This window comes from Ascaphus truei, chromosome 8 (assembly GCF_040206685.1).
Source record: "Ascaphus truei isolate aAscTru1 chromosome 8, aAscTru1.hap1, whole genome shotgun sequence".
In the NCBI taxonomy this organism is placed as follows: Eukaryota; Metazoa; Chordata; class Amphibia; order Anura; family Ascaphidae; genus Ascaphus; species Ascaphus truei.
This window is the reverse complement of record NC_134490.1, coordinates 105,786,831-105,858,919: the sequence shown is the minus strand read 5'-3', so window position 1 is coordinate 105,858,919 and position 72,089 is coordinate 105,786,831.

The window sequence follows — 72,089 nt, the reverse complement described above, 5'->3', positions numbered from 1 at the left end:
AAATGGAGAATGGTGGAAAGATCATGGGGGACACTGGGGAAAATGGGAAATGATGGGAAGATCATGGGTGATGCTGGAGAAAATAGAGAACGATGGGAAGATCCTGGGGGATGCTGGCGAAAATGGGGAATGATGGGAACATCATGGGGGATGCTGGGGAAAATGGGGAACAATGGGAAGATCATGGGGGATGCTGGGGGAAATGGAGAACGATGGGAAGATCATTCGGAATGCTGGGGAAAATAGGGAATGATGGGAAGATCATGGGGGATGCTGGGGAAAATGGGGAATGGTGGGAAGATCATGGGGGACGCTGGGGAAAATGGAGAACGATGCAAACATCATTGGGGACGCTGGGTAAAATGTAGAATGATGGGAAGATCATGGGGGATGCTGGGGAAAATGGGGAATGATGGGAAGATCATGGGGGACGCTGGGGAAAATTGGGAACGATGGGAAGATCATGGGGGATTCTCAGGAAAATGGGTAATGATGAGAAGATCATGGGGGACTCTGGGGAAAATGGGGAATGATTGTAATATCATGGGGATGCTGGGGAGAATGGGGAACAATGGGAAGATCATAGGGGATGCTGGGAAAAAGTTGAATGATGGGAAGATCATGGGGGACGTTGGGGAAAATGGGGAACGATGATAAGATCATGGGGGATGCTGGGGAAAGTAGGAAACAATGGGAAGATCATGGGGGCCGCTGGGGAAAATGGGGAATGATGGGAAGATCATGGGGGATGCTGGAAAAAATGGAGAACGATGGGAAGATCATGGGGGATGCTGGGGAAATGGGGTACGATGGGCAGATCATGGGGAACGCTAGGGAAAATGGGGAACGATGGGAAGAACATGGGGGAAGCTAGGGAAAATGGGGAATGATGGGAACATCATGGGGGACGCTGGGGAAAATGGGGAACGATGGGAAGATCATGGGGGAAGCTAGGGAAAATTGGGAACGATGGGAAGATCATGGGGTCACTAGGGAAAATGGAGAACAATGGGAAGATCATGGGGGACGCTGGGGAAAATGGAGAATGGTGGGAAGATCTTCGGGGACGCTGGGGAAAATGGGGAATGATGGGAAGATCATGGGTTATGCTGGGGAAAATGGAGAATAATGAGAAGATCATGTGGGATCTGAGGAAAATGGGGAATGATGGGAAGATCATGGGGATCTGGGGAAAATGGGGAACGATGGGAAGATCATGGGGGACGCAGGGGAAAATGGAGAACGATGGGAAGATCATGAAGGATGCTGTGGAAAATTTGGAACAATGGGAAGATAATGGTGGACACTGGGGTAAATGGAGAACGATGGGAAGATCATGGGGGACGCTGGGGAAAATGGAGAATGGTGGGAAGATCTTCAGGGACGCTGGGGAAAATGGGGAATGATGGGAAGATCATGGGTGACGCTGGGGAAAATGGAGAATAATGAGAAGATCATGGGGGATCTGAGGAAAATGGGGAATGATGGGAAGATCATGGGGATCTGGGGAAAATGGGGAACGATGGGAAGATCATGGGGGATGCAGGGGAAAATGGAGAATGATTAGAAGATCATGGGGGACGCTGGGGAAAATGGAGAACGATGGGAAGATCATGGGGATCTGGGGAAAATGGGGAATGATGGGAACATCATGGGGGACACTGGGGAAAATGGAGAACGATGGGAAGATCATGAAGGATGCTGGTGAAAATGGTTAACAATGGGAAGATAATGGGGGACACTGGGGAAAATGGAGAACAATGGGAAGATCATGGGGGACAATGGGGGAAATAGGGAATGATTGTAATATCATGGGGATGCTGGGGAGAATGGGAAACAATGAGAAGATCATAGGGAATGCTGGGAAAAGTTGAACGATGGGAAGATCATGGGGGACGTTGGGGAAAATGGGGAACGATGATAAGATTATGGGGGATGCTGGGGAAAGTAGGAAACAATGGGAAGATCATGGGGGACGCTGGGGGAAATGGGGAATGATGGGAAGATCATGGGGGATGCTGGAAAAAATGGAGAACGATGGGAAGATCATGGGGGATGCTGGGGAAATGGGGAACGATGGGCAGATCATGGGGAACGCTAGGGAAAATGGGGAACGATGGGAAGATCATGGGTGAAGCTAGGGAAAATGGGGAACGATGGGATGATCATGGGGTCGCTGGGGAAAATGGAGAACAATGGGAAGATCATTGGAAACGCTGGGCAAAATGGAGAATGATGGGAAGATCATGGGGGACGCTGGGGAAAATGTGGAATGATGGGAAGATCATGGGGGAAGCTTGGTGAAAATTGGAAACGATGGGAAGATCAGGGGGGACGTTGGGGAAATGGGAAACAATCTAAAGATCATTGGGGATGCTGGGGGAAATGGGGAACGTTGGGAACATCATGAGGGACGCTTGGGAAAATGGGAACGATGGGAAGATCATGGGGGATGCTGGGGAAAGTAGGAAACAATGGGAAGATCATGGGGGCCGCTGGGGAAAATGGGGAATGATGGGAAGATCATGGGGGATGCTGGAAAAAATGGAGAACGATGGGAAGATCATGGGGGATGCTGGGGAAATGGGGTACGATGGGCAGATCATGGGGAACGCTAGGGAAAATGGGGAACGATGGGAAGATCATGGGGGAAGCTAGGGAAAATGGGGAATGATGGGAACATCATGGGGGACGCTGGGGAAAATGGGGAACGATGGGAAGATCATGGGGGAAGCTAGGGAAAATGGGGAACGATGGGAAGATCATGGGGTCACTGGGGAAAATGGAGAACAATGGGAAGATCATGGGGGACGCTGGGGAAAATGGAGAATGGTGGGAAGATCTTCGTGGACGCTGGGGAAAATGGGGAATGATGGGAAGATCATGGGTGATGCTGGAGAAAATGGAAAATAATGAGAAGATCATGGGGGATCTGAGGAAAATGGGGAATGATGGGAAGATCATGGGGATCTGGGGAAAATGGGGAACGATGGGAAGATCATGGGGGACGCAGGGGAAAATGGAGAACGATGGGAATATCATGGGGATCTGGGGGAAATGGGGAATGGTGGGAACATCATGGGGGACGCTGGGGAAAATGGAGAACGATGCGAACATCATTGGAAACGCTGGGCAAAATGGAGAATGGGCAAAATGGGCAAAATGGGCAGATCATGGGGAACGCTGGGGAAAATGGGGAACGATGGGAAGATCATGAGGGATGCTTGGGAAAATGGGAAAGATGGGAAGATCATAGGGGACACTGGAGAAAATGGGGAACGATGGGAAGATCATGGGGGATGCGGGGGAACATGGGGAACGATGTAAAGATCATGGGGGACGCTTTGGAAAAATGGGAATGATTGAAAGATCATGGGGGATTTGGGGAAAATGGAGAATGGTGGGAAATCATGGGGGATGCTGGGGAACATGGGGAACGATGGGAAGATCATGGGGGACGCTGGAGAAAATGGACAACGATGCGAAGATCATGGGTGACGCTGGGGAAAATGGAGAATGGTGGAAAGATCATGGGGGACACTGGGGAAAATGGGAAATGATGGGAAGATCATGGGTGATGCTGGAGAAAATAGAGAACGATGGGAAGATCCTGGGGGATGCTGGCGAAAATGGGGAATGATGGGAACATCATGGGGGATGCTGGGGAAAATGGGGAACAATGGGAAGATCATGGGGGATGCTGGGGGAAATGGAGAACGATGGGAAGATCATTCGGAATGCTGGGGAAAATAGGGAATGATGGGAAGATCATGGGGGATGCTGGGGAAAATGGGGAATGGTGGGAAGATCATGGGGGACGCTGGGGAAAATGGAGAACGATGCAAACATCATTGGGGACGCTGGGTAAAATGTAGAATGATGGGAAGATCATGGGGGATGCTGGGGAAAATGGGGAATGATGGGAAGATCATGGGGGACGCTGGGGAAAATTGGGAACGATGGGAAGATCATGGGGGATTCTCAGGAAAATGGGGAATGATGAGAAGATCATGGGGGACTCTGGGGAAAATGGGGAATGATTGTAATATCATGGGGATGCTGGGGAGAATGGGGAACAATGGGAAGATCATAGGGGATGCTGGGAAAAAGTTGAATGATGGGAAGATCATGGGGGACGTTGGGGAAAATGGGGAACGATGATAAGATCATGGGGGATGCTGGGGAAAGTAGGAAACAATGGGAAGATCATGGGGGCCGCTGGGGAAAATGGGGAATGATGGGAAGATCATGGGGGATGCTGGAAAAAATGGAGAACGATGGGAAGATCATGGGGGATGCTGGGGAAATGGGGTACGATGGGCAGATCATGGGGAACGCTAGGGAAAATGGGGAACGATGGGAAGAACATGGGGGAAGCTAGGGAAAATGGGGAATGATGGGAACATCATGGGGGACGCTGGGGAAAATGGGGAACGATGGGAAGATCATGGGGGAAGCTAGGGAAAATTGGGAACGATGGGAAGATCATGGGGTCACTAGGGAAAATGGAGAACAATGGGAAGATCATGGGGGACGCTGGGGAAAATGGAGAATGGTGGGAAGATCTTCGGGGACGCTGGGGAAAATGGGGAATGATGGGAAGATCATGGGTTATGCTGGGGAAAATGGAGAATAATGAGAAGATCATGTGGGATCTGAGGAAAATGGGGAATGATGGGAAGATCATGGGGATCTGGGGAAAATGGGGAACGATGGGAAGATCATGGGGGACGCAGGGGAAAATGGAGAACGATGGGAAGATCATGAAGGATGCTGTGGAAAATTTGGAACAATGGGAAGATAATGGTGGACACTGGGGTAAATGGAGAACGATGGGAAGATCATGGGGGACGCTGGGGAAAATGGAGAATGGTGGGAAGATCTTCAGGGACGCTGGGGAAAATGGGGAATGATGGGAAGATCATGGGTGACGCTGGGGAAAATGGAGAATAATGAGAAGATCATGGGGGATCTGAGGAAAATGGGGAATGATGGGAAGATCATGGGGATCTGGGGAAAATGGGGAACGATGGGAAGATCATGGGGGATGCAGGGGAAAATGGAGAATGATTAGAAGATCATGGGGGACGCTGGGGAAAATGGAGAACGATGGGAAGATCATGGGGATCTGGGGAAAATGGGGAATGATGGGAACATCATGGGGGACACTGGGGAAAATGGAGAACGATGGGAAGATCATGAAGGATGCTGGTGAAAATGGTTAACAATGGGAAGATAATGGGGGACACTGGGGAAAATGGAGAACAATGGGAAGATCATGGGGGACAATGGGGGAAATAGGGAATGATTGTAATATCATGGGGATGCTGGGGAGAATGGGAAACAATGAGAAGATCATAGGGGATGCTGGGAAAAGTTGAACGATGGGAAGATCATGGGGGACGTTGGGGAAAATGGGGAACGATGATAAGATTATGGGGGATGCTGGGGAAAGTAGGAAACAATGGGAAGATCATGGGGGACGCTGGGGGAAATGGGGAATGATGGGAAGATCATGGGGGATGCTGGAAAAAATGGAGAACGATGGGAAGATCATGGGGGATGCTGGGGAAATGGGGAACGATGGGCAGATCATGGGGAACGCTAGGGAAAATGGGGAACGATGGGAAGATCATGGGTGAAGCTAGGGAAAATGGGGAACGATGGGATGATCATGGGGTCGCTGGGGAAAATGGAGAACAATGGGAAGATCATTGGAAACGCTGGGCAAAATGGAGAATGATGGGAAGATCATGGGGGACGCTGGGGAAAATGTGGAATGATGGGAAGATCATGGGGGACGCTGGGGAAAATTGGAAATGATGGGAAGATCATGGGGGAAGCTTGGTGAAAATTGGAAACGATGGGAAGATCAGGGGGGACGTTGGGGAAATGGGAAACAATCTAAAGATCATTGGGGATGCTGGGGGAAATGGGGAACGTTGGGAACATCATGAGGGACGCTTGGGAAAATGGGAACGATGGGAAGATCATGGGGGACGCTGCGGAACATGGGGAATGATCATCGGGGAAGCTTTGGGAAAAGGGGAATGATTGAAAGATCATGGGGGATGCTGGGGAAAATGGGGAACGATGGGAAGACCATGGGGGATCTGGGGAAAATGGGGAATGGTGGGAACATCATGGGGGATGCTGGGGAAAATGGAGAACGATGGGAACATAGTGGGGGATACTGGGGAAAATGGAGAACGATGGGAAGATCATGGGGGATGCTGGGGAAAATGTGGAACAATGGGAAGATCATGGGGGATGCTGGGGAAAATGGGGAATGATTGGAATATCATGGGGGATGCTGGGGAAAATTGGGAACAATGGGAAGATCATGGGGGATGCTGGAGAGAATGGGGAACAATGGGAAGATCATAGGAGACGCTGGGAAAATGGAGAACGATGGGAAGATCATGGGGGATGTTGGGGAAAATAAGGAACGATGATAAGATCATGTGGGATGCTGGGGGAAATAGGAAACAATGGGAAGATCATGGGTGATTCTCAGGAAAATGGGGAATGATGGCAAGATCATGGGGGACTCTGGGGAAAATGGGGATCAATGGGAAGGTCATGAGGGATGATGGGAAAAATGGGGAACAATGATGAGAAGATCATGGGTGACGCTGGTGAAAATGGGGAACGATGAGAAGATCATGGGGATGCTGGGGGAAATGGTGAAAACTGGGAATATCATGGGGGATGATGGGAAATATGGGGAATGATGGGAAGATCATGGGGGACGCTGGGAAAAATGGGGAACGATGGGAAGATCATGGGGGACACTGGGGAAAATGGGGAACGATGGGAGCATCATGGGGGACGCTGGTGAAAATTGGGAACGATGGGAAGATCATGGGGGACGTTGGGGAAAATGAAGAATGATGGGAAGATAATGGGGGACACTGGGGTAAATGTGGAATGATGGGAAGATCATGGGGGATGCTAGGGAAAATGGAGAATTATGGGAAGATCATGGGGGACGCTGGGGAAAATGGGGAGCGATGAGAAGATCATGGGTGACAATGGGGAAAATGGAGAACGATGGGAAGATCATGGGGGACGCTGGGGGAAATGGGGAACAATGGGAAGATCATGGGGGACGCTGGGGAAAATGGAGAACGATGGGAAGATCATGTGGAACACTTGGGAAAATTTGGAACGATGGGCAGATCATGGGGAATGCTGGGGAAAATGGGGAAAATGGGAAGATCATGGGGGATGCTGGGGAGAATGGGGAACAATTGGAAGACCATAGGGGACGCTGGGAAAATGGAGAACGATGGGAAGATCAGGGGGGACGTTGGGGAAATGGGAAACAATCTAAAGATCATGGGGATGCTGGGGGAAATGGGGAACGATGGGAACATCATGAGGGATACTTGGGAAAATGGGAACGATGGGAAGATCATAGGGGACGCTGTGGAAAATGGGGAACGATGGAAAGATCATGGTGGATGCTGGGGTACATGGGGAACGATGTGAACATCATCGGGGACGCTTTGGCAAAAGGGGAATGATTGAAAGATCATGGGGGATGCTGGGGAAAATGGGGAACGATGGGAAGACCATGGGGGATCTGGGGAAAATGGGGAATGATGGGAACATCACGGGGGATGCTGGGGAAAATGGGGAATGATGGGAAGATCATGGGGGACGCTGGGGAAAATTGGAAACGATGGGAAGATCATGGGGGAAGCTAGGGAAAATGGGGAACGATGGGAAGATCATGGGGGATGCTGGGGAAAATGGGGAATGATGGGAAGATCATGAGTGACGCTGGGGAAAATGGAGAATAATGAGAAGATCATGGGGGATCTGAGGAAAATGGGGAACGATGGGAAGATCATGGGGATCTGGGGAAAATGGGGAACGATGGGAAGATCATGGGTGATGCAGAGGAAAATTTGGAACGATGGGCAGATCATGGGGAATGCTGGGGAAAATGGGGAAAATGGGAAGATCATGGGGGATGGTGGGGAGAATGGGGAACAATTGGAAGATCATAGGGGACGCTAGGAAAATGGAGAACGATGGGAAGATCAGGGGGGACGTTGGGGAAATGGGAAACAATCTAAAGATCATGGGGGATGCTGGGGGAAATGGGGAACGTTGGGAACATCATGAGGACGCTTTGGAAAATGGGAACGATGGGAAGATCATGGGGGACGCTGGGGAACATGGGGAATGATCATCGGGGACGCTTTTGAAAAAGGGGAATGATTGAAAGATCATGGGGGATGCTGGGGAAAATGGGGAACGATGGGAAGACCATGGGGGATCTGGGGAAAATGTGGAATGATGGGAACATCATGGGGGATGCTGGGGGATATTGGGAACGATGGTAAGATCATGCGGAATGCTGGGGAAAATGGGGAATGATGGGAAGATCATGGGGGACGCTGGGGAAAATGGGGAATGGTGGGAACATCATGGGGGATGCTGGGGAAAATGGAGAACGATGGGAACATAGTGGGGGATACTGGGGAAAATGGAGAACGATGGGAAGATCATGGGGGATGCTGGGGAAAATGTGGAACAATGGGAAGAACATGGGGGATGCTTGGGAAAATGGGGAATGATTGGAATATCATGGGGGATGCTGGGGAAAATTGGGAACAATGGGAAGATCATGGGGGATGCTGGAGAGAATGGGGAACAATGGGAAGATCATAGGAGACGCTGGGAAAATGGAGAACGATGGGAAGATCATGGGGGATGTTGGAGAAAATTGGGAACGATGATAAGATCATGGGGGATGCTGGGGAAAATAGGAAACAATGGGAAGATCATGGGGGATTCTCAGGAAAATGGGGAATGATGGCAAGATCATGGGGGACTCTGGGGAAAATGGGGATCGATGGGATGGTCATGAGGGATGATGGGAAAAATGGGGAACAATGATGAGAAGATCATGGGTGACGCTGGTGAAAATGGCGAACAATGAGAAGAACATGGGGATGCTGGGGGAAATGGTGAAAACTGGGAATATCATGGGGGATGATGGGAATGATGGGGAATGATGGGAAGAACATGGGGTACGCTGGGAAAAATGGGGAACGATGGGAAGATCATGGGGGACACTGGGGAAAATGGGGAACGATGGGAGCATCATGGGGGACGCTGGTGAAAATTGGGAACGATGGGAAGATCATGGGGGACGTTGGGGAAAATGAAGAATGATGGGAAGATAATGGGGGACACTGGGGTAAATGTGGAATGATGGGAAGATCATGGGGGATGCTAGGTAAAATGGAGAATTATGGGAAGATCATGGGGGATGCTGGGGAAAATGGGGAGCGATGAGAAGATCATGGGTGACACTGGGGAAAATGGAGAACGATGGGAAGATCATGGGGGACGCTGGGGGAAATGGGGAACAATGGGAAGATCATGGGGAATGCTGGGGAAAATGGGGAAAATGGGAAGATCATGGGGGATGGTGGGGAGAATGGGGAACAATTGGAAGATCATAGGGGACGCTAGGAAAATGGAGAACGATGGGAAGATCAGGGGGGACGTTGGGGAAATGGGAAACAATCTAAAGATCATGGGGGATGCTGGGGGAAATGGGGAACGTTGGGAACATCATGAGGACGCTTTGGAAAATGGGAACGATGGGAAGATCATGGGGGACGCTGGGGAACATGGGGAATGATCATCGGGGACGCTTTTGAAAAAGGGGAATGATTGAAAGATCATGGGGGATGCTGGGGAAAATGGGGATTGATGGGAACAACATGGGGGATGCTGTGGGATATGGGGAACGATGGGAAGATCTTGCGGAATGCTGGGGAAAATGGGGAATGATGGGAAGATCATGGGGGACGCTGGGGAAAATGGGGAATGGTGGGAACATCATGGGGGATGCTGGGGAAAATGGAGAACGATGGGAACATAGTGGGGGATACTGGGGAAAATGGAGAACGATGGGAAGATCATGGGGGATGCTGGGGAAAATGTGGAACAATGGGAAGATCATGGGGGATGCTGGGGAAAATGGGGAATGATTGGAATATCATGGGGGATGCTGGGGAAAATTGGGAACAATGGGAAGATCATGGGGGATGCTGGAGAGAATGGGGAACAATGGGAAGATCATAGGAGACGCTGGGAAAATGGAGAACGATGGGAAGATCATGGGGGATGTTGGGGAAAATAAGGAACGATGATAAGATCATGGGGGATGCTGGGGAAAATAGGAAACAATGGGAAGATCATGGGTGATTCTCAGGAAAATGGGGAATGATGGCAAGATCATGGGGGACTCTGGGGAAAATGGGGATCAATGGGAAGGTCATGAGGGATGATGGGAAAAATGGAGAACAATGATGAGAAGATCATGGGTGACGCTGATGAAAATGGGGAACGATGAGAAGATCATGGGGATGCTGGGGGAAATGGTGAAACTGGGAATATCATGGGGGATGATGGGAAATATGGGGAATGATGGGAAGATCATGGGGGACGCTGGGAAAAATGGGGAACGATGGGAAGATCATGGTGGACACTGGGGAAAATGGGGAACGATGGGAGCATCATGGGGGACGCTGGTGAAAATTGGGAACGATGGGAAGATCATGGGGGACATTGGGGAAAATGAAGAATGATGGGAAGATAATGGGGGACACTGGGGTAAATGTGGAATGATGGGAAGATCATGGGGGATGCTAGGGAAAATGGAGAATTATGGGAAGATCATGGGGGACGCTGGGGAAAATGGGGAGCGATGAGAAGATCATGGGTGACAATGGGGAAAATGGAGAACGATGGGAAGATCATGGGGGACGCTGGGGGAAATGGGGAACAATGGGAAGATCATGGGGGACGCTGGGGAAAATGGAGAACGATGGGAAGATCATGTGGAACACTTGGGAAAATTTGGAACGATGGGCAGATCATGGGGAATGCTGGGGAAAATGGGGAAAATGGGAAGATCATGGGGGATACTGGGGAGAATGGGGAACAATTGGAAGACCATAGGGGACGCTGGGAAAATGGAGAACGATGGGAAGATCAGGGGGGACGTTGGGGAAATGGGAAACAATCTAAAGATCATGGGGATGCTGGGGGAAATGGGGAACGATGGGAACATCATGAGGGATACTTGGGAAAATGGGAACGATGGGAAGATTATAGGGGACGCTGTGGAAAATGGGGTACGATGGAAAGATCATGGGGGATGCTGGGGTACATGGGGAACGATGTGAACATCATCGGGGACGCTTTGGCAAAAGGGGAATGATTGAAAGATCATGGGGAATGCTGGGGAAAATGGGGAACGATGGGAAGACCATGGGGGATCTGGGGAAAATGGGGAATGATGGGAACATCACGGGGGATGCTGGGGAAAATGGGGAATGATGGGAAGATCATGGGGGACGCTGGGGAAAATTGGAAACGATGGGAAGATCATGGGGGAAGCTAGGGAAAATGGGGAACGATGGGAAGATCATGGGGTCGCTGGGGAAAATGGAGAACAATGGGAAGATCATGGGGGATGCTGGGGAAAATGGGGAATGATGGGAAGATCATGGGTGACGCTGGGGAAAATGGAGAATAATGAGAAGATCATGGGGGATCTGAGGAAAATGGGGAACGATGGGAAGATCATGGGGATCTGGGGAAAATGGGGAACGATGGGAAGATCATGGGTGATGCAGAGGAAAATTTGGAACGATGGGCAGATCATGGGGAATGCTGGGGAAAATGGGGAAAATGGGAAGATCATGGGGGATGTTGGGGAGAATGGGGAACAATTGGAAGATCATAGGGGACGCTAGGAAAATGGAGAACGATGGGAAGATCAGGGGGGACGTTGGGGAAATGGGAAACAATCTAAAGATCATGGGGGATGCTGGGGGAAATGGGGAACGTTGGGAACATCATGAGGACGCTTTGGAAAATGGGAACGATGGGAAGATCATGGGGGACGCTGGGGAACATGGGGAATGATCATCAGGGACGCTTTTGAAAAAGGGGAATGATTGAAAGATTATGGGGGATGCTGGGGAAAATGGGGAACGATGGGAAGACCATGGGGGATCTGGGGAAAATGTGGAATGATGGGAAATGATGGGAAGAACATGGGGTACGCTGGGAAAAATGGGGAACGATGGGAAGATCATGGGGGACACTGGGGAAAATGGGGAACGATGGGAGCATCATGGGGGACGCTGGTGAAAATTGGGAACGATGGGAAGATCATGGGGGACGTTGGGGAAAATGAAGAATGATGGGAAGATAATGGGGGACACTGGGGTAAATGTGGAATGATGGGAAGATCATGGGGGATGCTAGGTAAAATGGAGAATTATGGGAAGATCATGGGGGATGCTGGGGAAAATGGGGAGCGATGAGAAGATCATGGGTGACACTGGGGAAAATGGAGAACGATGGGAAGATCATGGGGGACGCTGGGGGAAATGGGGAATAATGGGAAGATCATGGGGGACGCTGGGGAAAATGGAGAACGATGGGAAGATCATGTGGAACACTTGGAAAATTTGGAACGATGGGAAGATCATGGGGAATGCTGGGGAAAATGGTGAAAATGGGAAGATCATGGGGGATGCTGGGGAGAATGGGGAACAATTGGAAGACCATAGGGGACGTTGGGAAAATGGAGAACGATGGGAAGATCAGGGGGGACGTTGGGGAAATGGGAAACAATCTAAAGATCATGGGGATGCTGGGGGAAATGGGGAACATTGGGAACATCATGAGGGACGCTTGGGAAAATGGGAACGATGGGAAGATCATAGGGGACGCTGTGGAAAATGGGGAACGATGGATAGATCATGGGGGTTGCTGGGGTACATGGGGAACGATGTGAAGATCATCGGGGACGCTTTGGAAAAAGGTGAATGATTGAAAGATCATGGGGGATGCTGGGGAAAATGGGGAACGATGGGAAGACCATGGGGGATCTGGGGAAAATGGGGAATGATGGGAACATCACGGGGGATGCAGGGGAAAATGGGGAACGATGGGAAGATCATGCGGAATGCTGGGGAAAATGGGGAATGATGGGAAGATCATGGGGGACGCTGGGGAAAATTGGAAACGATGGGAAGATCATGGGGGAAGCTAGGGAAAATGGGGAACGATGGGAAGATCATGGGGTCGCTGGGGAAAATGGAGAACAATGGGAAGATCATGGGAGATGCTGAGGAAAATGGGGAATGATGGGAAGATCATAGGTGACGCTGGGGAAAATGGAGAATAATGAGAAGATCATGGGGGATCTGAGGAAAATGGGGAACGATGGGAAGATCATGGGGATCTGGGGAAAATGGGGAACGATGGGCAGATCATGGGTGATTCAGGGGAAAATTTGGATCGATGGGCAGATCATGGGGAATGCTGGGGAAATGGGGAAATGGGAAGATCATGGGGGATGGTGGGGAGAATGGGGAACAATTGGAAGATCATAGGGGACGCTGGGAAAATGGAGAACGATGGGAAGATCAGGGGGGACGTTGGGGAAATGGGAAACAATCTAAAGATCATGGGGGATGCTGGGGGAAATGGGGAACGTTGGGAACATCATGAGGGACGCTTGGGAAAATGGGAACGATGGGAAGATCATGGGGGACGCTGGGGAACATGGGGAATGATCATCGGGGACGCTTTTGAAAAAGGGGAATGATTGAAAGATCATGGGGGATGCTGGGGAAAATGGGGAACGATGGGAAGACCATGGGGGATCTGGGGAAAATGGGGAATGATGGGAACATCATGGGGGATGCTGGGGGATATTGGGAACGATGGGAAGATCATGCTGAATGCTTGGGAAAATGGGGAAACATGGGAAGATCATGGGGGACGCTGGGGAAAATGGGGAATGGTGGGAACATCATGGGGGATGCTGGGGAAAATGGAGAACGATGGGAACATAGTGGGGGATACTGGGGAAAATGGAGAACGATGGGAAGATCATGGGGGATGCTGGGGAAAATGTGAAACAATGGGAAGAACATGGGGGATGCTGGGGAAAATGGGGAATGATGGGAAGATCATGGGGGACGCTGGGGAAAATTGGAAACGATGGGAAGATCATGGGGGAAGCTAGGGAAAATGGGGAACGATGGGAAGATCATGGGGTCGCTGGGGAAAATGGAGAACAATGGGAAGATCATGGGAGATGCTGAGGAAAATGGGGAATGATGGGAAGATCATAGGTGACGCTGGGGAAAATGGAGAATAATGAGAAGATCATGGGGGATCTGAGGAAAATGGGGAACGATGGGAAGATCATGGGGATCTGGGGAAAATGGGGAACGATGGGCAGATCATGGGTGATTCAGGGGAAAATTTGGATCGATGGGCAGATCATGGGGAATGCTGGGGAAATGGGGAAATGGGAAGATCATGGGGGATGGTGGGGAGAATGGGGAACAATTGGAAGATCATAGGGGACGCTGGGAAAATGGAGAACGATGGGAAGATCAGGGGGGACGTTGGGGAAATGGGAAACAATCTAAAGATCATGGGGGATGCTGGGGGAAATGGGGAACGTTGGGAACATCATGAGGGACGCTTGGGAAAATGGGAACGATGGGAAGATCATGGGGGACGCTGGGGAACATGGGGAATGATCATCGGGGACGCTTTTGAAAAAGGGGAATGATTGAAAGATCATGGGGGATGCTGGGGAAAATGGGGAACGATGGGAAGACCATGGGGGATCTGGGGAAAATGGGGAATGATGGGAACATCATGGGGGATGCTGGGGGATATTGGGAACGATGGGAAGATCATGCTGAATGCTTGGGAAAATGGGGAAACATGGGAAGATCATGGGGGACGCTGGGGAAAATGGGGAATGGTGGGAACATCATGGGGGATGCTGGGGAAAATGGAGAACGATGGGAACATAGTGGGGGATACTGGGGAAAATGGAGAACGATGGGAAGATCATGGGGGATGCTGGGGAAAATGTGAAACAATGGGAAGAACATGGGGGATGCTGGGGGAAATGGGGAATGATTGGAATATCATGGGGGATGCTGGGGAAAATTGGGAACAATGGGAAGATCATGGGGGATGCTGGAGAGAATGGGGAACAATGGGAAGATCATAGGAGACGCTGGGAAAATGGAGAATGATGGGAAGATCATGGGGGATGTTGGGGAAAATAGGGAACGATGATAAGATCATGGGGGATGCTGGGGAAAATAGGAAACAATGGAAAGATCATGGGGGATTCTCAGGAAAATGGGGAATGATGGCAAGATCATGGGGGACTCTGGGGAAAATGGGGATCGATGGGAAGATCATGGGGATGCTGGGGGAAATGGTGAAAACTGGGAATATCATGGGGGATGATGGGAAATATGGGGAACGATGGGAAGAACATGGGGTACGCTGGGAAAAATGGGGAATGATGGGAAGATCATGGGGGACACTGGGGAAAATGGGGAACGATGGGAGCATCATGGGGGATGCTGGTGAAAATTGGGAACGATGGGAAGATCATGGGGGACGTTGGGGAAAATGAAGAATGATGGGAAGATAATGTGGGACACTGGGGTAAATGTGGAATGATGGGAAGATCATGGGGGATGCTAGGGAAAATGGAGAATTATAGGAAGATCATGGGGGACGCTGGGGAAAATGGGGAGCGATGAGAAGATCATGGGTGACAATGGGGAAAATGGAGAACGATGGGAAGATCATGGGGGACGCTGGGGGAAATGGGGAACAATGGGAAGATCATGGGGGACGCTGGGGAAAATGGAAAACGATGGGAAGATCATGTGGAACACTTGGGAAAATTTGGAACGATGGGCAGATCATGGGGAATGCTGGGGAAAATGGTGAAAATGGGAAGATCATGGGGGATGCTGGTGAAAATGGGGAACAATTGGAAGACCATAAGGAAAGCTGGGAAAATGGAGAACGATGGGAAGATCAGGGGGGACGTTGGGGAAATGGGAAACAATCTAAAGATCATGGGGATGCTGGGGGAAATGGGGAACGTTGGGAACATCATGAGGGACGCTTGGGAAAATGGGAACGATGGGAAGATCATGGGGGATGCTGGGGTACATGGGGAACGATGTGAAGATCATCGGGGACGCTTTGGAAAAAGAGGAATGATTGAAAGATCATGGGGGATGCTGGGGAAAATGGGGAACGATGGGAAGACCATGGGGGATCTGGGGAAAATAGGGAATGATGGGAACATAACGGGGGATGCTGGGGAAAATGGGGAACGATGGGAAGACCATGGGGGATCTGGGGAAAATAGGTAATGATGGGAACATAACGGGGGATGCTGGGGAAAATGGGGAACGATGGGAAGATCATGCGGAATGCTGGGGAAAATGAGGAATGATGGGAAGATCATGGGGGACGCTGGGGAAAATGGGGAATGGTGGGAACATCATGGGGGACGCTGGGGAAAATGGAGAACGATGCGAACATCATTGGAAACACTGGGCAAAATGGAGAATGGGCAAAATGGGCAGATCATGGGGAACGCTGGGGAAAATGGGGAACGATGGGAAGATCATGATTGATGCTTGGGAAAATGGGAAAGATGGGAAGATCATAGGGGACGCTGGAGAAAATGGGGAACGATGGGAAGATCATGGGGGACGCGGGGGAACATGGGGAACGATGTAAAAATCATGGGGGACGCTTTGGAAAAATGGGAATGATTGAAAGATCATGGGGGATTTGGGGAAAATGGGGAACGATGGAAAGATCATGGGGTCACTGGGGAAAATTGAGAACAATGGGAAGATAATGGGGGACGCTGGGGAAAATGGAGAATGGTGGGAAATCATAGGGGACGCTGGGGAACATGGGGAACGATGGGAAGATCATGGGGGACGCTGGAGAAAATGGACAACGATGCGAAGATCATGGGGGACCCTGGGGAATATGGAGAATGGTGGAAAGATCATGGGGGACACTGGGGAAAATGGGAAATGATGGGAAGATCATGGGTGATGCTGGAGAAAATAGAGAACGATGGGAAGATCATGGGGGATGCTGGGGAAAATGGGGAATGATGGGAACATCATGGGGGATGCTGGGGAAAATGGGGAACAATGGGAAGATCATGGGGGATGCTGGGGGAAATGGGGAACGATGGGAAGATCATACGGAATGCTGGGGAAAATGGGGAATGATGGGAAAATCATGGGGGACGCTGGGGAAAATAGGGAATGGTGGGAAGATCATGGGGGACGCTGGAGAAAATGGAGAACGATGCAAACATCATTGGGGACGCTGGGTAAAATGTAGAATGATGGGAAGATCATGGGGGATGCTGGGGAAAATGGGGAATGATGTTAAGATCATGGGGGACGCTGGGGAAAATTGGGAACGATGGGAAGATCATGGGGGAATCTCAGGAAAATGGGGAATGATGGGAAGATCATGGGGGACTCTGGGGAAAATGGGGAATGATTGTAATATCATGGGGATGCTGGGGAGAATGGGGAACAATGGGAAGATCATAGGGGATGCTGGGAAAAAGTTGAACGATGGGAAGATCATGGGGGACGTTGGGGAAAATGGGGAACGATGATAAGATCATGGGGGATGCTGGGGAAAGTAGGAAACAAAGGGAAGATCATGGGAGCTGGGGGAAATGGGGAATGATGGGAAGATCATGAGGGATGCTGGAAACAATGGAGAACGATGGGAAGATCATGGGGGATGCTGGGGAAATGGGGAACGATGGGCAGATCATGGGGAACGCTAGGGAAAATGGGGAATGATGGGAAGATCATGGGGGAAGCTAGGGAAAATGGGGAATGATGGGAAAATCATGGGGGACACTGGGGAAAATGGGGAACGATGGGAAGATCATGGGGGAAGCTAGGGAAAATGGGGAACGATGGGAAGATCATGGGGTCACTGGGGAAAATGGAGAACAATGGGAAGATCATGGGGGACGCTGGGGAAAATGGAGAATGGTGGGAAGATTTTCGGGGATGCTGGGGAAAATGGGGAATGATGGGAAGATCATGGGTGATGCTGGGGAAAATGGAGAATAATGAGAAGATCATGGGGGATCTGAGGAAAATGGGGAATGATGGGAAGATCATGGGGATCTGGGGGAAATGGGGAACGATGGGAAGATCATGGGGGATGCAGGGGAAAATGGAGAACGATGGGAAGATCATGGGGATCTGGGGGAAATGGGGAATGATGGGAACATCATGGGAGACTCGGGGGAAAATGAGAACAATGTGAACATCATGGGGGACGCTGGGGAAAATGGAGGATGATGGGAAGATCATGAAGGACGCTGTGGAAAATGGGGAACAATGGGAAGATAATGGTGGACACTGGGGTAAATGGAGAACGATGGGAAGATCATGGGGGACGCTGGGGAAAATGGAGAATGGTGGGAAGATCTTCGGGGACGCTGGGGAAAATGGGGAATGATGGGAAGATCATGGGTGACGCTGCGGAAAATGGAGAATAATGAGAAGATCATGGGGATCTGGGGAAAATGGGGAATGATGGGAAGATCATGGGGATCTGGGGAAAATGGGGAACGATGGGAAGATCATGGGGGATGCAGGGGAACATGGAGAACGATTAGAAGATCATGGGGGACGCTGGGGAAAATGGAGAACGATGGGAAGATCATGAAGGACGCTGGTGAAAATGGGGAACAATGGGAAGATAATGGGGGACACTGGGGAAAATGGAGAATGATGGGAAGATCATGGGGGACAATGGGGAAAATAGGGAATGATTGTAATATCATGGGGATGCTGGGGAGAATGGGAAACAATTGGAAGATCATAGGGGATGCTGGGAAAAAGTTGAACGATGGGAAGATCATGGGGGACGTTGGGGAAAATGGGGAACGATGATAAGATCATGGGGGATGCTGGGGAAAGTAGGAAACAATGGGAAGATCATGGGGGACGCTGGGGAAAATGGGGAATGATGGGAAGATCATGGGGGATGCTGGAAAAAATGGAGAACGATGGGAAGATCATGGGGGATGCTGGGGAAATGGGGAACGATGGGCAGATCATGGGGAACACTAGGGAAAATGGGGAACGATGGGAAGATCATGGGGGAAGCTAGGGAAAATGGGGAACGATGGGAAGATCATGGGGTCGCTGGGGAAAATGGAGAACAATGGGAAGATCATTGGAAACGCTGGGCAAAATGGAGAATGATGGGAAGATCATGGGGGACGCTGGGGAAAATGTGGAATGATGGGAAGATCATGGGGGACGCTGGGGAAAATTGGAAACGATGGGAATATCATGGGGGAAGCTAGGGAAAATGGGGAACGATGGGAAGATCATGGGGTCGCTGGGGAAAATGGAGAACAATAGGAAGATCATGGGGGATGCTGGGGAAAATGGGGAATGATGGGAAGATCATGGGTGACGCTGGGGAAAATGGAGAATAATGAGAAGATCATGGGGGATCAGAGGAAAATGGGGAATGATGGGAAGATCATGGGGATCTGGGGAAAATGTGGAACGATGGGAAGATCATGGGTGATGCAGGGGAAAATTTTGAAAGATGGGCAGATCATGGGGAATGCTGGGGAAAATGGGGAAAATGGGAAGATCATGGGGGATGGTGGGGAGAATGGGGAACAATTGGAAGATCATAGGGGACGCTGGGAAAATGGAGAACGATGGGAAGATCAGGGGGGACGTTGGGGAAATGGGAAAAAATCTAAAGATCATGGGGGATGCTGGGGGAAATGGGGAACGTTGGGAACATCATGAGGGACGCTTGGGAAAATGGGAACGATGGGAAGATCATAGGGGACGCTGGGGAACATGGGGAATGATCATCGGGGACGCTTTGGAAAAAGGGGAATGATTGAAAGATCATGGGGGATGCTGGGGAAAATGGGGAACGATGGGAAGACCATGGGGGATCTGGGGAAATGGGGAATGATGGGAACATCATGGGGGATGCTGGGGGATATGGGGAACGATGGGAAGATCATGCGGAATGCTGGGGAAAATGGGGAATGATGGGAAGATCATGGGGGACGCTGGGGAAAATGGGGAATGGTGGGAACATCATGGGGGATGCTGGGGAAAATGGAGAACGATGGGAACATAGTGGGGGATACTGGGGAAAATGGAGATCGATGGGAAGATCATGGGGGATGCTGGGGAAAATGTGGAACAATGGGAAGTTCATGGGGGATGCTGGGGAAAATGGGGAATGATTGGAATATCATGGGGGATGCTGGGGAAAATTGGGAACAATGGGAAGATCAGGGGGGATGCTGGAGAGAAGGGGGAACAATGGGAAGATCATAGGAGATGCTGGGAAAATGTAGAACGATGGGAAGATCATGGGGGATGTTGGGGAAAATAGGGAACGATGATAAGATCATGGGGGATGCTGGGGAAAATAGGAAACAATGGGAAGATCATGGGGGATTCTCAGGAAAATGGGGAATGATGGCAAGATCATGGGGGACTCTGGGGAAAATGGGGATCGATGGGAAGGTCATGAGGGATGATGGGAAAAATGGGGAACAATGATGAGAAGATCATGGGTGACGCTGGTGAAAATGGGGAACGATGAGAAGATCATGGGGACGCTGGGGGAAATGGTGAAAACTGGGAATATCATGGGGGATGATGGGAAATATGGGGAACGATGGGAAGATCATGGGGGACGCTGGGAAAAATGGGGAATGATGGGAAGATCATGGGGGACACTGGGGAAAATGGGGAACGATGGGAGCATCATGGGTGACGCTGGTGAAAATTGGGAACGATGGGAAGATCATGGGGGACGTTGGGGAAAATGAAGAATGATGGGAAGATAATGGGGGACACTGGGGTAAATGTGGAATGATGGGAAGATCATGGGGGATGCTAGGGAAAATGGAGAATTATGGGAAGATCATGGTGGACGCTGAGGAAAATGGGGAGCGATGAGAAGATCATGGGTGACACTGGGGAAAATGGAGAACGATGGGAAGATCATGGGGGACGCTGGGGGAAATGGGGAACAATGGGAAGATCATGGGGGATGCTGGGGAAAATGGAGAACGATGGGAAGATCATGTGGAACACTTGGGAAAATTTGGAACGATGGGCAGATCATGGGGAATGCTGGGGAAAATGGTGAAAATGGGAAGATCATGGGGGATGCTGGGGAGAATGGGGAACAATTGGAAGACCATAGGGGACGCTGGGAAAATGGAGAACGATGGGAAGATCAGGGGGGACGTTGGGGAAATGGGAAACAATCTAAAGATCATGGGGATGCTGGGGGAAATGGGGAACGTTGGGAACATCATGAGGGACGCTTGGGAAAATGGGAATGATGGGAAGATCATAGGGGACGCTGTGGAAAATGGGGAACGATGAAAAGATCATGGGGGATGCTGGGGTACATGGGGAACGATGTGAAGATCATCGGGGACGCTTTGGAAAAAGGGGAATGATTGAAAAATCATGGGGGATGCTGGGGAAAATGGGGAACGATGGGAAGACCATGGGGGATCTGGGGAAAATGGGGAATGATGGGAACATCACGGGGGATGCTGGGGAAAATGGGGAACGATGGGAAGATCATGCGGAATGCTGGGGAAAATGGGGAATGATGGGAAGATCATGGGGGATGCTGGGGAAAATGGGGAATGGTGGGAACATCATGGGGGACGCTGGGGAAAATGGAGAACGATGCGAACATCATTGGAAACTCTGGGCAAAATGGAGAATGGGCAAAATGGGCAAAATGGGCAGATCATGGGGAACGCTGGGGAAAATGGGGAACGATGGGAAGATCATGAGGGATGCTTGGGAAAATGGGAAAGATGGGAAGATCATAGGGGACACTGGAGAAAATGGGGAATGATGGGAAGATCATGGGGGACGCGGGGGAACATGGGGAACGATGTAAAGATCATGGGGGATGCTTTGGAAAAATGGGAATGATTGAAAGATCATGGGGGATTTTGGGAAAATGGGGAACGATGGGAAGATCATGGGGGTCGCTGGGGAAAATGGAGAACAATGGGAAGATCATGGGGGACGCTGGGGAAAATGGAGAATGGTGGGAAATCATGGGGGATGCTGGGGAACATGGGGAACGATGGGAAGATCATGGGGGACGCTGGAGAAAATGGACAACGATGCGAAGATCATGGGGGACGCTGGGGAAAATGGAGAACGGTGGAAAAATCATGGGGGACACTGGGGAAATTGGGAAATAATGGGAAGATCATGGGTGATGCTGTAGAAAATAGAGAATGATGGGAAGATCATGGGGGACACTGGGGAAAATGGGGAACGATGGGAGCATCATGGGGGACGCTGGTGAAAATTGGGAATGATGGGAAGATCATGGGGGATGCTGGGGGAAATGGGGAACAATGGGAAGATCATGGGGAACACTTGGGAAAATGGGGAACGATGGGCAGATCATGGGGATTGCTGGGGAAAATGGGGAAAATGGGAAGATCATGGGGATGCTGGGGAGAATGGGGAACAATGGGAAGATCATAGGGGACGCTGGGAAAAAGGAGAACGATGGGAAGATCAGGGGGGATGTTGGGGAAATGGGAAATGATCTAAAGATCATGGGGGATGCTGGGGAAATGGGGAACGATGGGAACATCATGAGGGACGCTTGGGAAAATGGGAACGATGGGAAGATCATAGGGGACGCTGGGGGAAATGGAGAACAATGGAAAGATCATGGGGGACTCTGGGGAACATGGGGAACGATGTAAAGATCATCGGGACGCTTTGGAAAAAGGGGAATAATTGAAAGATCGTGGGGGATACTGGGGAAAATGGGGAACGATGGGAAGACCATGGGTGATCTGGGGAAAATTGGGAATGATGGGAACATCATGGGAGATGCTGGGGGAAATGGGGAACGATGGGAAGATCATGCGGAATGCTGGGGAAAATGGGGAATGATGGGAAGATCATGGGGGACGCTGAGGAAAATGGGGAATGGTGGGAACATCATGGGGGACGATGGGGAATATGGAGAACGATGCGAACATCATTGGAGACGCTGTGCAAAATGGAGAATGATGGGAAGATCATGGGGGACGCTGGGGAAAATTGGGAACGATGGGAAGATCATGGGGGAAGCTAGGGAAAATGGGGAACTATGGGAAGATCATGGGGTCATTGGGGAAAATGGAGAACAATGGGAAGATCATGGGGGACGCTGGGGAAAATGGAGAATGGTGGGAAGATCTTCGTGGACGCTGGGGAAAATGGGGAATGATGGGAAGATCATGGGTGATGCTGGGGAAAATGGAGAATAATGAGAAGATCATGGGGATCTGAGGAAAATGGGGAACGATGGGAAGATCATGGGGATCTGGGAAAATGGGGAACGATGGGAAGATCATGGGGGATGCAGGGAAAAATGGAGAACGATTAGAAGATCTTGAGGGACGCTGGGGAAAATGGAGAACGATGGGAAGATCATGAAGGACGCTGGGGAAAATGGAGAACAATGGGAAGATAATGGGGGACACTGGGGAAAATGGAGAACGATGGGAAGATCATGGGGGACAATGGGGAAAATAGGGAATGATTGTAATATCATGGGGATGCTGGGGAGAATGGGGAACAATGGGAAGATCATAGGGGATGCTGGGAAAAAGTTGAACGATGGGAAGATCATGGGGGACATTGAGGAAAATGGGGAACGTTGATAAGATCATGGGGGATGCTGGGTAAAGAAGGAAACAATGGGAAGATCATGGGGACGCTGGGGAAAATAGGGAATGATAGGAAGATCATGAGGGACGCTGGAGAAAATGGAGAACGATGGGAAGATCATGGGGGATGCTCGGGAAATGGGGAACGATGGGCAGATCATGGGGAACGCTGGGGAAAATGGGGAACGATGGGAAGATCATGGTGGAAGCTAGGGAAAATGGGTAATGATGGGAACATCATGGGGGACGCTTGGGAAAATGGGGAACGATGGGAAGATCATGGGGGACAAGGGCGAACATGGGGAATGATGTGAAGATCATGGGCGACGCTTTGGATAAATGGGAATGATTGAAAGATCATGGGGGATGCTGGCAAAAATGGGGCATGATGGGAAGATCATGGGGGATCTGGGGAAAATGGGGAACGATGGGAAGATCATGGGGTCGCTGGGGAAAATGGAGAACAATGGGAAGATCATGGGGGACGCTGGGGAAAATGGAGAATAATGAGAAGATCATGGGGGATGCTGGGGAAAATGTGGAACAATGGGAAGATCATGGGGGATGCTGGGGGAAATGGGGAATGATTGGAATATCATGGGGGATGCTGGGGAGAATTGGGAACAAGGGGAAGATCACGGGGGATGCTGGGGAGAATGGGGAACAATGGGAAGATCATAGGGGACACTGGGAAAATGGAGAACGATGGGAAGATCATGGGGGATGTTGGGGAAAATAGGGAACGATGGGAAGATCATGGGGGATGCTGGGGAAAATAGGAAATAATGGGAAGATCAGGGGGGATTACCAGGAAAATGGGGAATGATGGGAAGATCATGGGGGACTCTGGGGAAAATGGGGATCGATGGGAAAGTCATGGGGGATGATGGGAAAAATGGGGAACAATGATGGAAAGATCATGGGTGACGCTGGGGTAAATGGGGAACGATGAGAAGATCATGGGGACGCTGGGGGAAATGGTGAAAACTGGGAATATCATGGGTGATGATGGGAAATATAGGGAACAATGGGAAGATCATGGGGGACACTGGGGAAAATGGGGAATGATGGGAGCATCATGGGGGACGCTGGTGAAAATTGGGAATGATGGGAAGATCATGGGGGACGCTGGGGGAAATGGGGAACAATGGGAAGATCATGGGGAACAGTTGGGAAAATGGGGAACGATGGGCAGATCATGGGGAATGCTGGGGAAATTTGGGAAAATGGGAAGATTATGGGGGATGCTGGGGAGAATGGGGAACAATGGGAAGATCATAGGGGACGCTGGGAAAATGGAGAACGATGGGAAGATCAGGGGGGATGTTGGGGAAATGGGAAATGATCTAAAGATCATGGGGGATGCTGTGGAAATGGGGAACGATGGGAACATCATGAGGGACGCTTGGGAAAATGGGAACGATGGGAAGATCATAGGGGACGCTGGGGAAAATGGGGAACGATGGAAAGATCATGGGGGACGCTGGGGAACATGGGGAACAATGTGAAGATCATCGGGGACGCTTTGGAAAAAGGGGAATAATTGAAAGATCATGGGGGATGCTGGGGAAAATGGGGAATGATGGGAAGACCATGGGTGATCTGGGGAAAATGGGGAATGATGGGATCATCATGGGGGATGCTGGGGGAAATGGGGAACGATGGGAAGATCATGCGGAATGCTGGGGAAAATGGGGAATGATGGGAAGATCATGGGGGACGCTGGGGAAAATGGGGAATGGTGGGAACATCATGGGGGACGATGGGGAATATGGAGAACGATGCGAACATCATTTGAGACGCTGGGCAAAATGGAGAATGATGGGAAGATCATGGGGGACGCTGGGGAAAATGGGGAATGATGGGAAGATCGTGGGGGACGCTGGGGAAAATTGGGAATGATGGGAATCTCATGGGGGAAGCTAGGGAAAATGGCAAACGATGGGAAGATCATGGGGTCACTGGGGAAAATGGAGAACAATGGGAAGATCATGGGGGACGCTGGGGAAAATGGAGAATGGTGGGAAGATCATGGGGGACGCTGGGGAAAATGGGTAATGATGGGAAGATCATGGTTGACGCTGGGGAAAATGGAGAATAATGAGAAGATCATGGGGGATCTGAGGAAAATGGGGAACGAAGGGAAGATCATGGGGATCTGGGGAAAATGGGGAAAGATGGGAAGATCATGGTGGATGCAGGGGAAAATGGAGACCGATTAGAAGGTCATGGGGGACGCTGGGGAAAATGGAGAACGATGGGAAGATCATGAAGGATGCTGGGGAAAATGGGGAACAATGGGAAGATAATGGGGGACACTGGGGAAAATGGAGAACTATGGGAAGATCATGGGGGACAATGGGGAAAATAGGGAATGATTGTAATATCATTGGGATGCTGGGGAGAATGGGGAACAATGGGAAGATCATAGGGGATGCTGGGAAAAAGTTGAACAATGGGAAGAACATGGGGGACATTGGGGAAAATGGGGATCGATGGGAAAGTCATGGGGGATGATGGGAAAAATGGGGAACAATGATGGAAAGATCATGGGTGACGCTGGGGTAAATGGGGAACGATGAGAAGATCATGGGGACGCTGGGGGAAATGGTGAAAACTGGGAATATCATGGGTGATGATGGGAAATATAGGGAACAATGGGAAGATCATGGGGGACACTGGGGAAAATGGGGAATGATGGGAGCATCATGGGGGACGCTGGTGAAAATTGGGAATGATGGGAAGATCATGGGGGACGCTGGGGGAAATGGGGAACAATGGGAAGATCATGGGGAACAGTTGGGAAAATGGGGAACGATGGGCAGATCATGGGGAATGCTGGGGAAATTTGGGAAAATGGGAAGATTATGGGGGATGCTGGGGAGAATGGGGAACAATGGGAAGATCATAGGGGACGCTGGGAAAATGGAGAACGATGGGAAGATCAGGGGGGATGTTGGGGAAATGGGAAATGATCTAAAGATCATGGGGGATGCTGTGGAAATGGGGAACGATGGGAACATCATGAGGGACGCTTGGGAAAATGGGAACGATGGGAAGATCATAGGGGACGCTGGGGAAAATGGGGAACGATGGAAAGATCATGGGGGACGCTGGGGAACATGGGGAACAATGTGAAGATCATCGGGGACGCTTTGGAAAAAGGGGAATAATTGAAAGATCATGGGGGATGCTGGGGAAAATGGGGAATGATGGGAAGACCATGGGTGATCTGGGGAAAATGGGGAATGATGGGATCATCATGGGGGATGCTGGGGGAAATGGGGAACGATGGGAAGATCATGCGGAATGCTGGGGAAAATGGGGAATGATGGGAAGATCATGGGGGACGCTGGGGAAAATGGGGAATGGTGGGAACATCATGGGGGACGATGGGGAATATGGAGAACGATGCGAACATCATTTGAGACGCTGGGCAAAATGGAGAATGATGGGAAGATCATGGGGGACGCTGGGGAAAATGGGGAATGATGGGAAGATCATGGGGGACGCTGGGGAAAATTGGGAATGATGGGAATCTCATGGGGGAAGCTAGGGAAAATGGCAAACGATGGGAAGATCATGGGGTCACTGGGGAAAATGGAGAACAATGGGAAGATCATGGGGGACGCTGGGGAAAATGGAGAATGGTGGGAAGATCATGGGGGACGCTGGGGAAAATGGGTAATGATGGGAAGATCATGGTTGACGCTGGGGAAAATGGAGAATAATGAGAAGATCATGGGGGATCTGAGGAAAATGGGGAACGAAGGGAAGATCATGGGGATCTGGGGAAAATGGGGAAAGATGGGAAGATCATGGTGGATGCAGGGGAAAATGGAGACCGATTAGAAGGTCATGGGGGACGCTGGGGAAAATGGAGAACGATGGGAAGATCATGAAGGACGCTGGGGAAAATGGGGAACAATGGGAAGATAATGGGGGACACTGGGGAAAATGGAGAACTATGGGAAGATCATGGGGGACAATGGGGAAAATAGGGAATGATTGTAATATCATTGGGATGCTGGGGAGAATGGGGAACAATGGGAAGATCATAGGGGATGCTGGGAAAAAGTTGAACAATGGGAAGAACATGGGGGACATTGGGGAAAATGGGGAATGATGAGAAGATCATGGGGGATGCTGGGGAAGAAGGAAACAATGGGAAGATCATGGGGGATGCTGGGGAAAATAGGGAATGATGGGAAGATCATGGGGGACGCTGGAGAAAATGGAGAACGATGGGAAGATCATGGGGGACGCTGGGGAAAATGGAGAATGGTGGGAAGATCATGGGGGATGCTGGGGAAAATGTGGAACAATGGGAAGATCATGGGGGATGCTGGGGGAAATGGGGAATGATTGGAATATCATGGGGGATGCTGGGGAAAATAAGGAACAAGGGGAAGATCATGGGGGATGCTGGGGAGAATGGGGAATGATGGGAAGATCATGGGGGATGCTGGGGAAAATGTGGAACAATGGGAAGATCATGAGGGATGCTGGGGGAAATGGGGAATGATTGGAATATCATGGGGCATGCTGGGGAAAAATGGGAACAAGGGTAAGATCATGGGGGATGCTGGGGAGAATGGGGAACAATGGGAAGATAATAGGGGACACTGGGAAAATGGAGAATGATGGGAAGATCATGGGGGATGATGGGAAAAATGGGGAACAATGATGGAAAGATCATGGGTGACGCTGGGGAAAATGGGGAACGATGAGAAGATCATGGGGGACACTGGGGAAAATGGAGAACGATGGGAGCATCATGGGGGATGGTGGTGAAAATTGGGAACGATGGGAAGATAATGGGGGATGCTGGGGGAAATGGGGAACAATGGGAAGATAATGGGGACACTGGGGCAAATGGAGAACGATGGGAAGATCATGGGGGACAATGGGGAAAATGGGGAATGATTGTAATATCGTGGGGATGATGGGGAGAATGGGGAACAATGGGAAGATAATAGGGAATGCTGGGGAAAATGGGGAACGATGGGCAGATAATGGGGAATGCTGGGGAAAATGGGGAACGATGGGAAAATCATGGGGGACACGGGCGAACATGGGGAATGATGTGAAGATCATGGGGATGCTTTGGAAAAATAGGAATGATTGAAAGATCATGGGGGATGCTGGGGAAAATGGGGAACGATGGGAAGATCATGGGGTCGCTGGGGAAAATGAAGAACAATGGGAAGATCATGGGGGACGCTGGGGAAAATGGAGAATGGTGGGAAGATAATGGGGGATGCTGGGGAAAATGGGGAATGATGGGAAGATCATGGGTGATGCTGGGGAAAATGGAGAATAATGAGAAGATCATGGGGGATCTGAGGAAAATGGGGAACGATGGGAAGATCATGGGGATCTGGTGGAAATGTTGAACGATGGGAAGATCATGGGGGATGCAGGGGAAAATGGAGAACGATTAGAAGATCATGGGGACGCTGGGGAAAATGGAGAACGATGGGAAGATCATGGGGGATGCTGGGGAAAATGAGGAATGATGGGAAGATCATGGGGGATGCTGGGGAAAATGGAGAATGATGGGAACATAATTGGGGATGCTGGGGAAAATGGAGACCGATGGGAAGATCATAGGGGACACTGGGAAAATGGAGAACGATGGGAAGATCATGGGGGATATTGGGGAAAATAGGGAACGATGATAAGATCATGGGGGATGCTGGGGAAAATGGGGAATGATGGGAAGATCATGGGGGATCTGGGGAAAGTGGGGAACGATGGGAAGATCATGGGTCGCTGGGTAAAATGGAGAATGAAGGGAAGATCATGGGGGACGCTGGGAAAAATGGGGAATGATGGGAAGTTCATGGGGGACGCTGGGGAAAATTGGGAACGATGGGAAGATCATGGGGGAAGCTAGGGAAAATGGGGAATAATGGGAACATCTTGGGGGACTCAGGGGAAAATGAGAACAATGTGAACATTATGGGGGACGCTGGGGAAAATGGAGAACGATGGGAAGATCATGGAGGACGCTGGGGAAAATGGACAACAATGGGAAGATAATGGGGGACACTGGGGAAAATGGAGAACGATGGGAAGATCATGGGGGACAATGGGGAAAATGGGGAATGATTGTAATATCGTGGGGATGCTGGGGAGAATGGGGAACAATGGGAAGATCATAGGGGATGCTGGGGAAAATGGGGAACGATGGGCAGATCATGGGGAACGCTGGGGAAAATGGGGAAAGATGGGAAGATCATGAGGGATGCTTGGAAAAATGGGAAAGATGGGAAGATCATAGGGGACGCTGGGGAAAATGGGGAACGATGGGAAGATCATGGGGGACTCGGGCGAACATGGGGAATGATGTGAAGATCATGGGGGACGCTTTGGAAAAATGGGAATGATTGAAAGATCATGGGGATGCTTTGGAAAATTGGGAACGATGGGAAGATCATGGGGGATCTGGGGAAAATGGGGAACGATGGGAAGATCATGGGGTCGCTGGGAAAAATGGAGAAATATGGGAAGATCATGGGGACGCTGGGGAAAATTGAGAATGGTGGGAAGATCATGGGGGACGCTGGGGAAAATGGGGAATTATGGGAAGATCATGAGTGATGCTGGGGAAAATGGAGAATAATGAGAAGATCATGAGGGATCTGAAGAAAATGGGTAACGATGGGAAGATCATGGGGATCTGGGGGAAATGGGGAACGATGGGAAGATCATGGGGGATGCAGGGGAAAATGGAGAACGATTAGAAGATCATGTGGACACTGGGGAAAATGGAAAACTATGGGATGAATAATGGGAGATGCTGGGGGAAATGGAGAACGATGGGAAGATCATGGGGGGTGCTGGGGAAAATGTGGAACAATGGGAAGATCATGGGGGATGCTGGGGAAAATGGGGTATGATTGGAATATCATGGGGGATGCTGGGGAAAATTGGGAACAAAGGGAAGATCATGGGGGATGCTGGGGAGAATGGGGAAAAATGGGAAGATCATAGGGGACACTGGGAAAATGGAGAACGATGGGAAGATCATGGGAGATGTTGGGGAAAATAGGGAACGATGATAAGATCATGGGGGATGCTGGGAAAAATAGGAAACAATGGGAAGATCATGGGGGTTGCTCAGGAATATGGGGAATGATGGGAAGATCATGGGGGATTCTGGGGAAAATGGGGATCGATGGGAAGGTCATGAGGGATGATGGGAAAAATGGGGAACAATGATGGGAAGATCATGGGTGACGCTGGGGAAAATGGGGAATGATGGGAAGATCATAGGGGATGCTGGGGAAAATGGAGAACAATGGGAAGATCATGGGGGATGCTGGGGAAAATGAGGAATGATGGGAAGATCATGGGGACGCTGGGGAAAATGGAGAACGATGGGAACATAATGGGAGATGCTGGGGAAAATGGAGAACGATGGGAAGATCATGGGGGATGCTGGGAAAAATGGGGAACGATGGGAAGATCATGGGGGTTGCTGGGGAAAATGGGGAACGATGGGAAGATCATGGGGGACGTTGGGGAAAATGAAGAATGATGGGAAGATAATGGGGGACACTGGGGTAAATGGGGAATGATGGGAAGATCATGGGGGACAATGGGGAAAATGGAGAACGATGGGAAGATCATGGGGAACACTTGGAAAAATGGGGAACGATGGGCAGATCCTGGGGAATGCTGGGGAAAATGGGAAGATCATGGGGGACGCTGGGAAAATGGAGAACGATGGGAAGATCAGGGGGGACGTTGGGGAAATGGGAAACAATCTAAAGATCATAGGGGATGCTGGGGAAAATGGGGAATGATGTGAAGATCATCGGGGACGCTTTGGAAAAAGGGGAATGATTGAAAAATCATGCGGGATGCTGGGGAAAATGGGGAATGATGGGAAGACCATAATGGATCTGTGGAAAATGGAGAACGATGGGAAAGTCATGGGGGACACTTGGGAAAATGGAGAACTATTGGATGATCATGGCCGGCTCTGAGGAAAATGGGGAATGATGGGAAAATCATGGGGGACGCTGTTGAAAATGGAGAACGATTGGAAGATCATGGGGGACGCTGGGGAAATGGGGAATGATGGGAACATCTTGGGGACACGGGGGAAAATTGGGAATGATGTAAACATCATGGGAGAAGCTGGGGATAATGGAGAATGGTGGGAAGATCATGGGGGATTCTGGGGGAAATGGGGAATGATGGGAAGATCATGGGGGACACTGGGGAAAATGGAGAACTATTGGAAGATCATGGCCGGCGCTGGGTTAAATGGGGAATGATGGGAAGATCATGGGGGACGCTGGGGAAAATGGAGAATGGTGGGAAGATCATGGGGGATGCTGGGGAAAATGGGGAATGATGGGAATATCATGGGGATCTGGGTAAAATGGGGAACGATGGGAAGATCATGGGGTATCTGGGAAAATGGGGAACTATGGGAAGATCATGGGGGATGCTGGGGAAAATGGAGAACGATTAGCAGATCATGGTGGACGCTGGTAAAAATGGAGAACGATGGTAAGATCATGGGGGATGCTGGGGAAATGGGAAATGATGGGAAGATCATGGGGGACGCTGAGGAAAATGGAGAATGTTGGGAAGATAATGGGGGATGCTGGGGGAAATGGAGAATGATGGGAAGATCATGGGGATCTGGGTAAAATGGGGAACGATGGGAAGATCATGGGGTAACTGGGAAAATGGGGAGCGATGGGAAGATCATGGGGGACGCTGGGGAAAATGGGGAACGATGGGAACATCATGGGGGATGCTGGGGAAAATGGGGAACAATGGGAAGATCATGGGGATGCTGGTTAAAATGGGGAACGATGGGAAGATCATGCGGAATGCTGGGGAAAATGGGGAATGATCGGGAGATCATGGGGGACGCTGGGGATGATGGGGAACGATGGGAAGATCATGGGGGATGCTGTGGAAAATGGAAAACGATGGGAAGATCATGGGGGATGCTGGGGAAAATGGAGAATGGTGGGAGATCATGGGGGATGCTGGGGAAAACGGAGAAGGATGGGAAGATCATGGGGGATCTGGGGAAAATGGGGAACGATGGGAAGATCATGGGCGATGCTGGGGAAAATGTAGAATGATTTTAAGATAATGGGGTACGCTGCGGAAAATGGAGAACAATGGGAAGATCATGGGGTTTGCTGGGGAAAATGGGGAATGATGGGAAGATCATGGGGATCTGGGTAAAATGGGGAACGATGGGAAGATCATGGGGTATCTGGGAAAATGGGGAACGGTGGGAAGATCATGGGGGATGCTGGGGAAAATGGAGAACGATTAGCAGATCATGGTGGACGCTGGTAAAAATGGAGAACGATGGGAAGATCATGGGGGATGCTGGGGAAATGGGGAATGATGGGAAGATCATGGGGGACGCTGAGGAAAATGGAGAATGTTGGGAAGATAATGGGGGATGCTGGGGAAAATGGGGAATGATGGGAAGATCATGGGTTACGCTGGGGGAAATGGAGAATGATGGGAAGATCATGGGGATCTGGGTAAAATGGGGTACGATGGGAAGATCATGGTGTATCTGGGAAAATGGGGAACGATGGGAAGGTCATGGGGGACGCTGTGGAAAATGGGGAATGATGGGAACATCATGGGGAATGCTGGGGAAAATGGGGAACAATGGGAAGATCATGGGGGATGCTAGGGAAAATGGGGAACGATGGGAAGATCATGCGGAATGCTGGGGAAAATGGGGAATGATCGGGAGATCATGGGGGACGCTGGGGAAAATGGGGAACGATGGGAAGATCGTGGGGGATGCTGTGGTAAATGGAAAACGATGGGAAGATCTTGGGGGATGCTGGGGAAAATGGAGAATGGTGGGATATCATGAGGGATGCTGGGGAAAACGGAGAAGGATGGGAAGATTATGGGGGATCTGGGGAAAATGGGGAACGATGGGAAGATCATGGGCGATGCTGGGGAAAATGGAGAACGATTAGCAGATCATGGTGGACGCTGGTAAAAATGGAGAACGATGGGAAGATCATGGGGGATGCTGGGGAAATGGGGAATGACGGGAAGACCATGGGGGACGCTGAGGAAAATGGAGAATGTTGGGAAGATAATGGGGGATGCTGGGGAAAATGGGGAATGATGGGAAGATCATGGGTGACGCTGGGGGAAATGGAGAATGATGGGAAGATCATGGGGATCTGGGTAAAATGGGGAACGAAGGGAAGATCATGGGGTATCTGGGAAAATGGGGAACGATGGGAAGATCATGGGGGACGCTGGGGAAAATGGGGAACGATGGGAACATCATGGGGGATGCTGGGGAAAATGGGGAACAATGGGAAGATCATGGTTGATGCTGGGGAAAATGGGGAACGATGGGAAGATCATGCGGAATGCTGGGGAAAATGGGGAATGATCGAGAGATCATGGGGGACGCTGGGGAAAATGGGGAACGATGGGAATATCATGGGGGATGCTGTGGAAAATGGAAAACGATGGGAAGATCATGGGCGATGCTGGGGAAAATGTAGAATGATTTTAAGATAATGGGGTACGCTGCGGAAAATGGAGAACAATGGGAAGATCATGGGGTTTGCTGGGGAAAATGGGGAATGATGGGAAGATCATGGGGATCTGGGTAAAATGGGGAACGATGGGAAGATCATGGGGTATCTGGGACAATGGGGAACGGTGGGAAGATCATGGGGGATGCTGGGGAAAATGGAGAACGATTAGCAGATCATGGTGGACGCTGGTAAAAATGGAGAACGATGGGAAGATCATGGGGGATGCTGGGGAAATGGGGAATGATGGGAAGATCATGGGGGACGCTGAGGAAAATGGAGAATGTTGGGAAGATAATGGGGGATGCTGGGGAAAATGGGGAATGATGGGAAGATCATGGGTTACGCTGGGGGAAATGGAGAATGATGGGAAGATCATGGGGATCTGGGTAAAATGGGGTACGATGGGAAGATCATGGTGTATCTGGGAAAATGGGGAACGATGGGAAGGTCATGGGGGATGCTGGGGAAAATGGGGAATGATGGGAACATCATGGGGAATGCTGGGGAAAATGGGGAACAATGGGAAGATCATGGGGATGCTAGGGAAAATGGGGAACGATGGGAAGATCATGCGGAATGCTGGGGAAAATGGGGAATGATCGGGAGATCATGGGGGACGCTGGGGAAAATGGGGAACGATGGGAAGATCATGGGGGATGCTGTGGTAAATGGAAAACGATGGGAAGATCTTGGGGGATGCTGGGGAAAATGGAGAATGGTGGGATATCATGAGGGATGCTGGGGAAAACGGAGAAGGATGGGAAGATTATGGGGGATCTGGGGAAAATGGGGAACGATGGGAAGATCATGGGCGATGCTGGGGAAAATGGAGAACGATTAGCAGATCATGGTGGACGCTGGTAAAAATGGAGAACGATGGGAAGATCATGGGGGATGCTGGGGAAATGGGGAATGATGGGAAGATCATGGGGGACGCTGAGGAAAATGGAGAATGTTGGGAAGATAATGGGGGATGCTGGGGAAAATGGGGAATGATGGGAAGATCATGGGTTACGCTGGGGGAAATGGAGAATGATGGGAAGATCATGGGGATCTGGGTAAAATGGGGTACGATGGGAAGATCATGGTGTATCTGGGAAAATGGGGAACGATGGCAAGGTCATGGGGGACGCTGGGGAAAATGGGGAATGATGGGAACATCATGGGGAATGCTGGGGAAAATGGGGAACAATGGGAAGATCATGGGGATGCTAGGGAAAATGGGGAACGATGGGAAGATCATGCGGAATGCTGGGTAAAATGGGGAATGATCGGGAGATCATGGGGGACGCTGGGGAAAATGGGGAACGATGGGAAGATCATGGGGGATGCTGTGGTAAATGGAAAACGATGGGAAGATCTTGGGGGATGCTGGGGAAAATGGAGAATGGTGGGATATCATGAGGGATGCTGGGGAAAACGGAGAAGGATGGGAAGATTATGGGGGATCTGGGGAAAATGGGGAACGATGGGAAGATCATGGGCGATGCTGGGGAAAATGGAGAACGATTAGCAGATCATGGTGGACGCTGGTAAAAATGGAGAACGATGGGAAGATCATGGGGGATGCTGGGGAAATGGGGAATGACGGGAAGACCATGGGGGACGCTGAGGAAAATGGAGAATGTTGGGAAGATAATGGGGGATGCTGGGGAAAATGGGGAATGATGGGAAGATCATGGGTGACGCTGGGTGAAATGGAGAATGATGGGAAGATCATGGGGATCTGGGTAAAATGGGGAACGATGGGAAGATCATGGGGTATCTGGGAAAATGGGGAACGATGGGAAGATCATGGGGGACGCTGGGGAAAATGGGGAACGATGGGAACATCATGGGGGATGCTGGGGAAAATGGGGAACAATGGGAAGATCATGGTTGATGCTGGGGAAAATGGGGAACGATGGGAAGATCATTCGGAATGCTGGGGAAAATGGGGAATGATCGAGAGATCATAAGGGGACGCTGGGGAAAATGGGGAACGATGGGAAGATCATGGGGGATGCTGTGGAAAATGGAAAACGATGGGAAGATCATGGGCGATGCTGGGGAAAATGTAGAATGATTTTAAGATAATGGGGTACGCTGCGGAAAATGGAGAACAATGGGAAGATCATGGTGTTTGCTGGGGAAAATGGGGAATGATGGGAAGATCATGGGGATCTGGGTAAAATGGGGAACGATGGGAAGATCATGGGGTATCTGGGAAAATGGGGAACGGTGGGAAGATCATGGGGGATGCTGGGGAAAATGGAGAACTATTAGCAGATCATGGTGGACGCTGGTAAAAATGGAGAACGATGGGAAGATCATGGGGGATGCTGGGGAAATGGGGAATGATGGGAAGATCATGGGGGACAATGAGGAAAATGGAGAATGTTGGGAAGATAATGGGGGATGCTGGGGAAAATGGGGAATGATGGGAAGATCATGGGTTACGCTGGGGGAAATGGAGAATGATGGGAAGATCATGGGGATCTGGGTAAAATGGGGTACGATGGGAAGATCATGGTGTATCTGGGAAAATGGGGAACGATGGGAAGGTCATGGGGGATGCTGGGGAAAATGGGGAATGATGGGAACATCATGGGGAATGCTGGGGAAAATGGGGAACAATGGGAAGATCATGGGGGATGCTAGGGAAAATGGGGAACGATGGGAAGATCATGCGGAATGCTGGGGAAAATGGGGAATGATCGGGAGATCATGGGGGATGCTGTGGTAAATGGAAAACGATGGGAAGATCTTGGGGGATGCTGGGGAAAATGGAGAATGGTGGGATATCATGAGGGATGTTGGGGAAAACAGAGAAGGATGGGAAGATTATGGTGGATCTGGGGAAAATGGGGAACGATGGCAAGATCATGGGCGATGCTGGGGAAAATGGAGAACGATGGGAAGATCATGGGGGATGCTGGGGAAATGGGGAATGACGGGAAGACCATGGGGGACGCTGAGGAAAATGGAGAATGTTGGGAAAATAATGGGGGATGCTGGGGAAAATGGGGAATGATGGGAAGATCATGGGTGACGCTGGGGGAAATGGAGAATGATGGGAAGATCATGGGGATCTGGGTAAAATGGGGAACGATGGGAAGATCATGGGGTATCTGGGAAAATGGGGAACGATGGGAAGATCATGGGGGACGCTGGGGAAAATGGGGAACGATGGGAACATCATGGGGGATGCTGGGGAAAATGGGGAACAATGGGAAGATCATGGTTGATGCTGGGGAAAATGGGGAACGATGGGAAGATCATGCGGAATGCTGGGGAAAATGGGGAATGATCGGGAGATCATGGGGGACGCTGGGGAAAATGGGGAACGATGGGAAGATCATGGGGGATGCTGTGGTAAATGGAAAACGATGGGAAGATCTTGGGGGATGCTGGGGAAAATGGGGAATGATGGGAAGATCATGGGTTACGCTGGGGGAAATGGAGAATGATGGGAAGATCATGGGGATCTGGGTAAAATGGGGTACGATGGGAAGATCATGGTGTATCTGGGAAAATGGGGAACGATGGGAAGGTCATGGGGGACGCTGGGGAAAATGGGGAATGATGGGAACATCATGGGGAATGCTGGGGAAAATGGGGAACAATGGGAAGATCATGGGGATGCTAGGGAAAATGGGGAACGATGGGAAGATCATGCGGAATGCTGGGGAAAATGGGGAATGATCGGGAGATCATGGGGGACGCTGGGGAAAATGGGGAACGATGGGAAGATCATGGGGGATGCTGTGGTAAATGGAAAACGATGGGAAGATCTTGGGGGATGCTGGGGAAAATGGAGAATGGTGGGATATCATGAGGGATGCTGGGGAAAACGGAGAAGGATGGGAAGATTATGGGGGATCTGGGGAAAATGGGGAACGATGGGAAGATCATGGGCGATGCTGGGGAAAATGGAGAACGATTAGCAGATCATGGTGGACGCTGGTAAAAATGGAGAACGATGGGAAGATCATGGGGGATGCTGGGGAAATGGGGAATGACGGGAAGACCATGGGGGACGCTGAGGAAAATGGAGAATGTTGGGAAGATAATGGGGGATGCTGGGGAAAATGGGGAATGATGGGAAGATCATGGGTGACGCTGGGTGAAATGGAGAATGATGGGAAGATCATGGGGATCTGGGTAAAATGGGGAACGATGGGAAGATCATGGGGTATCTGGGAAAATGGGGAACGATGGGAAGATCATGGGGGACGCTGGGGAAAATGGGGAACGATGGGAACATCATGGGGGATGCTGGGGAAAATGGGGAACAATGGGAAGATCATGGTTGATGCTGGGGAAAATGGGGAACGATGGGAAGATCATTCGGAATGCTGGGGAAAATGGGGAATGATCGAGAGATCATGGGGGACGCTGGGGAAAATGGGGAACGATGGGAAGATCATGGGGGATGCTGTGGAAAATGGAAAACGATGGGAAGATCATGGGCGATGCTGGGGAAAATGTAGAATGATTTTAAGATAATGGGGTACGCTGCGGAAAATGGAGAACAATGGGAAGATCATGGTGTTTGCTGGGGAAAATGGGGAATGATGGGAAGATCATGGGGATCTGGGTAAAATGGGGAACGATGGGAAGATCATGGGGTATCTGGGAAAATGGGGAACGGTGGGAAGATCATGGGGGATGCTGGGGAAAATGGAGAACGATTAGCAGATCATGGTGGACGCTGGTAAAAATGGAGAACGATGGGAAGATCATGGGGGATGCTGGGGAAATGGGGAATGATGGGAAGATCATGGGGGACGCTGAGGAAAATGGAGAATGTTGGGAAGATAATGGGGGATGCTGGGGAAAATGGGGAATGATGGGAAGATCATGGGTTACGCTGGGGGAAATGGAGAATGATGGGAAGATCATGGGGATCTGGGTAAAATGGGGTACGATGGGAAGATCATGGTGTATCTGGGAAAATAGGGAACGATGGGAAGGTCATGGGGGATGCTGGGGAAAATGGGGAATGATGGGAACATCATGGGGAATGCTGGGGAAAATGGGGAACAATGGGAAGATCATGGGGGATGCTAGGGAAAATGGGGAACGATGGGAAGATCATGCGGAATGCTGGGGAAAATGGGGAATGGTGGGATATCATGAGGGATGTTGGGGAAAACAGAGAAGGATGGGAAGATTATGGGGGATCTGGGGAAAATGGGGAACGATGGCAAGATCATGGGCGATGCTGGGGAAAATGGAGAACGATGGGAAGATCATGGGGGATGCTGGGGAAATGGGGAATGACGGGAAGACCATGGGGGACGCTGAGGAAAATGGAGAATGTTGGGAAAATAATGGGGGATGCTGGGGAAAATGGGAAGATCATGGGTGACGCTGGGGGAAATGGAGAATGATGGGAAGATCATGGGGATCTGGGTAAAATGGGGAATGATGGGAAGATCATGGGGTATCTGGGAAAATGGGGAACGATGGGAAGATCATGGGGGACGCTGGGGAAAATGGGGAACGATGGGAACATCATGGGGGATGCTGGGGAAAATGGGGAACAATGGGAAGATCATGGTTGATGCTGGGGAAAATGGGGAACAATGGGAAGATCATGCGGAATGCTGGGGAAAATGGGGAATGATCGGGAGATCATGGGGGACGCTGGGGAAAATGGGGAACGATGGGAAGATCATGGGGGATGCTGTGGAAAATGGAAAACGATGGGAAGATCATGGGGGGTGCTGGGGAAAATAGAGTATGGTGGGAGATCATGGGGGATGCTGGGGAAAACGGAGAAGGATGGGAAGATCATGGGGGATCTGGGGAAAATGGGGAACGATGGGAAGATCATGGGCGATGCTGGGGAAAATGTAAAATGATTTTAAGATAATGGGCTACGCTGCGGAAAATGGAGAATGATGGGAAGATCATGGGGTTTGCTGGGGAAAATGGGGAATGGTGGGAACATCATGGGGGACGCTGGGGAAAATGGAGAACGATGGGAAGATCATGGAGGACGCTGGGGAAAATGGAGAACAATGGGAAGATAATGGGGGACACTGGGGAAAATGAAGAACAATGGGAAGATCATGGGGGACAATGGGGAAAATGGGGAATGATTGGAATTTCATGGTTATAATGGGGAGAATGGGGAACAATGGGAAGATCATAGGGGATGGTGGGAAAATGGAGAACGATGGGAAGATCATGGGGGACGTTGGGGAAAATGGGGAACGATGATAAGATCATGGGTGATGCTCGGGAAAGTAGGAAACAATGGGAAGATCATGGGGGATGCTCAGGAAAATGGGGAATGATGGGAAGATCATGGGGGATGCTGGAGAAAATGGAGAAGGATGCGAAGATCATGGGGGATGCTGGGGAAAATGAGGAACAATGGGCAGATCATGGGGAACGCTGGGGAAAATGGTGAACGAGGGGAAGATTATGGGGGCTGCGTAGAATGGGGAACGATGGGAAGATCATGGGGGACGCTGGGAAAATGGAGAACGATGGGAACATCATGAGGGACGCTTGGGAAAATGGAAACGATGGGAAGATCATAGGGGACGCTGGGGAAAATGGGGAACGATGGGAAGATCATGGGGTACGCGTGGAACATGGGGAACAATGTGAAGATCATGGGGGACGCTTTGGAAAAATGGGAATGATTGAAAGATCATGGGGGATGCTGGGGAAAATGGGGAACAATGGGAAGATCATGGGGGATCTGGGGAAAAGGGGGATTGATGGGAAGATCATGGGGGACACTGGGGAAAATGGAGAATGGTGGGAAGATTATGATGGACACTGGGGAAAATGAGAAATGATTGGAAGATCATGGGGGACACTGGGGAAAATTGAGAATGGTGGGAAGATCATGGGGGACGTTGGGGGAAATGGGGAATGATGGGAAGATCATGGGTGATGCTGGGGAAAATGGAGAATAATGGGAAGAACATGGGGGATCTGGGGAAAATGGGGAACGATGGGAAGATCATGGAGGATCTGGGGGAAATGGGGAACGATGGGAAGATCATGGGGGATGTTGAGGAAAATGGAGAACGATGGGAAGATCATAGGGGATGCAGGGGAAATTGAGGAATGATGGGAAGATCATGGTGACGCTGGGGAAAATGGAGAACGATGTGAACATAATGGGAGATGCTGGGGAAAATGGAGAACGATGGGAAGATCATGGGGGACGATGGGGAAAATGGGGAACGATGGGAACATCATGGGGGATGCTGGGGAAAATGGGGAACAATGGGAAAATCATGGGGGATGCTGGGAAAATGGAGATTGATGCTATCATCATGGCGGACTCGGGGGAAAATGAGAAAAATGTGAACATCATGGGGGACGCTGGGGAAAATGGAGAACGATGGAAAGATCATGGAGGACACTGGGGGAAATGGAGAATGATGGGAAGATCATGGGGGACAATGGGGAAAATGGGAAATGATGGGAAGTTCATGGGAGTTGCTGGGGAAAATGGGGAACAATGGGAAGATCATGGGGGATGCTGGGGAAAATGGGGAATGATTGGAATATCATGGGGGATGCTGGGGAAAATGGGGAACAATGGGAAGATCATGGGGGATGCTGAGGAGAATGGGGAACAATGGGAAGATCATAGGGGATGCTGGGAAAATGGAGAACAATGGGAAGATCATGGGGGACATTGGGGAAAATTGGGAATGGTGGGAACATCATGGGGACGCTGGGGAAAATGGAGAACGATGCGAACATCATGGTGGACGCTGGGCAAAATGGAGAATTATGGGAAGATCATGGGGGACGCTGGGGAAAATGGGGAATGATGGGAAGATCATGGGGGACGCTGGAGAAAATTAGGAACGATGGGAAGATCATGGGGGAAGCTAGGGAAAATGGGGAATAATGGGAACATCATGGGGGATGCTGGGGAAAATGGAGAACGATGGAAGATCATGGAGGATGCTGGGGAATATGGAGAACAATGGGAAGATAATGGAGACACCGGGGGAAAATGGAGAACAATGGGAAGATCATGGGGGACAATGGGGAAAATGGGGAATGATTGGAATATCATGGGGATAATGGGGAGAATGGGGAACAATGGGAAGATCATGGGTGATGCTGGGGAAAGTAGGAAACAATGGGAAGATCATGGAGGATGCTCAGGAAAATGGGGAATGATGGTAAGATCATGGGGGATGCTGGGGAAAATGGGGAACAATGGACAGATCATGGGGAACGCTGGGGAAAATGGTGAACGAGGGGAAGATCATGGGGGCTGCGGAGAATGGGGAACGATGGGAAGATCATAGGGGACGCTGGGAAAATGGAGAACGATGGGAACATCATGAGGGATGCTTGGGAAACTGGGAACGATGGGAAGATTATAGGGGATGCTGGGGAAAATGGGGAACGATGGGAAGATCATGGGGGACGTGTGGGAACATGGGGAACAATGTGAAGATCATGGGGGACGCTTTGTAAAAATGGGAATGATTGAAAAATCATGGGGGTTGCTGGGGAAAATGGGGAATGATGGGAAGATTATGGGGGATCTGGGAAAAAGGGGGAACGATGGGAAGATCATGGGGGATCTGGGAAAAAGGGTGAACGATGGGAAGATCATGGGGGACACTGGGGAAAATGGAGAATGGTGGGAAGATTATGAGGGACACTGGGGAAAATGAGAAATGATGGGAAGATCATGGGGGACACTGGGGAAAATTGAGAATGGTGGGAAGATCATGGGGGACGTTGGGGAAAATGGGGAATGATGGGAAGATCATGGGTGATGCTGGGGAAAATGGAGAATAATGGGAAGAATATGGGGGATCTGGGGAAAATGGGGAACGATGGGAAGATCATGGGGGATCTGGGGAAAATGGGGAACGATGGGAAGATCATGGGGGTTGCAGGGGAAAACAGAGAATGATTAGAAGATCATGGGGGATGCTGGGGAAAATGGAGAACGATGGGAAGATCATGGGGGATGCTGGGGAAAATGAGGAATGATGGGAAGATCATGGGGACGCTGGGGAAAATGGAGAACGATGGGAACATAATAGGAGATGCTGGGGAAAATGGAGAATAATGGGAAGGTCATGGGGGACGCTGGGGAAAATGGGGAACGATGGGAACATCATGGGTGATGCTGGGGAAAATGGGGAACAATGGGAAAATCATGGGGGATGCTGGGAAAAATGGAGAATGATGCTATCATCATGGCGGACTCGGGGGAAAATGAGAACAATGTGAACATCATGGGGGACGCTGGGGAAAATGGAGAACGATGGGAAGATAATGGGGGACACTGGGGAAAATGGGGAACGATGGGAAGATCATGGGGGACAATGGGGAAATGGGGAACGATGATAAGATCATGGGGGATGTTGGGGAAAATAGGAAACAATGGGAAGATCATGGGGGACGCTAAGGAAAATGGGGAATGATGGGAAAATCATGGAGGATGTGGGGGAAAATGGAGAACGATGGGAAGATCATGGGGGACGCTGGAGAAATGGGAAATGATGGGAATATCAGGGGGAACACTAGGGATAATCAGGAACGATGGGAAGATCAAGGGAGACGCTGGGAATATGGAGAACGATGGGAACATCATGAGGGATGCTTGGGAAAATGGGAATGATGGGAAGATCATGGGGGATGATGGGGAAATTGGACAATGATGGGAAGATCATGGAGGATGCTGGGGAAAATGGGGAACGATGGGAAGTTCATGGGGGACGCTGGGGAAAATGGGAAACAATTGGAAGATCATGGGGGACACGGAGGAAATTGGAGAATGATGGGAAGATCATGCGGGACGCTGGGGAAAATGGAGAACGATGGGAACATAATTGGTGACACTGGGGAAAATGGGGAATGATGGGAAGATCATGGGGGAAGCTGGGGAAAATGTGGAATGATGGGAAGATCATGGGGTCGCTGGGGAAAATGGAGAACGATGCAAAGATCATGGGGGATGCTGGGGAAATGGGGAATGATGGGAAAATCATGGGGGACTTTGCGGGAAAAGAAGAACAATGTGAACATCATGGGGGACGCGGGGGAGAATGGAGAACGATCAAAAGATCATGGAGGATTCTGGGGAAATAGAGAACGATGGGAAGATAATGGGGGACACTGCGGAAAATGGGGAAATATGGGAAGATCATGGGGACGCTGAGGAAAATGGGAATGATGGGATGATCTTGGGGGATGCTGTTGAAAATGGGGAACGATGGGAAGATCGTGGGGGATCTGGGGAAAATGGGGAACGATGGAAAGATCATGGGGGATGTTGGGGAAAATGGAGAATGATTGGAAGATCATGGGGGACACTGGGGAAAATGGAGAATGATGGGAACATAATGGGGGACACTGGGGAAAATGGAGACCGATGGGAAGATCATGGGGGACGCTGGGGAAAAATGGAGAACGATGGGAAGATAATGGGGGACACTGGGGAAAATGGGGAACGATGGGAAGATCATGGGGGACGCTGAGGAAAATGGGTAACGATGGGAAGATCATGGGGATGCTGTGGAAAATGGGAAACAATGGGAAGATCATGGGGGATGCTGGGGAAAATGGAGAATGATGGGAACATCATGGTAATGCTGGGGAAAATGGGGAACATTGGGAAGATCATGGGGGATGCTGGGGAAAATGGTGAACGATGGGATGATCATGCCGAATGCTGGGGAAAATGGGGAATGATGGGAAGATCATGGGGACGCTGGCGAAAATGGGGAACGATGGAAAGATCATGTGGGACGCTGGGGAACATGGGGAACAATGTGAAGATCATCGGGACGCTTTGGAAAAAGGGCAATGATTGAAAGATCATGGGGGATGCTGGGGAAAATGGGGAACGATGGGAAGATCATGGGGGATCTGGGGAAAATGGGGAACGATGGGAAGATCATGGGGGACACTGGGGAAAATGGAGAACTATTGGAAGATCATGGTCGGCGCTGGGGAAAATGGGGAATGATGGGAAGATCATGGGGGATGCTGGGGAAAATGGAGAACGATTGGAAGATCATGGGGGACACTGGAGAAAATGGGGAATGATGGGAAGATCATGGGGGACACTGGGGAGAATTGGGAATGATGTGAACATCATGGGAGAGGCTGGGGAAAATGGAGAATGGTGGGAAAATCATGGGGGACGCTGGGGAAAATAGGGACTGATGGGAAGATCTTTAATGACGCTGGGGAAAATGGAGAATGATTGGAAGATCATGGGGGATCTGGGTAAAATGGGGAACGATGGGAAGATCATGGGGGATCTGGGAAACTGGGGAACGATGGGAAGATCATGGGGGATGCTGGGGGAAATGGAGAACGATGGGAAGAACATGGTGGACGCTGAGGAAAATTGAGAACGATGGGAAGATCATGGGTGATGCTGGGGGAAATGGAGAACGATTAGAAGATCATGGGGGATCTAGGTAAAATGGGGAACGATGGGAAGATCATGGGGATCTGGGAAAATGGGGAACGATGGGAAGAACATGGGGTACTCTGGGGAAAATGGGGAACGATGGGAAGATCATGGGGGACAATGGGGAAATGGGGAACGATGATAAGATCATGGGGGATGTTGGGGAAAATAGGAAACAATGGGAAGATCATGGGGGACGCTAAGGAAAATGGGGAATGATGGGAAAATCATGGAGGATGTGGGGGAAAATGGAGAACGATGGGAAGATCATGGGGGACGCTGGAGAAATGGGAAATGATGGGAATATCAGGGGGAACACTAGGGATAATCAGGAACGATGGGAAGATCAAGGGAGACGCTGGGAATATGGAGAACGATGGGAACATCATGAGGGATGCTTGGGAAAATGGGAATGATGGGAAGATCATGGGGGATGATGGGGAAATTGGACAATGATGGGAAGATCATGGAGGATGCTGGGGAAAATGGGGAACGATGGGAAGTTCATGGGGGACGCTGGGGAAAATGGGAAACAATTGGAAGATCATGGGGGACACGGAGGAAAATGGAGAATGATGGGAAGATCATGCGGGACGCTGGGGAAAATGGAGAACGATGGGAACATAATTGGTGACACTGGGGAAAATGGGGAATGATGGGAAGATCATGGGGGAAGCTGGGGAAAATGTGGAATGATGGGAAGATCATGGGGTCGCTGGGGAAAATGGAGAACGATGCAAAGATCATGGGGGATGCTGGGGAAATGGGGAATGATGGGAAAATCATGGGGGACTTTGCGGGAAAAGAAGAACAATGTGAACATCATGGGGGACGCGGGGGAGAATGGAGAACGATCAAAAGATCATGGAGGATTCTGGGGAAATAGAGAACGATGGGAAGATAATGGGGGACACTGCGGAAAATGGGGAAATATGGGAAGATCATGGGGACGCTGAGGAAAATGGGAATGATGGGATGATCTTGGGGGATGCTGTTGAAAATGGGGAACGATGGGAAGATCGTGGGGGATCTGGGGAAAATGGGGAACGATGGAAAGATCATGGGGGATGTTGGGGAAAATGGAGAATGATTGGAAGATCATGGGGGACACTGGGGAAAATGGAGAATGATGGGAACATAATGGGGGACACTGGGTAAAATGGAGACCGATGGGAAGATCATGGGGGACGCTGGGGAAAATGGAGAACGATGGGAAGATAATGGGGGACACTGGGGAAAATGGGGAACGATGGGAAGATCATGGGGGACGCTGAGGAAAATGGGTAACGATGGGAAGATCATGGGGATGCTGTGGAAAATGGGAAACAATGGGAAGATCATGGGGGATGCTGGGGAAAATGGAGAATGATGGGAACATCATGGTAATGCTGGGGAAAATGGGGAACATTGGGAAGATCATGGGGGATGCTGGGGAAAATGGTGAACGATGGGATGATCATGCCGAATGCTGGGGAAAATGGGGAATGATGGGAAGATCATGGGGACGCTGGCGAAAATGGGGAACGATGGAAAGATCATGTGGGACGCTGGGGAACATGGGGAACAATGTGAAGATCATCGGGACGCTTTGGAAAAAGGGCAATGATTGAAAGATCATGGGGGATGCTGGGGAAAATGGGGAACGATGGGAAGATCATGGGGGATCTGGGGAAAATGGGGAACGATGGGAAGATCATGGGGGACACTGGGGAAAATGGAGAACTATTGGAAGATCATGGTCGGCGCTGGGGAAAATGGGGAATGATGGGAAGATCATGGGGGATGCTGGGGAAAATGGAGAACGATTGGAAGATCATGGGGGACACTGGAGAAAATGGGGAATGATGGGAAGATCATGGGGGACACTGGGGAGAATTGGGAATGATGTGAACATCATGGGAGAGGCTGGGGAAAATGGAGAATGGTGGGAAAATCATGGGGGATCTGGGTAAAATGGGGAACGATGGGAAGATCATGGGGGATCTGGGAAACTGGGGAACGATGGGAAGATCATGGGGGATGCTGGGGGAAATGGAGAACGATGGGAAGAACATGGTGGACGCTGAGGAAAATTGAGAACGATGGGAAGATCATGGGTGATGCTGGGGGAAATGGAGAACGATTAGAAGATCATGGGGGATCTAGGTAAAATGGGGAACGATGGGAAGATCATGGGGATCTGGGAAAATGGGGAACGATGGGAAGATCATGGGGGATGCTGGGGGAAATGGAGAATGATGGGAAGATCATGGGGGATCTAGGTAAAATGGGGAACGATGGTTAAATCATGGGGGATCTGGGAATATGGGGAACGATGGGAAGATCATGGGGGATGCTGGGGAAAATGGAGAACGATTAGAAGATCATGGTGGACACTGAGGAAAATTGAGAACGTTGGGAAGATCATGGGTGATGCTGGGGGAAATGGAGAATGATGGGAAGATCATGGGGGATCTGGGTAAAATGGGGAACGATGGGAAGATCATGGGGATCTGGGAAAATGGGGAACGATGGGAAGATCATGGGGGATGCTGGGGAAAATGGAGAACGATTAGAAGATCATGGTGGACACTGAGGAAAATTGAGAATAATGTGAACATCATGGGAGAAGCTGGTGAAAATGGAGAACGATGGGAAGATTATGGGGGACGCTGGGGAAAATGGGGAATGATGGGAAGATCATGGGTGATGCTGGGGGAAATGGAGAAAGATGGGAAGATCATGGGGGATCTGGGTAAAATGGGGAACGATGGGAAGATCATGGGGGATCTGGGAAAATGGGGAACGATGGGAAGATCATGGGGGATGCTGGGGAAAATGGAGAACGATTAGAAGATCATGTTGGACGCTGAGGAAAATTGAGAACGATGGGAACATAATGGGGGATGCTGGGGATAATGGAGAACGATGGTAAGATCATGGGGGACACTGGGGAAAATGGGGAACGATGGGAACATCATGGGGGATGCTGGGGAAAATGGGGAACGATGGGAAGATCATGCGGAATGCTGGGGAAAATGGGGAATGATGGGGAGATCATGGGGGATGCTGGGGAAAATGGGGAACGATTGGAAGATCATGGGGGATGCTGTGGAAAATGGAGATTGGTGGGAGATCATGGGGGATGCTGGGGAAAATGGGGAATGATGGGAAAATCATGGGGGACACTGGGGAAAATGGAGAATGATGGGAACATAATGGGGGACACTGGGGAAAATGGAGACCGATGGGAAGATCATGGGGGACGCTGGGGAAAATGGAGAACAATTGGAAGATAATGGGGGATAATACATAGTGGACAGACAGAGCCCCTGTAGATAGCACTCTGTTTCTGTATGAATTGGTGATTTATTTAAAATAACTTTATTAATTGACAATATCGTTAAAATATTGGGGTTTAAAACAATGATTAAATGATGCCATGTGTGGCTAACTCTATGGATAGGTGTATCCAGAGGAGTATACAATGGTGTATTAATGCCCAGTGTTAGGGTAATTCACTGGCCCTAGTGTTCCTCATATGGAGAGAATGGGCTAGAGTTCTTGTAATGAAAGTAGCGGCTGTGTGGACCACAGATGTCGTGCCCCAGTATTGAAATACTAGTAGGTGCACTAGTTGATTGGACCTGTACTTAGCTGCTTTTGGGCTGCAGCTATTGGTACATTATAGACTTGTGTATACAGATCTAGGTCTATGTGCACCTATTATGAGTTTTTAACACCAGCATGTGTGGGTGGTGGTATTTAAATACAAGTGTGTGATAATTAACACGTGTACATCCCAAGTGTGTAATAACAGGGCTAGAATAGACACTAGTATTAGTTTTGCAATACTGGTAAGTTAGTGGCACTGCTGTAAATTCTGTATATACATATACCTAATTAACAGCTGAGTACTGCTCCTTTTAGGGTATTAATATCGGTCTATTATGAAAGACCTTTCCCTAGTTGGTGTAGTGCTCTTCATATGTGGTAATGGTCTGGCACTCCAGAGGTTAATTGCTGGATTGGTTGCCGTTTTGCTCAATGTGTATGCCCCTTTAAGCTAAATGCTGTGTTTGGGGATTAGCATTCAGGCTTCCTGCATTTGTACTGTGATTTACTGCCAGATATTCTCTGTGCCTTTAATGATGTGTGACTGCTAAGATCGTAGGATCTTTCAGCAGTCCATTACTGTGCACGGGCTGAGACACGCTGACTCTTTGAATCTCTCTGAGTCAGTGTACATGAACTCAGGCTCTGCTCGTGCACGTGGTCACGTGTTTGCCGACGCGCGCCTTTCGCTAGTGCTTTGTCAAGGCAGAATTGAAAAAGAGGAAACGCAGGAAGTACGAGAGAGAGAAGAAGGATTTCAAAGACGGCAAAATATTTAGATATAAATTTGCCAAAAAGAAGAAATATAGAACTAGAGCTGTAGAAATACAAGAATCCTCCAAAGAGTGGGAAACATCTGACACAGAGGAGACAATATTAGAAAGTGGTGAAGGCACCTCAGGCTCATTTCTCACATCCCTGGTTCCACATTTTTTAGACCAACAGAGAGAGGTCTTAACAGGGACAAAAGGCCGAGGAAGACTCGAAGAGGAAAAAGGAAGAGTTTTGCGGAGCAACAACCCACAGGCACAGGGCAAAAAGAGAGGGAAACAACACAGATACTAACAACCCCTACAGAACTAAATGAATCCATTATAGTGAACCTTTCAGATTTTGAACTCACTAAGGACCACATAAGCCTACTCAATAGAGGGTTGTCGATCTCACCTTCATCCAATATAGACACATTTGAATGGGTGAAGGACACGAATCTATTTACACTGGCGACACACTTTATTCGAGCTTGGCTAGTCCCACGAATTCGGGTATACCCGGGTGTATTGAGGTTTGTGACTGTTTTCTGCCCGAGTACATTGAGTTATTTTTCAGGCAGGGATTGAAGCATTTTATTCCCGCTGGCTGCAATACTGCACAGTATATATATATACACTGCATTACAATTCATGAATTTATGCCATCTGGTAGACACGCGAAGCATTGCAGCCTATTAAATCCTAATCATCCTCATTTAACAGATCAGCCGCCCATCAGCCAGGCATGAACCCAGGCTGGGAAGGCAAATGCAACGTGGCTTGTCAGAGGTGAGGAGCGGCGCATTCCAGGTATCTGCCAGGTACATACCGGGTATTTGCTCGAATAAAGTGTGTCGGTGCAGTAGCAGAAAACTAAAATTACATAAATTCCATCGCCTACGAGACCAGAGGATAAGTCAATCCCTAGACATTCCTCCCCTCAACCTCCAAGAAAGTGACGCCATCAATGACCTGAACTCCCTTTTAGAGGAGTCAAATAGGAACTCAGGAGAGGGGCCATTCACCCAATTAAGACCAAAGTCGAAGTTCCTACCGTTTGGGGACAGATTTGCTAACATAGACGTATTCTGTGATCTCGTCACCAGAGATCTTGAGAAACTACCCAAGTTCAGGATGACTGATAATCTGAGCAACCCTGAAAAGACAGCTTTAAAAGAACTAACATCCAATACGTCTATAACAATAAAACCAGCAGATAAAGGTGGGAACTTAGTTATACTTAACACTACAGATTACAAGGCCGAAAATCTGAGACTCTTGTCAGACAGCACCTGTTATGAAGTCCTTATGAGGGACCCCACCTCAGAATATCTGACAGAACTTCGCACCATTCTAGACAAAGGACTCCAAAACAAAGTCATTTCCCAAAGAGAGTATGACTTTATATTTAACAAAAACCCAAGAATAGCCACATTTTACAGTGTACCCAAGATACATAAACGTAAAACACCTCTACCGGGCCGTCCGATAGTATCTGGACTGGGAAATGTCACCGAAAATGCCAGTAGCTATATAGATCAGATTCTGAGACCCTTTGTGGCATCATTACCTTCCTACCTGAAGGACACAAAGGATGTCCTTCAAAGACTTGAAGGCATAGTAATCACATCAGATACCATTCTAGTAAGCCTAGATGTAGAAGGCCTCTATACAAGCATCTTACATCATATAGGCCTAGAAGCTACGAATCACTACTTGCAAACAAGAGGTAGACATTTCTCCGCCCACTCCGACTTTATGATAGAATTACTGAGGTTTGTCTTAACAAGAAATTATTTCCTATTCAATACCAAAATCTATCATCAAACACAGGGGACAGCGATGGGCACGAAATGTGCACCATCCTATGCGAACCTCTACTTAGGGTGGTGGGAGGCAAAACACGTTTTCACTGAAGAAATGGAACACTACACGACACACGTCGTACTTTGGACACGCTTCATAGATGACGTGTTCATGTTATGGCAGGGTACACCAACGTTGTTAAAAGAATTCATTGGAATCCTCAATAAGAATACACTCAACCTACGTCTCACTTTAGAGTACGACTACGCATCCATTTGCTTTCTGGATTTACAATTAAAAAGAGGGAAAGACAATCTGATAGAAACAACTGTCTATCGAAAACCAACGGCCACAAACAACCTTTTGGAGGCCTCTAGCCATCACCCTAACACTCTAATTAGGGGAATACCAGTAGGCCAATTCCTACGACTCAGGAGAAACTGTAGCACGACTGCAGAATATGAAATCCAGGCCAAAACAATGACCCAACGTTTCAAAAATAAAGGATATAGCAACAAAAGTATAAAGACAGCATACAAGAGAGCCATATACTCCCCACGCTCCAATCTACTAACTGATAAAATACCAACTAATGAGACCAAAGTGATACGTTTTGTAGGCACTTACAACAAACAGTGGAATTTAGCCAGGGAAGTTTTTCGCAAACACTGGCACATCCTAGAGGCAGATGAGGACATTAAGGAAGTCATTCCTGCTCATCCATCAATGGTGAGCAGAAGAGCGAAAAACCTTAAAGACATCTTAGTCCACAGCCACTATACAGAAACTCCCATAAAAACATGGCTACCACCTAAACCGTTTGGCAGTTATTCATGCCATCATTGTAAAGCGTGCCAAAATATCACAACTACGAAAACATTCCAAAACTGGAATAACTCACAGAATTATCAGATTAGGAAATTCATTACCTGTCAAAGCTTTGGCGTAATATATCAAGGCCTCTGCAAATGTGGGAAGATCTACATAGGCAAGACAAAACGCCAATTTAAACAACGAGTACTGGAGCACATTGGCACTATACGCAACAATGTGGACACCCCACTAGTGAGGCATATAAACTCTTGCCAACAAGGAAACACCCAGGGCCTCATGCAGAGAGCATACTGTAGAATTTTAAAATTGGCGAATTTCATAAAAAGTAGCTTTTTTGGAGAGTTTTATTCTCCATATGCAGAAAAGTGCGAATTCTGCTATGTTTAACATGGATGCGTGTGGCGAGTTTAAATTGGCGAGATGCGCGCTTCAGAAACGTGTAAAAACAAATTCGCGCCTTTTTTTCCCCTTTACTATAGGCGGCGAGCGCCATCTTGCCATCTTTTCCTGGCGCGGCAAAAATGCGAGAATCGCGCCATTTTCTTGGCGCGAACAGCCGCTACATGCCGTTCGCACCTCTCTGCATTCGGAGAGTTTTAAAAATGGCGAGATGGAGGTTCTCGCCAGCCGCGAGGCGAGTTTTAGCAATAGAAAAAACAAAATGGCGCGTTTTTCGTAACTCGCCATTTTCTGCCGGTTTCTGCGCGAAATTGTACAAAAAATGGCGAATTTCGAAATAATGATGCTCTCTGCATGAGGCCCCCAGTCTATACTTTTCACAGGGATAGACCAATTCTCCTTAGGTCAGAGGAAAGGTGATATAGACACTGTGCTCCTACAGAAGGAAGCACGGTGGATTTACAATCTCAAGGCACTCACACCAAAAGGCCTCAATGAAGGATTTGTCTATAGTCCCTTCATCTAAGCTACTGTATCCAGTTCATTCAAATGTAAGAGACTGCAAGTAATGCAGTATAAACACAATATATTTCAAAACTATAAAACTGCATTCTGAATAACACACATCTGGATACAATCATACCTGCCTCACAGTCTGCCATTCAATACACATACACAGAAAACTACTAAAATAAAATATAAGCAAAATAAGTAATAAACCAGTCAAAGATAAACATCAGTAAAATCATTTATTATTGAAATATAAAGAAACAGAATTATGGTGTCTCAACAGTGATAGTTATCAGTAACAAATTTGAGATGACAAACAGTTAACACAGCATACTGCAACATACAGTATATAATAAATTAACAGCAACATGCCACAGCTATTCACAGTCTCATACATCAAAGGAGACATAGTGCTGGTCTGAATCCCTATCCATTACCAGCCACACAGTGAGCATGCGCTAAAAGTGAATGGGGTCACTACAGGTTAATCCAAGTGCTATAAATAACCTTCAAAGACATAGGAAACCTTTTGATTACCTTAGGCTAAGGCCCCGCTCCCAGAGTCAGCGCACCCGCACTGCTGACAGGCGGTGCGCTGAGATACACAGACCGCGATATGCGGTCTGTAGGGAGCGGGAGCCGGAGCGGGAGGTGGGCGGGTGGTGGGCGGTTTGACAGGGAGGGGGGGCGTGGCTTGAGCGGAGGGACCCGCTACTCCCCCCCCCTCCCTCCACGGACTCGGGCTGGAGCTGGAGCTTCGGTAAGTATTAAACACACACACACGCAGGCACTCATACACACATACACACACACACACAGGCAGGCACTCACGCACTCATACACACACGCGCGCACACACAGGCAGGCACTCACGCACTCATACACACACACACACACACAGACAGAGGCAGGCACTCACGCACTCGGGCACACACATACACACACAGACAGGCACGCACACACACAGACACACACACAGAGAAAGGCACTCACCTGCTTTCACTCCACACTCCTCCCCGCTCCCCGAAGCCTCTCCTCCTCCCGAAGCCTCCCCTCCCCATTGGCTCACAGCCACACACGTCACGCGTCAAAGCTAGAAAACACCATTCTCTGGTGTCTCCAGCGGCTGACGCGCGACAGCGTGTAGTCAGCTGTGCAGCCAGTGGGGACCGGGACCAGCTCGCGAGGATTCCCCTGCTGGTGGGGAACTCGCTACATTGCCGCCCGCGCCAACGAGCGCAGCGGGACCGAGGCCTTAGCCTTGACAGAGCCTGAGTTCATGTACACTGACTCAGAGAGATTCAAAGAGTCAGCGTGTCTCAGCCCGTGCACAGTAATGGACTGCTGAAAGATCCTACGATCTTAGCAGTCACACATCAGTAAAGGCACAGAGAATATCTGGCAGTAAATCACAGTACAAATGCAGGAAGCCTGAATGCTAATCCCCAAACACAGCATTTAGCTTAAAGGGGCATACACATTGACCAAAACGGCAACCAATCCAGCAATTAACCTCTGGAGTGCCAGACCATTACCACATATGAAGAGCACTACACCAACTAGGGAAAGGTCTTTCATAATAGACCGATATTAATACCCTAAAAGGAGCAGTACTCAGCTGCTAATTAGGTATATGTATATACAGAATTTACAGCAGTGCCACTAACTTACCAGTATTGCAAAACTAATACTAGTGTCTATTCTAGCCCTGTTATTACACACTTGGGATGTACACGTGTTAATTATCACACACTTGTATTTAAATACCACCACCCACACATGCTGGTGTTAAAAACTCATAATAGGTGCACATAGACCTAGATCTGTATACACAAGTCTATAATGTACCAATAGCTGCAGCCCAAAAGCAGCTAAGTACAGGTCCAATCAACTAGTGCACCTACTAGTATTTCAATACTGGGGCACTACATCTGTGGTCCACACAGCCGCTACTTTCATTACAAGAACTCTAGCCCATTCTCTCCATATGAGGAACACTAGGGCCAGTGAATTACCCTAACACTGGGCATTAATACACCATTGTATACTCCTCTGGATACACCTATCCATAGAGTTAGCCACACTTGGCATCATTTAATCATTGTTTTAAACCCCAATATTTTAACGATATTGTCAATTAATAAAGTTATTTTAAATAAATCACCAATTCATACAGAAACAGAGTGCTATCTACAGGGGCTCTGTCTGTCCACTATGTATTAAGTTATACGCCCTTTGCAGCACCAGTTTCATTGTTCTATAGTAAAGCTGAAGCGGGGGTAAACATACGTATAAACAAGATAATGGGGGACACTGGGGAAAATGGGGAACGATGGGAAGATAATGGGGGACGCTGAGGAAAATGGGTAACGATGGGAAGATCATGGGGATGCTGCGGAAAATGGGAAACAATGGGAAGATCATGGGGGATGCTGGGGAAAATGGAGAATGATGGGAACATCATGGTAATGCTGGGGAAAATGGGGAACATTGGGAAGATCATGGGGGATGCTGGGGAAAATGGTGAACGATGGGAAGATCATGCCGAATGCTGGGGAAAATGGGAAATGATGGGAAGATCATGGGGACGCTGGCGAAAATGGGGAACGATGGAAAGATCATGTGGGACGCTGGGGAACATGGGGAACGATGTGAAGATCATCGGGGACGCTTTGGAAAAAGGGGAATGATTGAAAGATCATGGGGGATGCTGGGGAAAATGGGGAACGATGGGAAGATCATGGGGGATCTGGGGAAAATGGGGAACGATGGGAAGATCATGGGGGATCTGGGGAAAATGGGGAACGATGGGAAGATCATGGGGGAGTACATACAACTTAATCTCTGCAATTATACTCTGCACAAAATAGTTCCATAAGGCACTATAGACCCTTACCCACCATTAAATTGATTATCATCTGTCACATATTCAATAATACCCTTCTTACTTGCCAACATCTAGGGCATGAGCTTTTAAAGATTATTCACTATATGTACATCAAAAGCTCTATATGTACCATCTAGGGCTTACATGTATATCATGACCTTTTCCAACTATATTGTATGAGCACAGATCGATTGAACAAACAAAATCACACTTTTTGTTAATAAGGCTAAATATTTCTAAGTGCCCACGCATGCGCGATATGAACATTTTTTATTTTTGTGGAAATTTTCTAAGTCCCGATGCATGCGCACTGCGCGCAACTATAGATGGAAGTAAGCCAAAAATTTCGGAGTCCGAACGCATGCGCATTATGCCTGGACTATCGCAGTATTGTTGCCTTAGTCCCCTGCACATGCGCCTCTATATGAGGTACTTTTGGAGTCTCCGTGCATGCGCAGTCGCACGGACATCGGGCTAGAGCCTACAAGTCTTCGCGCATGCGCACAGCATTAACTTTGATTTAGCCACTTTTACTCTAAGTGTCCACGCATGCGCAGTGTGTTCTACTCTGGTTTGTTGGATTCTCTGAGTCCGCGCGCATGCGCATTGGACTCAAATCTCGCAGATTCATGCCACACTATTATATAAGCCCTAAAAACACTCGAATTTACACACTAATTCAGCACTTTTGTTGCTGTATGTGTGGGAACCTACCCAGATGTTTTATTAAGCATTTTTGTAGTTTGAGGGGTTCAGTTTGGCAACGGACCAACTGCGCATGTGCAACAGCTGTTAATTGTTCAATCTGTAATCAAGGTACTGTTTGGGTATATAAGGGTTCATTCTTCCTCCCCCCAGCAAATTTGTCCCTGAGGAAGCTCCTTTGCTGGAGGGAAACGCGCGTTGGACGCGCAATGTTGTCAGTCTCCTACTTGGAGCTGCTTTTATGTAGTGCTCTGTAGTCTCCTGGCTCTATCTATGTAGATCTGAATTGGGTACTTTCACTAACACTCAGTGCGCAAGCATTCCTGCTCTTTATACGATATGATTATTTGGAGTGTGCTGTAGAATGATTCACTGATCAAAATGCTGTGAACAATTGCTTCACTATGCTGTGAATCATTTACCCTCCATCACTATACTATCAGTAGCACTTTCATATACATTGGATGGTAATACACTACTAACTGACATCCCTAAGTGCTCTGTGGTTTAAAAGTCTAAGCAGGACTGCTGTATTGTCAGGACACAATCAGTCACTGAGTTTGTAAGTTATATTTATAATTACACATGTACCTGATCTCATAGGTGCCCCAGAGGGGTTTATACCCTGACTATTAGCATCCTGTGTCCTGTAATCTCTACTACAATTTGTTGTTTGAGACCATTCCAACGCACATTCACTGACACGGACGCTAGGTATTGTCAATTTAATTTATTCTTAATGCACAATACACGACGTTTTGGTAACATATGTTTTATGTAAATATATTAAAAGTTAAATTTTAAATCAAGTAGGAGTGCAGTATAGTGAATTCTTTTAGGAGACACATCCATTTTGTGTTTTCCTTCCCCCCCTTTTTCTGATTCACTCTCCAGTTCACAGTTTGCACCCACTTTTTTGGATTACCATTTATTCACTCATTCTTTATTTCAATTGGTGTGGTTCTGTGATCACTCCCTAACCCTAGTGTTTTCTCTAAGATCATGGGGGACACTGGGGAAAATGGAGAACTATTGGAAGATCATGGCCGGCGCTGGGGAAAATGGGGAATGATGGGAAGATCATGGGGGATGCTGGGGAAAATGGAGAACGATTGGAAGATCATGGGGGATGCTGGAGAAAATGGGGAATGATGGGAAGATCATGGGGGACACTGAGGAGAATTGGGAATGATGTGAACATCATGGGAGAGGCTGGGGAAAATGGAGAATGGTGGGAAGATCATGGGGGACGCTGGGGAAAATAGGGAATGATGGGAAGATCTTTAATGATGCTGGGGGAAATGGAGAATGATTGGAAGTTCATGGGGGATCTGGGTAAAATGGGGAACGATGGGAAGATCATGGGGGATCTGGGAAAATGGGGAACGATGGAAAGATCATGGGGGATGCTGGGGGAAATGGAGAACGATTAGAAGATCATGGTGGACGCTGGTAAAAATGGAGAACGATGGGAAGATCATGGGTGATGCTGGTGGAAATGGAGAATGATGGGAAGATCATGGGGGATCTGGGTAAAATGGGGAACAATGGGAAGATCATGGGGGATCTGGGAAAATGGGGAACGATGGGAAGATCATGGGGGATCTGGGAAAATGGGGAACGATGGGAAGATCATGGGGGATGCTGGGGAAAATGGAGAACGATTAGAAGAACATGGTGGACGCTGAGGAAAATTGAGAACGATGGGAAGATCATGGGTGATGCTGGGGGAAATGGAGAATGATGGGAAGATCATGGGGGATCTGGCTAAAATGGGGAACGATGGGAAGATCATGGGGGATCTAGGAAAATGGGGAACGATGGGAAGATCATGGGGGATGCTGGGGAAAATGGAGAACGATTAGAAGATCATGGTGGACGCTGAGGAAAATTGAGAACGATGGGAACATAATGGGGGATGCTGGGGAAAATGGAGAACGATGGTAAGATCATGGGGGACACTGTGGAAAATGGGGAACGATGGGAACATCATGGGGGAAGCTGGGGAAAATGGGGACCGATGGGAAGATCATGCGGAATGCTGGGGAAAATGGGGAATGATGGGGAGATCATGGGGGATGCTGGGGAAAATGGGGAACGATTGGAAGATCAGGGGGGATGCTGTGGAAAATGGAAAATGATGGGAAGATCATGGGGGATGCTGGGGAAAATGGAGAATGGTGGGAGATCATGGGGGATGCTGGGGAAAATGGGGAATGATGGGAAAATCATGGGGGACGCTGGGGAAATGGAGAATGATGGGAAGATCATGGGGGATCTGGGGAAAATGGAGAATGATGGGAAGATCATGTGGATGCTGGGGAAAATGGGGAACAATGGGAAGATCATGGGGGTTGCTGGGGAAATGGGGAATGATGGGAAGATCATGCGGAATGCTGGGGAAAATCGGGAATGATGGGAAGATCATGGGGACGCTGGGGAAAATGGGGAACAATGGGAAGATCATGAGGGACGCTGGGGAAAATGGGGACTGGTGGGAACATCATGGAGGACGCTGGGGAAAATGGAGAATGATGCGAACATCATGGGGGACGCTGGGCAAAATGGAGAATGATGGGAAGATCATGGGGATCTGGGGAAAATGGGGAACGATGGGAAGATCATGGGGGATGCTGGGGAAAATGTAGAATGATTACAAGATAATGGGGTACACTGGGGAAAATGGAGAATGATGGGAAGATCATGGGGGATGCTGGGGAAAATGAGGAATGATGGGAAGATCATGGGGACGCTGGGGAAAATGGAGAACGATGGGAACATAATGGGAGATGCTGGGGAAAATGGAGAACGATGGGAAGATCATGGGGGACGCTGGGGAAAATGGAGAACGATAGGAAGATCATGGCGGACTCGGGGGAAAATGAGAACAATGTGAACATCAAGGGGGACGCTGGGGAAAATGGGGAATGATGGGAAGATCTTGGGGGAAGCTGGGGAAAATGTGGAAAGATGGGAAGATCATGGGGGATGATGGGGAAATTGGACAATGATGGGAAGATCATGGAGGATGCTTGGGAAAATGGGAACGATGGGAAGATCATGGGGGATGATGGGGAAATTGGACAATGATGGGAAGATCATGGAGGATGCTGGGGAAAATGGGGAACGATGGGAAGTTCATGGGGGATGCTGGGGAAAATGGGAAACAATTGGAAGATCATGGGGGACACGGAGGAAAATGGAGAACGATGGGAAGATCATGGGGGACACTGGGGAAAATGGGGAATGATGGGAAGATCTTGGGGGAAGCTGGGGAAAATGTGGAAAGATGGGAAGATCATGGGGGACACTGTGGAAAATGGGGAAATATGGGAAGATCATGGGGACACTGAGGAAAATGGGGAATGATGGGAAGATCATGGTGGATGCTGGGAAAAATGGGGAACGATGGGAAGATCATTGGGGACGCTGGGGAAAATGGAGAATGATGGGAACATTAAGGGGGACACTGGGGAAAATGGAGAATGATGGGAAGATCATGGGGGACGCTGGGGAAAATGGGGAATGATGGGAACATCATGGGGTTGCTGGGGAAAATTGAGAATGATGAGAAGTTCATGGGGGATGCTGGGGAAAATGGGGAATGATGGGAAGATAATGGGGGACACTGCGGAAAATGGGGAAATATGGGAGGATTATGGGAACGCTGAGGAAAATGGGAATTATGGGAAGATCATGGGGGATGCTGTTGAAAATGGGGAACGATGGGAAGATCGTGGGGTATCTGGGGAAAATGGGGAACGATGGGAAGATCATGGAGGACGTTGGGGAAAATGGAGAACGATTGGAAGATCATGGGGGACGCTGGGGAAAATGGAGAATGATGGGAAAATAATGGGGGACACTGGTGAAAATGGAGAACGATGGGAAGATCATGGGGGACGCTGGGGAAAATGGGGAAATATGGGAAGATCATGGGGACACTGAGGAAAATGGGGAATGATGGGAAGATCATGGTGGATGCTGGGAAAAATGGGGAACGATGGGAAGATCATTGGGGACGCTGGGGAAAATGGAGAATGATGGGAACATAAAGGGGGACACTGGGGAAAATGGAGAATGATGGGAAGATAATGGGGGACGCTGGGGAAAATGGGGAATGATGGGAAGATAATGGGGGACACTGCGGAAAATGGGGAAATATGGGAAGATTATGGGAACGCTGAGGAAAATGGGAATTATGGGAAGATCATGGGGGATGCTGTTGAAAATGGGGAACGATGGGAAGATCGTGGGGTATCTGGGGAAAATGGGGAACGATGGGAAGATCATGGGGGACGTTGGGGAAAATGGAGAACGATTGGAAGATCATGGGGGACGCTGGGGAAAATGGAGAATGATGGGAAAATAATGGGGGACACTGGGGAAAATGGAGAACGATGGGAAGATCATGGGGGACGCTGGGGAAAATGGGGAATGATGGGAAGATTATGGGAACGCTGAGGAAAATGGGAATTATGGGAAGATCATGGGGGATGCTGTTGAAAATGGGGAACGATAGGAAGATCGTGGGGGATCTGGGGAAAATGGGGAACGATGGGAAGATCATGGGGGACGTTGGGGAAAATGGAGAACGATTGGAAGATCATGGGGGACGCTGGGGAAAATTGAGAATGATGGGAAAATAATGGGGGACACTGGGGAAAATGGAGAACGATGGGAAGATCATGGGGGAAGCTGGGGAAAATGGGGAATGATGGGAAGATCATGGGGGACACTGGGGAGAATTGGGAATGATGTAAACATCATGGGAGAAGTTGGGGAAAATGGAGAATGGTGGGAAGATCATGCGGGACGCTGGGGAAAATGGGGAATGATGGGAAGATCATGGGGGATGTTTGGGAAAATGGGGAACGATGATAAGATCATGGGGGATGTTGGGGAAAATAGGAAACAATGGGAAGATCATGGGGGACGCTCAGGAAAATGGGGAATGATGGGAAGATCATGGAGGATGTGGGGGAAAATGGAGAACGATGGGAAGATCATGGGGGACGCTGGGGAAAATGGGAAATGATGGGAAGATCAAGGGGAACGCTAGGGATAATCGGGAACGATAGGAAGATCAAGGGGGACGCTGGGAAAATGGAGAACGATGGGAACATCATGAGGGATGCTTGGGGAAATGGGAACGATGGTAAGATCATGGGGGATGATGGGGAAAATGTAGAACGATTACAAGATAATGGGATACGCTGGGGAAAATGGAGAATGATGGGAAGATCATGGGGGTTGCTGGGGAAAATGGGGAATGATGGGAAGATCATGGTGGATGCTGGGGAAAATGGGGAACGATGGGAAGATCATGTGGATGCTGGGGAAAATGGGGAACAATGGGAAGATCATGGGGGTTGCTGAGGAAAATGAGGAACGATGGGAAGATCATGCGGAATGCTGGGGAATATCGGGAATGATGGGAAGATCATGGGGACACTGGGGAAAATGGGGAAAAATGGAAAGATCATGAGGGATGCTGGGGAAAATGGGGAATGGTGGGAACATCATGGGGGATACTGGGGAAAATGGAGAATGATGCAAACATCATGGAGGACACTGGGCAAATTGGAGAATTATGGGAAGATCATGGGGGACGCTGGGGAAATGGGGAATGATGGGAAGATCATGGGGGACGCAGGAGAAAATTATGAGGGATGCTGGGGAAAATGGGGAATGGTGGGAACATCATGGGGGATGCTGGGGAAAATGGAGAATGATGCAAACATCATGGGGGACGCTCTGCAAAATGGAGAATTATGGGAAGATCATGGGGGACGCTGGGGAAATGGGGAATGATGGGAAAATCATGGGGGACGCAGGAGAAAATTATGAACAATGGGAAGATCATGGGGATGCTGGTGAAAATGTAGAACGATTACAAGATAATGGGGTATGCTGGGGAAATTGGAAAACAATGGGAAGATCATGGGGGATGCTGGGGAAAATGAGGAATGATGGGAAGATCATTGGGGATGCTGGGGAAAATGGAGAACGATGGGAACATAATGGGAGATGTTGGTAAAAATGGAGAACGATGGGAAGATCATGGGGGACGCTGGGGAAAATGGGGAACGATGGGAAGATCGTGGAGGACGCTGGGGAAAATTGAGAATGATGGGAAGATAATGGGGGACACTGGGGAAAATGGAGAATGATGGGAAGATAATGCGGGACACTGGGGAAAATGGAGAATGACGGGATGATCATGGTGGACTCGGGGGAAAATGAGAACAATGTGAACATCATGGGGGACGCTGGGGAAAATGGAGAACGATGGGAAGATCATGGGGGATGCTGGGGAAAATGGAGAATGATGCAAACATCATGGGGGACGCTGGGCAAAATGGAGAATTATGGGAAGATCATGGGGGACGCTGGGGAAATGGGGAATGATGGGAAGATCATGGGGGACGCAGGAGAAAATTATGAACAATGGGAAGATCATGGGGGATGCTGGGGAAAATGTAGAACGATTACAAGATAATGGGGTACGATGGGGAAAATGGAAAACAATGGGAAGATCATGGGGGATGCTGGGGAAAATGAGGAATGATGGGAAGATCATGGGGACGCTGGGGGAAATGGAGAACGATGGGAACATAATGGGAGATGCTGGGGAAAATGGAGAACGATGGGAAGATCATGGGGGACGCTGGGGAAAATGGGGAACGATGGGAAGATCATGGAGGACGCTGGGGAAAATGGAGAATGATTGGAAGATAATGGGTGACACTGGGGAAAATGGAGAATGATGGGAAGATAATGGGGGACACTGGGGAAAATGGAGAATGACGGGATTATCATGGTGGACTCGGGGGAAAATGAGAACAATGTGAACATCATGGGGGACAATGGGGAAAATGGGAAACGATGGGAAGATCATGGGAGTTGCTGGGGAAAATGGGGAACAATGGGTATATCATGGGGGATGCTGGGGAAAATGGGGAATGATTGGAATATCATGGGGGATGCTGGGGAAAATGGGGAACAATGGATAGATCATGGGGGATGCTGAGGAGAATGGGGAACAATGGGAAGATCATAGGGGACGCTGGGAAAATGGATAACAATGGGAAGATCATGGGGGACGTTTGGGAAAATGGGGAACGATGAGAAGATCATGGGGGATGTTTGGGAAAATGGGGAACGATGATAAGATCATGGGGGATGTTGGGGAAAATAGGAAACAATGGGAAGATCATGGGGGACGCTCAGGAAAATGGGGAATGATGGGAAGATCATGGAGGATGTGGGGGAAAATGGAGAACGATGGGAACATCATGAGGGATGCTTGGGAAAATGGGAACGATGGGAAGATCATGGGGGATAATGGGGAAATTGGACAATGATGGGAAGATCATGGAGGACGCTGGGGAAAATTTGGGAACAATGGGAAGTTCATGGGGGACGCTGTAGAAAATGGGAAACAATTGGAAGATCATGGGGGACACGGGGGAAAATGGAGAACGATGGGAAGATCATGGGGGATGCTGGCAAAAATGGGGAACAATGGGAAGATCATGCGGGACGCTGGGGAAAATGGAGAACGATGGGAACATAATGGGGGACACTGGGGAAAATGGGGAATGATGGGAAGATCATGGGGGAAGCTGGGGAAAATGTGGAATGATGGGAAGATCATGGGGGATCTGGGGAAAATGGGGAACGATGGGAAGATCATGGGGGAAGTTGGGGAAAATGGAGAATGATGGGAACATAAAGGGGGACACTGGGGAAAATGGAGAATGATGGGAAGATCATGTGGATGCTGGGGAAAATGGGGAACAATGGGAAGATCATGGGGGTTGCTGGGGAAAATGAGGAACGATGGGAAGATCATGCGGAATGCTGGGGAAAATCAGGAATGATGGGAAGATCATGGGGACGCTGGGGAAAATGGGGAACAATGGGAAGATCATGAGAGACGCTGGGGAAAATGGGGAATGGTGGGAACATCATGGGGGACGCTGGGGAAATGGGGAATGATGGGAAGATCATGGGGGACGCAGGAGAAAATTATGAACAATGGGAAGATCATGGGGGATGCTGGGGAAAATGTAGAACGATTACAAGATAATGGGGTATGCTGGGGAAAATGGAAAACAATGGGAAGATCATGGGGGATGCTGGGGAAAATGAGGAATGATGGGAAGATCATTGGGGACGCTGGGGAAAATGGAGAACGATGGGAACATAATGGGAGATGTTGGGGAAAATGGAGAACGATGGGAAGATCATGGGGGACGCTGGGGAAAATGGAGAACGATGGGAAGATCATGGAGGACGCTGGGGAAAATGGAGAATGATGGAAAGATAATGGGGGACACTGGGGAAAATGGAGAATGATGGGAAGATAATGGGGGACACTGGGGAAAATGGAGAATGACGGGATGATCATGGCGTACTCGGGGGAAAATGAGAACAATGTGAACATCATGGGGGACGCTGGGGAAAATGGAGAACGATGGGAAGATCATGGGGGATGCTGGGGAAAATGGAGAATGATGCAAACATCATGGGGGACGCTGGGCAAAATGGAGAATTATGGGAAGATCATGGGGGACGCTGGGGAAATGGGGAATGATGGGAAGATCATGGGGGACGCAGGAGAAAATTATGAACAATGGGAAGATCATGGGGGATGCTGGGGAAAATGTAGAACGATTACAAGATAATGGGGTACGATGGGGAAAATGGAAAACAATGGGAAGATCATGGGGGATGCTGGGGGAAATGAGGAATGATGGGAAGATCATGGGGACACTGGGGAAAATGGAGAACGATGGGAACATAATGGGAGATGCTGGGGAAAATGGAGAACGATGGGAAGATCATGGGGGACGCTGGGGAAAATGGGGAATGATGGGAAGATCATGGAGGACGCTGGGGAAAATGGAGAATGATGGGAAGATAATGGGGGACACTGGGGAAAATGGAGAATGAAGGGAAGATAATGGGGGACACTGGGGAAAATGGAGAATGACGGGATGATCATGGCGGACTCGGGGGGAAATGAGAACAATGTGAACATCATGGGGGACGCTGGGGAAAATGGAGAACGATGGGAAGATCATGGAGGACGCTGGGGAAAATGGAGAATGATGGAAAGATATTTGGGGGACACTGGGGAAAATGGGGAACGATGGGAAGATCATGGGGGACAATGGGGAAAATGGGAAACGATGGGAAGATCATGGGAGTTTCTGGGGAAAATGGGGAACAATGGGAAGAGCATGGGGGATGCTGGGGAAAATGGGGAATGATTGGAATATCATGGGGGATGCTGGGGAAAATGGGGAACAATGGAAAGATCATGGGGAATGCTGAGGAGAATGGGGAACAATGGAAAGATCATAGGGGACGCTGGGAAAATGGAGAACAATGGGAAGATCATGGGGGACGTTTGGGAAAATGGGGAATGATGATAAGATCATGGGGGATGTTGGGGAAAATAGGAAACAATGGGAAGATCATGGGGGATGCTCAAGAAAATGGGGAATGATGGGAAGATCATGGATGATGTGGGGGAAAATGGAGAACGATGAGAAGATCATAGGGGACGCTGGGGAAAATGGGAAATGATGGGAAGATCAGGGGGAACGCTAGGGATAATCGGGAATGATGGGAAGATCAAGGGGGCCGCTGGGAAAATGGAGAACGATGGGAACATCATGAGGGATGCTTGGGAAAATGGGAACGATGGGAAGATCATGGGGATAATGGGGAAATTGGACAATGATGGGAAGATCATGGAGGACGCTGGGGAAAATTTGGGAACGATGGGAAGTTCATGGGGGACGCTGGGGAAAATGGGAACCAATTGGAAGATCATGGGGGACACGGGGGAAAATGGAGAACGATGGGAATATCATGGGGGATGCTGGCAAAAATGGGGAACAATGGGAAGATCATGCGGGACGCTGGGGAAAATGGAGAACGATGGGAACATAATGGGGGACACTGGGGAAAATGGGGAATGATGGGAAGATCATGGGGGAAGCTGGGGAAAATATGGAATGATGGGAAGATCATGGGGGATCTGGGGAAAATGGGGAACGATGGGAAGATAATGGGGGAAGTTGGGGAAAATGGAGAATGATGGGAACATAAAGGGGGACACTGGGGAAAATGGAGAATGATGGGAAGATCATGGGGGACACTGGGGAAAATGGGGAACGATAGGAACATCATGGGGTTGCTGGGGAAAATGGAGAATGATGGGAACATTCTGGGGGACTTTGCGCTAAAAGAAGAACAATGGGAACATCATTGGGGACGCGGGGGAAAATGGAGAACGATAGAAAGATCATGGAGGATGCTGGGGGAAATGGAGAATGATGGGACGATAATGGGGTACACTGGGGGAAATGGGGAACGATGGGAAGATCATGGGGGACGCTGGTGAAAATGTGGAATAATTGGAAGATCATGGGGGACACTGCGGAAAATGGGGAAATATGGGAAGATCATGGGGATGCTGAGGAAAATGGGAATGATGGGAAGATCATGGTGGATGCTGTTGAAAATGGGGAACGATGGGAAGATCGTGGGGGATCTGGGGAAAATGGGGAACGATGGGAAGATCATGGGGGATGCTGGGGAAAATGTAGAACGATTACAAGATAATGGGGGACGTTGGGGAAAATGGAGAACGATGGGAACATAATGGGGGATGCTGGGGAAAATGTGGAACGATGGGAAGATCATGGGGGATGTTGGGGAAAATGTAGAACGATTACAAGATAATGGGGGACGCTGGGGAAAATGGAGAACGATGGGAACATAATAAGGGATGCTGGGGAAAATGGGGAACGATGGGAAGATCATGTGGATGCTGGGGAAAATGGGGAACAATGGGAAGATCATGGGGGTTGCTGGGGAAAATGGGGAACGATGGGAAGATCATGAGGGACGCTGGGGGAAATGGGGAATGGTGGGAACATCATGGGGGATGCTGGGGAAAATGGAGAATGATGCAAACATCATGGGGGACGCTGGGCAAAATGGAGAATTATTGGAAGATTATGGGGGATGCTGGGGAAAATGGGGAATGATGGGAAGATCATGGGGGACGCTGGAGAAAATTATGAACGATGGGAAGATTATGGGGGATGCTGGGGAAAATGTAGAACGATTACAAGATAATGGGGTACGCTGGAGAAAATGGAAAACAATGGGAAGATCATGGGGGATGCTGGGGAAAATGAGGAATGATGGTAAGATCATGGGGACGCTGGAGAAAATGGAGAACGATGGGAACATAATGGGAGATGCTGGGGAAAATGGAGAACGATGGGAAGATCATGGGGGACACTGGGATAAATGGAGAATGATGGGAAGATAATGGGGGACACTGGGGAAAATGGAGAATGATGGGATGATCATGGCGGACTCGGGGGAAAATGAGAACAATGTGAACATCATGGGGGACGCTGGGGACAATGGAGAACGATGGGAAGATCATGGAGGACACTGGGGAAAATGGAGAATGATGGGAAGATAATGGGGACACTGGGGAAAATGGGGAACGATGGGAAGATCATGGGGGACAATGTGGAAAATGGGAAACGATGGGAAGATCATGGGAGTTGCTGGGGAAAATGGGGAACAATGGGAAGATCATGGGGGATGCTCAGGAAAATGGGGAACAATGGGAAGATCATGGGGGATGCTGGGGAAAATGGGGAATGATTGGAATATCATGGGGGATGCTGGGGAAAATGGAGAACAATGGGAAGATCATGGGGGATGCTGAGGAGAATGGGGAACAATTGGAAGATCATAGGGGACGCTGGGAAAATGGAGAACAATGGGAACATCATGAGGGATGCTTGGGAAAATGGGAACGATGGGAAGATCATGGGGGATGATGGGGAGATTGGACAATGATGGAAAGATCATGGAGTACGCTGGGGAAAATGGGGAATGATGGGAAGTTCATGGGGGACGCTGGGGAAAATGGGAAACAATTGAAAAATCATGGGGGACACGGAGGAAAATGGAGAACGATGGGAAGATCATGGGGGACACTGGGGAAAATGGGGAATGATGGGAAGATCATGGGGGAAGCTGGGGAAAATGTGGAATGATGGGAAGATTATGGGGGACACTGTGGAAAATGGGGAAATATGGGAAGATCATGGGGGACGCTGAGGAAAACTGGGAATGATATGAAGATCATGGAGGATGCTGGGGAAAATGGGGAACGATGGGAAGATCATGGGGGATGCTCAAGAAAATGGGGAATGATGGGAAGATCATGGATGATGTGGGGGAAAATGGAGAACGATGAGAAGATTATGGGGGACGCTGGGGAAAATGGGAAATGATGGGAAGATCAGGGGGAACGCTAGGGATAATCGGGAATGATGGGAAGATCAAGGGGGCCGCTGGGAAAATGGAGAACGATGGGAACATCATGAGGGATGCTTGGGAAAATGGGAACGATGGGAAGATCATGGGGATAATGGGGAAATTGGACAATGATGGGAAGATCATGGAGGACGCTGGGGAAAATTTGGGAACGATGGGAAGTTCATGGGGGACGCTGGGGAAAATGGGAACCAATTGGAAGATCATGGGGGACACGGGGGAAAATGGAGAACGATGGGAATATCATGGGGGATGCTGGCAAAAATGGGGAACAATGGGAAGATCATGCGGGACGCTGGGGAAAATGGAGAACGATGGGAACATAATGGGGGACACTGGGGAAAATGGGGAATGATGGGAAGATCATGGGGGAAGCTGGGGAAAATATGGAATGATGGGAAGATCATGGGGGATCTGGGGAAAATGGGGAACGATGGGAAGATAATGGGGGAAGTTGGGGAAAATGGAGAATGATGGGAACATAAAGGGGGACACTGGGGAAAATGGAGAATGATGGGAAGATCATGGGGGACACTGGGGAAAATGGGGAACGATAGGAACATCATGGGGTTGCTGGGGAAAATGGAGAATGATGGGAACATTCTGGGGGACTTTGCGCTAAAAGAAGAACAATGGGAACATCATTGGGGACGCGGGGGAAAATGGAGAACGATAGAAAGATCATGGAGGATGCTGGGGGAAATGGAGAATGATGGGACGATAATGGGGTACACTGGGGGAAATGGGGAACGATGGGAAGATCATGGGGGACGCTGGTGAAAATGTGGAATAATTGGAAGATCATGGGGGACACTGCGGAAAATGGGGAAATATGGGAAGATCATGGGGATGCTGAGGAAAATGGGAATGATGGGAAGATCATGGTGGATGCTGTTGAAAACGGGGAACGATGGGAAGATCGTGGGGGATCTGGGGAAAATGGGGAACGATGGGAAGATCATGGGGGATGCTGGGGAAAATGTAGAACGATTACAAGATAATGGGGGACGTTGGGGAAAATGGAGAACGATGGGAACATAATGGGGGATGCTGGGGAAAATGTGGAACGATGGGAAGATCATGGGGGATGTTGGGGAAAATGTAGAACGATTACAAGATAATGGGGGACGCTGGGGAAAATGGAGAACGATGGGAACATAATAAGGGATGCTGGGGAAAATGGGGAACGATGGGAAGATCATGTGGATGCTGGGGAAAATGGGGAACAATGGGAAGATCATGGGGGTTGCTGGGGAAAATGGGGAACGATGGGAAGATCATGAGGGACGCTGGGGGAAATGGGGAATGGTGGGAACATCATGGGGGATGCTGGGGAAAATGGAGAATGATGCAAACATCATGGGGGACGCTGGGCAAAATGGAGAATTATTGGAAGATTATGGGGGATGCTGGGGAAAATGGGGAATGATGGGAAGATCATGGGGGACGCTGGAGAAAATTATGAACGATGGGAAGATTATGGGGGATGCTGGGGAAAATGTAGAACGATTACAAGATAATGGGGTACGCTGGAGAAAATGGAAAACAATGGGAAGATCATGGGGGATGCTGGGGAAAATGAGGAATGATGGTAAGATCATGGGGACGCTGGAGAAAATGGAGAACGATGGGAACATAATGGGAGATGCTGGGGAAAATGGAGAACGATGGGAAGATCATGGGGGACACTGGGATAAATGGAGAATGATGGGAAGATAATGGGGGACACTGGGGAAAATGGAGAATGATGGGATGATCATGGCGGACTCGGGGGAAAATGAGAACAATGTGAACATCATGGGGGACGCTGGGGACAATGGAGAACGATGGGAAGATCATGGAGGACACTGGGGAAAATGGAGAATGATGGGAAGATAATGGGGACACTGGGGAAAATGGGGAACGATGGGAAGATCATGGGGGACAATGTGGAAAATGGGAAACGATGGGAAGATCATGGGAGTTGCTGGGGAAAATGGGGAACAATGGGAAGATCATGGGGGATGCTCAGGAAAATGGGGAACAATGGGAAGATCATGGGGGATGCTGGGGAAAATGGGGAATGATTGGAATATCATGGGGGATGCTGGGGAAAATGGAGAACAATGGGAAGATCATGGGGGATGCTGAGGAGAATGGGGAACAATTGGAAGATCATAGGGGACGCTGGGAAAATGGAGAACAATGGGAACATCATGAGGGATGCTTGGGAAAATGGGAACGATGGGAAGATCATGGGGGATGATGGGGAGATTGGACAATGATGGAAAGATCATGGAGTACGCTGGGGAAAATGGGGAATGATGGGAAGTTCATGGGGGACGCTGGGGAAAATGGGAAACAATTGAAAAATCATGGGGGACACGGAGGAAAATGGAGAACGATGGGAAGATCATGGGGGACACTGGGGAAAATGGGGAATGATGGGAAGATCATGGGGGAAGCTGGGGAAAATGTGGAATGATGGGAAGATTATGGGGGACACTGTGGAAAATGGGGAAATATGGGAAGATCATGGGGGACGCTGAGGAAAACTGGGAATGAT